Source organism: Hipposideros armiger, unplaced genomic scaffold (genome assembly GCF_001890085.2).
Source record: "Hipposideros armiger isolate ML-2016 unplaced genomic scaffold, ASM189008v1 scaffold_506, whole genome shotgun sequence".
NCBI classification, from domain to species: Eukaryota; Metazoa; Chordata; class Mammalia; order Chiroptera; family Hipposideridae; genus Hipposideros; species Hipposideros armiger.
Genome location: NW_017731856.1, coordinates 101,690 through 163,070, shown reverse-complemented (window position 1 = coordinate 163,070; position 61,381 = coordinate 101,690). Strand labels below are relative to the sequence as shown.

Genomic DNA, 61,381 nt, shown 5'->3' with positions numbered 1-61,381 from the left:
TTTTTTGGTGTTGAGTTGCATGAGTGTTTTATAAATTTTGGATATTAACCCCTTATCAGATATATCGTTGACAAATATCTATTCCCATTCAGTAGGCTTCCTTTTTGTTTTATTGATAGTTTCCTTTGTTGTGAAAAAAGTTTTAAGTTTGATGTAATCTCATATGTTCATTTTCTCTTTTACTTTCCTTGCCCGCAGGGATGTATCAGAGTTACTTTCATTTTTAACTAGCACAAACTGCGCCCTGTGCCAGGCAAAATCCTTGTTTGTTTTACACCGTTTCTGGTACCCCTATATTGTGCCTATTGTAGTCCATACTGTAGGCACTCATTAAATACATGTTAACTAGCCCCAACACACATATTAGCCTTTGGGTATATTTATATTTCTAAATGTACCAATTTACTAATTTGCAAACTGCTGAAAAATCAACATAATTATCATCAACCATTTGTATTGCTCTCATATCACAAGTGAAACAATAGAACATATAATTGGGATATTGCTCCCTGGCTGCAGTGGATTATAACAACTGTCATAATAATGCTGGTAAGATTATACAGTGAGTTAGCCCTCAAATGTGGGTTAATAAATGAACCAGTGGACGTCTGTAAGTGAAACCCTAAGACCATTTTTTAAATTGCCACTAAAATTGTACTGGGTAGAGTTGTAATAAACAGATCAATGAATCTTGGCAATGGACCAGGCATTCTGCTACTGATAGACCAATAATCCCTCACAACTTGTTTACATAGCTGTCTCACTTAATACCAACATCACAAAACCTGATCCAAAATAACAACAATAAATATGCTGCTCAGGAAGAAAAGCCAAAGCAAATGAGGAAACTGAAAAATGTCAATATAAAATCAGTTATCTCAGTGATAAGGAACTTCACGGGTGCTAGTTTATTCTTTCAAGTTGGCTATTGTTCCCACTTTGATGTCACATCAGAAGACACTTGGCACGTCACCAAATTTCATTCCAATAGTGGGACACTAATGGGCTTGACCAGCAGAGCCTCCACTATTATCAAGTGCTAAAAACACATCAATCTAAACTGCAAACTATCTATACATCTATTTAGTCCAAGGGACTTTAGGACATATTGTTGCTCTTTTTATCCTCAGAATCTCAGGGAAACTGCACACAGGATTTTGGACAGGCCTGTGTGATCAAAGGAGTTGGTACTGCAGCAGAGTCTAAGATGGAAGGCTCCCCATTCAGAATATATACTGCAAGATGCCCCTAGTCAAAGGCTTCCCACAGAAGCGGTTAAAGAGGGTCAACTATCTCAGGTGGTTTCCCCCATCTCAGGGGTTTGGTTTCAGCCAGCCCACTCATGCTAGAAAACACTTAATTTCTAGGTATGGTGTAACTGGCATGTGGAGAACAGAGGATGTTAAACATAAATTGAACTCATTATCCGTCAACTGGTTACCTGAAGGGCACAGCTCTCTAAGGACTCACAGACGTGACCATCTCGTAGGTAACATTTGTCCTCAGAAAACATGTACTCAGTCATGGTTTACAAGTGACTTTAAGGTCCAAAACTGGAAGACTTGAATCATAAAACCCCTTGCAGGGGAAAAAAAAAACAACCCGAGTTCCGGTTCTGGGGCTTCTATGTACCAATCAATGGACATTGGCCAATAACTGCACCTCTTGGAGATGGATTTCCGTAGACAGTGTTTATAATAACTCCTCTTCCCACATAGAGCCTCTCCCTCACCTCCACAAGGAGAGCAAACGTGGCAGGACACACCCGTTGAATAAATGTAGAAAGAAAGAGTCACTTTGGTAAAGAAAAGCTGGGAGTGGGTGAATGCAGAAATTCTGGATTATAAAAACTCTCCCTCTCCCTAGGTCCTTTCACATTGCTCACAGTTTGGAGTGTTAAGACTCAGAGGCAGTTTTGAGAACTGGAAACTGCCTTTGACTCTGGAGAACATGCTTTTATAATCTTTTAATTTTGAAACTATTTTTTCTTTTTTAAACAGCACTTACACTCTGGGTTATAAAAGTGAAATTATAGAATTGTATAATATTGAACATAAGTCACTTTCATCTGCACTCCACTCTGGCCCCTCTTAATATTTTGGTGCCAATTCCTGAATCTGGTGAAAGACCAGACAGGAATCTAGGACCTAACAGATTGGAGCTGGCTAGAAGCTTTCAGGAAGTGGGTGCAGCAATCCCAAGGTCATTTCAATGCAATTTCAGGGTAAGGGAGCAAGGATTCTGGATGAAAATCCTATTCAGTAATATACCTAGCATGGTGGCAGGCAAGTCCCCTGAGGAAAGAAAATACTCATCATGTTAAATGCGTATCATATTCATTAACCCTGAGGCAAGTGCCAGTGACTGGAAAATATGTCTTCCCCCTAAGTCCCAGTTCAAGGCCCCCTACCTTTTCCATTAAGTTTTTGCACACACTTACTGGTCATATCACTCTTTTTAGCCCACTGAGAAACCAACAGGTTGCCTTGTATCTATCTGATGAGTGAATGACAAAAGCCCTTCACTGGGATCAGTGAAAGTAGCCAAAACATCAGACCTGGAGTTAAAAATCTTCAGCAGTGCATTGAGTGCATTAAATAGTAGAATCTTACATCAAGAGAGACATACTTAAAATAGAGGTTACTTGATGCTTAGAAAAATTTGTTTCTGCTTATTTTACTATCACAGGAAAATAAAACCATTCATTAAATGTCTGCCGAGAGATTGTTGAATGTAGGGAATGTATCTTTTCAGCCTTGTGTCCCTTGGCACTGAACACAGTGCCTAGCGTGTAATTGGCACTCAATAAATATGAGATGAATTATTGAGTGACCAAAGAAAGACTCCACTGAAATGAATATCTGGGATCAACTGAGAAATTTTTCAAATATTATGTGGAATAAAGAATATTTCACTCTTTCATACCTAAAATATTTTTTGTAATAGTATAAATTAATTTGGAAGTATGGTCAGTGTCTGAGCAGAAAACAATTAAAAATAATTGTTATTTTATTTTAATTCTTTCTTGGCAAAATACGTTCTGTAGAATAAACAGTAAATTATCATTTTATGATTGTGGTTGAATTTGTAGAGGAATAAAGATGAATGATAAAAATGAGCCTTTTTTTTTTGCTATGTAGGCTATTTAAAAATTAAGTCCGTTTTTCCTTAGAATGCTATCGAAATATTTTTACATCTCCATTGTCTGCCCTTCTTTTTTCATGGAAGAATAAGTAAACTGAGAAATTTTAGCATCATTTGGTGTCATCGTTGCCCTCTGAACCCTTTTGGGGGAAACGTCCACAAAATTAAATTAGGTGTTCTCTGGCTTTTAATTCTTAAGCTACAGCAAAACACAATTTAGACTAGTATATATTTTTTTCAGAAAATGTAATTTTATTATTTTCTTCGTACTTTTACAATATATATGAACTGTAGCACCATGGCATCAGTGAAACATTTTTGTATGAGAACAATTTAAACATTTCCTTATATTAATAAATCATTTTCAGAGTTTAAGTCTCTGTATAGTATCTGTTCTCAATTTTCAAATTATAAGGCATTGGATGCCCACTAAATGCTATTTCTGTGATGAACACAGGAATGCTTGAGCCAAGATTCATTCCTACCAGAGAGTATGTGTTTCAGGAGAAAAAAGCAAGACACACAAATGTTGTCATTAAAACCTTCCAGTATAAGTCAGCTATGGATGTTAGTAAATGGAGGCTCTCTGCTATCCTGGAAAGAAAGGTCGCCCAGACTCAATTTGGGTTCAAATTTAGATTCTTCTACTAAGCAACTATGTAATACTGACAAAGTTTATATAACCTCTGTAAAGCTCTCAAAAAAAAAAAGCTTTAAGAACACTGGCTTCCTGAGGGCAAAATTATTAAATTAACTAACAAAGGAAAAGAGTCTAACAAAACCTCATTGAGTGCCTATTCCAAGTGCCATGCTATTGATATTTCACATACTATTATAATATCCATTTTCAGAGGAAGAGATTGAGGCTTAGAGGGGTTGACTATTGCTTTGAGGTCACACAGTTATTAAGTGGCCCGGGTGGGGCTCTAGATCTGACTCCAGAGTACATCTTTAACCACCACCTTTTCCTGCCAACAGCTTCCCAAGTAAGAGAAGTTTCTCAAGTAAGAGAAATAAGCACACAAATAATGATCCACCACAAAATACAGTAAACGCCATAAAGGAGGTCAATAAGGGGAAGTGGGAGAATGAGATATTATTTCCAACTAGTGGATCTTTATGATAAGGTTCCTGATAAGACCTGAGTTCAACGAGGGAAAACCGAGAGATGTATAAGATATTAGAGTCTGAAAAAGTACTTTATGTACTTGGCAATCTGGGACGAAAGCCTGCACATTGCCATTCTCAATGCACCTTCATGCCAATTTTCCATCCCTAATGGTATAAAAAAAACCCTGTACAATTCAATTACTCAACTTCAAAATCCTGAAGAAAGATTCACAATTGATTCTTAAGGTATTCACAATTTATTTTTCCCTGACATGCCTGGGGATTGAATCCATGCTCACGAGTAGCAGAATCTTACAATAGCAGGCACTCTTAAAAGTAGGAATATTTCCTCACTCCTGACTCAGGATTACTCTTGACTCCTACTCGCAGGGCCATCCCAGGACAATTTTAATTTTTGGTCCTCTCATCCGTTCCCTTAGCCTTTCTTTCTGCTACAAGTTGGATTAATACTGCTAAGAATGGGAATGCCCAATACTGGCCCCATGACTTAACTTACCAATAAGTTGTGGCCTTCTAAATTAAGCTAGAAATGGGAAATGATTTGCTATCAAGGACCATGCATACCTTCTCAAAGTACATCATATGGGCAGCTATCTACGCTTCAATAATATGAACAAACCTGATAATCAGACATACATTCTATCTCCAAGCAATACAGTTAATCTATACCACATTTGTTAAAGTTTTTTTTTCTTCAAATAGACCATAGCCAATTCTGACATCTAGTCCTCTCTTCTGAAAGGATAAACTCAGCACTGTCTAATCTCAAAAATGGAACTATTTGACATGCACTTTTTACTCCATTATCCATTACCGAGAGCAGGAACCCCTGCTTATTGTTCTAATGTTTCTAGTGTTTGTTTCTAGGGATAATGACTGACATGTAGTGGGTACTCGATGTATATTGAATGAATAAATCTGCTTAGCAAGTATTCTTATATCTCTATGCCTTTGGGCTTTTACTCTATATGTAATAACAAACATGAGAAGGCTCTCTGATACCCATTCAGTTGACTTTATTTCAACAAGGTGTGCTTAGCTATAAATCATTAAAAAACAAGTTATGTACAATCATCTCTCAATTATCTGTGTTTAGGTACAGTAGATTGAGAAACCAGTTATGTGCTGTTATGTAAACTATTGTGGACTTGTATACAGAGGAAGTGACATTATAAATACATAAAATACTCAGGGAATCCTCAAATAACTTTGTTTTCCATTCCTTTTCTACATGAGAATTTTATTCACAATTATATGGTCTATGTGAAGAAAGATGTGTTAACAGTTTTGCATATTAAGATAATCTTAAGGTGGAAGCTGTGTTTTTCACTGACACAATTGAGGATTACCATCCATGGCAGAGACAACCCAGTGTTCACTTCCATGGTGTCAAGTTGTCACTGGATGGTGGCTGCCATATCAGGAACCACACACATTTCCTAGCCCCTGGTATCTAGGTGAAAATGTGATTCCACCAGAGAATTTTAAGAAGTGTGTGTGTGTTGTATTCTCTACCCTCTCTTTCCCCATCTGTGGAATGAATACATGTGAATACAAAGCCTTACAAGACAGTGGAGCCACAAAATGGAAGGACCCTTGTCTCAGAATTGTCATGTAGAGGAAAAGCCAGCTGTCAACGCGTTCTGTTACATGAGCAAGACATATTTTTCATTACATGCAGCCGTTGAAGTTTGTAAATGTGTCTGTCGCAGCAGCGAGCATGAATCGTGTGATCTTTTTCTTCCACTCACTCTTTGGTGGAGGTGCAGGGGAGCGATTCTGACACTTTATCTAAGGCATACCATTCTGAGGTCCAAAAATGAAAATGAAATATGAATTAGGGGAGTGTCAGATTATCTGTGTTCAGGTTCCAGGAGACAAGTTACAGGACAAGACTAAACAGTGACAAAGTATGCTGGCAGCTAAGGTTGAGGGAGGGAGCCATGAGTCTCAAGGGAAGAAGATTGCTGGGGTGTGGGGCAAAAAGGAGCAGAAGAGGTTGTCTAAGACAGAAGTTGAAAAATTGCACCATGGTTAACCTAATATATTTAGATTCCAGATTTTAGGGGAGGGTTTCAAACTGAAGGGAACAGCGTAAAAGGCAAGCCTTCAGAATTGCATCTGGGAGAGAGTGAGCATTCTGAGTGTGGACGAAGGGTGCACTCAAGGCTTTCCGGATGAGTTCAACTGCAGAAGAGCAGGAGAATGGTCTGGTGGCACATCCTATCCAACAGTCATATGGGATATGGAATCTCAGAGACACAGAGGGTATGGAGAAACTCCGGGTAACTCAGGATGCTGATCAAAAAAGGCCAGGCAGACATGACTGATCTTTCTATGATGGGATTAGGGATCTGTCATCTGATAATGCTTTGGAAAGACCAGGCACTGACTTCAGCCCTCAGGAACAGTCAGTAGAAAAAGATTTACACATATGCCCTGGGTTGAGAGCCACAGGCATGAAGACAGAACTCCATTGGCTTCTAGAAAGGGAAGGGTAGCCTTCTTCTGGGTTCTTATTGCAAATATGTGGGATGGCCCTAGGACACTGAACAAGAACTGACACAGCCTCCTGCCATTTGGATGAAGAGCTATCTTAGCTCCAGAAGACCAAGCATTCTGTAACTACAGCTGTACACCGGAGCAAAGTAGAACTAAATTGAAAACTGCTTGGTTTAGTTTACCTCACATATGTGCACAGCAAAGCAATATGGCTGGAACGGCAAAGAACTTGTTAATGCCCTAAAGACTGACATGAACATGACTGTATAAAACATTCCCTATTCCTCTGCTCATGTACACATGCATGTATATTTTCAGCAGACTTGGCCATAGATTTGGGAAGATGAAGGAGAATAGTTATCACAGAAGTGTAAACAACTAAGTCTGAGCTTCTCTGCCTGGGCTCCAGACTCCCACTACCTTGCCCAACTTCTTTTCCTTTTACTTCCTCAACGCCAGCCCTCCAACCTGTTATGCATAGTAGTCAGCGCCTCCGTCTCTATTCTCTGCCCGCACCACGTAATGGTGCATATTCAAAGCCTCATCCTCCATGTGCCAGCCTGCAGGACTTTGGGCTGTCTGTCCTGCACCTCGTTCTCCCAGCTCCAACCAGCTTCTGCAAAGGCAAAGCAGCGATGTAGGCAGGGCTTTCCCACCATGGTTGTCAGATTTAGCAAACAAAAATACAGGACGCCCAATTAAATCTGAATTTTAGTTAAACCATAAGTTTTTTTCCAGTATAAGTACATCCCAGGTATTGTATGGGAAGTACTTATACTAAAATTTTATTTGCTATTTATCTGAAATTCAGTTTAACTGGGTATCCTGTATTTTCTCTGACAACATTATTTCCCCATTGACATGAATTGAGCCAGCTTCCTTCAAAGGTGAAGGACCAAATAAATATTTGTGAATGAATGACTGAATAACTCCCCTTTTACCTTTGAGGCAGTTTAAAATCGTTAGGTACTTTGTTGTGTCAATGCTAGACACTGGGGCAGTAGGGTCGGGGACAGGGTGATACAAAACTGACTCTGGGTGGTGAACATTCAATGTGGTATATAGATGATGTATTACAGAATCACACACTTGAAATCTATGTAACTTTACTAACCATTGTCACCCCAATAAACTTTAACTAAAAAAAAGCTACCTCTCTCCCAATTTGTTTTCTAAAATTCATAGTTTAGAATTAAGCCATTGTCATATTATGAATAATATTCTCTGATGGAAAAATTGTTGGCATGAAGAGGAACTGGTTGAAGAGAAGACTTGGAATGAATTTAAAATTTGACTTTTCATTTTTGGTAACATTTTAAAATATCTCTTTTTGTTAAGATAAATACGTTGACTAAGTCTTTGTCTTAATCTAGAATACAGTTTATAGCTTTGTCAGAATTATTAAATTCTAAATTTTGATCCAGATTTTCTTATTCCTCTTTGTGTCTTTTAACTGCCTTCCAGATAACAGGTATCAATTAATGTTGAAAGAAGGGAAGAAGGAAGGAAGGAAAGAAGGGAGGGAGGAGTTGTAGAATGAACAGGGAAAAACAAAAAGAAAAATTAAACATTTCATATTAAATGCTTTAAAAAATGATTTCTGAATAAAGAAAACCCAAAAAGCCATCAAAAGTGAAATCTCTCAGGGCTGGCCGAGTAGCTCAGTTGGTTAAGAGCTCACTCAAGAGTGCGAGCTCTGAGCAACAGCAGTTCAAGTCCCGGCCCGAGCTGAGCAGCCGCTGAGCTGCCAACAGGTGGCAGGATGGCTCAGCTTAAAAAAAAAAAGTGAAATCTCTCATTCCAATAAACATAAAAAGTTCAGCAATTTTCTTTCAGGAAAATTCACTCTAACTCAGCAAACATTTTTTTGAGCCCCGCTATATGCAAAGTCACTGTAATAAGCAGTTTTACATAGATGGAAAGAAAGTAATTTTCTTCAAGAAATGTGCTACCTAGTGTTTGTGGGTGAGGGAAGGGGTATAAAGGAGAGAAATGGAGTAGTTAATAAGCTTAATTTAAGGTAAAGCAAAATGTATCATAAGAAAGGGACAAAAAACACAATGGAGGAGATCGTGTCTAGTTGCAGATATCAGGAGTGGGTGTATCATTGGAATGAGCTTTGAGTGGAGTCCAAAAGGAAGGTATTATAAGGGAAGGGCACAGCCTGAGCAAAGACACAGAGGTGGGAAAGTCTAAGGTCTATCTGGGGACAAGTAAGTGCAGAGATCTAAGATGGATATCACAACAATAATCCTACAACTTTTTACACCCCAAAGGCTAATATTAGCAATTGGACAATAAAGTCAGATTAAAAGACAAATAAGTTCCGGCATCCCAGAGTCCTTTTTTGAATAAAGCAGGCTAGGATTACATACGTGTGTGTGTGTGTGTGTGTGTGTGTGTGTGTGTGTGTGGTGTGTATAATTGGCTTGTTGGAAAAGTCATGACGCATTTTTCAACGAGAAACATAGAAAAAATATGTCATGGCTTTAACGACAACCCAATATATATGAAAGATTATATACATAATCTTTCAAAAGTGTTTTTCCTGATTGTCAAAAACTGCCAGCACTTTAATATCTTTATGCCAGTTTTATCCGTGAGCTCCATTATAGCAGTAAAAATTTGATTCATGTATGAACTCTGCAGTTGGGTTCTGGGAACATCTTCCATGTGCTTTTTGTTAAATAATATGTCAGAATATCAAGAGAACTGAGTTATAATGCTCAGCACTGGAATGCTGAATCTTTAGCTACATATGCCTCCCAGCTACAATTTCATGTTTTTTTGAAAGACTAATCCAGGCATTACATTATTGTCAGTGCCTCCCAAAATATTCCTTGCCAATTATTCTGCTTGTTTTCAAAGGTTCTCTTAGTACAGGTATTTCCTGTTTTATTTCAAAATTAATGATAAATGATAGGCTTTTGAAGGTTTAGAGAGTGAATTGTGGTCCAAGAAACATTTTTTTATTATTGGATAGGCATTGCCTAAACTGTTCCAACAGTTTTCCTTCTCTCAAGTTGAAAAGGTAATTATTTTTTTCCATAGTCATACATTCTTGAGGACTTAAAGAATATATTTTGCGAAGTTCATTTGCAAAATATATTTTCAAAATGAAAACATCACGATACTCTTTCACAATGAGTAAAAGTTTCACTTTTACATTTATTCAGTTCTGAAGCATTGTCTGTATAATAGCAAACATCCTCGTACTTAATCATTTTAATATGGGTTATTGCTTTTTTCTTTTTAATTGCTCAAAAACTTGAAAGAAGAGAAACGTTTTTGAATGAACAAGTACCCCTTTTAGGAAGGATCAGTCAATTTTTTTCCAACATCAGCGTTGCTAGTGATGGGATGGTCTGCAGAACGTCAGTTTCCTTTTATTTTTTCCTTGAAGGAAATGATAGTATTTTAAGATGTCATAAAATCAATTAAACAGTCCAGTTTCCTGTGTTAAAGGCTACCAGTGCAAAAACCGAAGAACCAAGAATATGCTTGGGATTTATCATTATGAAAAACATGCATGCAATTCAAGTACAAAAATTACAGTTTTATTTTTTGCCTGGGTTAATCATAAGGAAGATTTTTTTCCTTTGGAGCCTAAGGATATCCTTCTTTCTCCTTAAAATAGTGCTTGGAACTCTGTCTTCCAGAGTTCTCTGCCTGGCTGGGGTCTCTTCTGACTCAGTACAATATGCTCGAGATCAGGATGCTCTCTCTGGCCATGACTGAATGTGACTGGCACCACTTGCAATCCCTACAAACCTGGGCAGAGTACCAAAGAATCACACCTGGCACTCCGGTCCTGTCCAAGGAGGATGGAAACAGGGCATGCTGAACTTCAACTGCCAACACGACCAATGCTGCCTGGCCCTTCGCACGCCTTTGTTCTGGTCCGGAAAGATCATAGACTCCAGGTTACACTTGAACCTGACGATGGTCACGCTGGACACTGTCACTGCTTCTGAGGTTTGGAAGCTAACCTTAGGTTTGCAGCACTTTTTTAGACCACTGGTTCTATATGAGACCTGAAAAGTAGTTGCACACACACACACACACACACACACAGATTTATACACATATAATTATATTCTAAAAATAAATGTAAAAAATTAAGATAGTATTACTGTCAGGATTTCATTGTGATATTGTGTGCCTTTTGGAAACAGTTATATATTTTCATACATTGGTGATATTGATCTCCTTACATTTATTGAAGTTATTGAATTGCTTGTCACAACCACCTGGTGGGTTGGCAGTTAGGTTTACATGCTGAGAAGTAGGAGGAAAGTAGTAATGATTAAAAAGACATTTGAGTGCTACTTTGCCTCTGGCTGGTTTACTTTGGACATCATAAACCCTTTTTTCAGGATCTAATATTTGGGAGTATGCTTGAAAAAACAGAGCTTCAGGAAAAGCTAAGAATGACCTCTCTTTTGGCTGACTCATTCTGACTTTAAAGTAATATGTCTTTATAGAACATGGTGAGAGTTCAAAGCCTGCTTTTGTTTTTCCCGTATTTCCTATTATAGAAGAAAAACAATACTGCAACCCATGCATTTGTTTCATTCCTACTTTTCTTTCGATGAGAAAAGTACTGTTATCCTTTTGTCATAAAAGAAAGCATAATAGAGAGCTTCTTTCCTGTCTTACAATCATCTTGGTGTTCCTCCAACCCCACAAGCTGCAGAAATGGAATTAAATTTCTCTTATTAGGCCGTCACTAGCCTGGTTTTAAGGAACATAGGAACACAAGGATATTCTGTGGTGGCAGGGCTGTGTCACAGAAAGAACACAGGCTTGGATTAGAAACCTGGGCAAGATATTTAACTTTTTGGAGTTTTAATTTCTTTCTATTGTATAAAATGATGATAAGGCCTGCCTTATAGTATGTTCATTATGATTAAATAAAATTCTGACTGTAATACTACTCACAGGTGCTTAGCACATAGTAGGTTTTCTACAGGTACATTGTATAATTAGCAAACTGGTCCTATCTATTCTCAAACCATTTTTGATGTGCAGTTTCAAAGAACAAATTTTGTTTGGCCCAATTTTCTCCTCCAGATCCTACTGGTCAATTACCTCAGGATGGTCAGGGCTTCCTGACTATCTTTCCAGATCCCCAATCTTTGAACTTGATAAATTTTCAAAATTCTGCTTCCCATTTTGTATCATGCAACTCATAACCTTGCTCTCACAAGGTCCCATGGTTCAACTTTTTCCTGTTTTCTTCCAGTGCTTCTTCTCTGCTGCTGCAGCAAGAAGATGAAACAGCTCTCTGAATCAAGGTACTTGCTCAGTCTCCTCTGAATCAGTTCTCCAAACTGGTTAATGTCGGGAGCACTGGGAAGCTGTTTACACAATAAGTGTGTTGTGTAAATGTATCTACTGAAACATACTGTGCTCATTCCGAGTCACAGGAATGCGTGGTGATCTGTCACACATTTAAACAGACCAAATCACCTCCAACTCAAAAATATAAAGGAATACTCATTTTTCCTTTGTTTCACTTTTTATATCTTCTAAGGACCCCGTTTTCTTCCAGTTTATTCTTAGTCACCATGCATAATCTCAGTCCTCTTGTTCTGATGACTAAACTGCTTGGCTTTTCCCTAGAGTCTTCAGTTTGCCAAATCATACTGTTCTCAAAAACGTTCTCTAGGCCTTATGCTCCTCTGTGCCACCTCTCCTCTAAGCTAGAAGGAGCTATCCATCCTCATCTCCCCTGAATGCCTTCCAGCCTTGTTTCCTTGCCAGAAGGTCCCTCTGGGTTCTTATCTGTGAACTCTCCTCCTCAGTGCCATCATATTCTCCCCTTGCCTTGCATTCTTGCTGGCCTTGGTCGCTAGAGCAATATCTTCTCCTGGTTCTCCTCCAATTGCATTTCAAATCTAGTGGGAGCTGGTTGCCTGCCTGGGCTCCAGCACTGGCCTGACCCTTCCCCTTCCTGGTAGGACTTGCCCCCAGGGTGTGGTGACAGAGGGCTCTTGTCATCTCCACTGTTGCCAGCTGGGACCTGCCAGGGTGGCCATAGAATTGGGTGGAATTATATTCCAGGCCCTGAGGAGGCTGTGGAAGCACTCGCCTTTGGGCCCAGGCTGAAGCCAGCTGGTCCATAAGTGTGGTTCTGTGTGACCAGTGTACATCTCCCTGATAGCCCAGGACACGGGGCTTGGGGGAAAGGCTCTCAGCTGCAACCTGCCAGAGCTGTCAGTGTTCACAGGAGATTCATAGGGTGCCAGGGAGGAAAGGCTGGCATGAGAGTTATTGTCGCTTTTCTCATGACTAGATTGTCACCTCCATAAGTATGCCTCCACACTTCCAACCCTGTCTTCTCACCAAACTAAAGTGGGCATCTTTAGTGCTTATGGGACACCCCCCCACTTCACCCCCAATGTCTTGCTTTAAAACAAAACTCATAATTTCTTCTCCAAAATTTATCTTCTACTCCACACTTCCTTATGTTAGTGATCCTATCTTTCTGTTTTTCACCTAGGCTTGGAAAAATGGACTCATATTGGCTTTCTTTTCTCTCTATACACCAATCTATGGCAAATTCCTTTTAATGCCTCCTTTGAAATGTCCTCTTCCTTTGCATTGACTTTATGGGCTGTAAACCACAGGAAATCAATACTATAATATAATATTATTATACAAAGATATCCAAAAATGTTACTTACTCAAGAGGATAATCTACCCAAGATCTTCAATGCTTCAGCATTTTCATTGCTTAAAAAACTAAAATCAAACCTCTTAATTTCACTTTCAAAACTCATCATAGGGGTGGCCAGTTAGCTCAGGTGGTTAGAACACGGGCTCATGGCACCAAGGTTGCCGGTTCGATTCCCACATGGGCCATGGAGCTGTGCCCGCCACAACTAGATTGAGAACAACTACTTGACTTGGAGCTGATGGGTCCTGGAAAAACACACTGTTCCCCAATAAAATTTTTTTTAAAAAACCCAACTCATCATAATTCAGTCCATTCTTGTTTACATTTATTATCCTCACTGTTCCTTGGAAGGTATTGTTGATTTCATCATCAATTTTTTCATTGTTCATTTATTCAACAATGTTGACTGAACTCTTTGGATGGTACATTCTGTGAACACCATTTACTAGACACACTATCAACATTTCTGCTTCCTGACTGTCCAGATCTACCCCTTAACTGACCTGCCTTCCCCACCTGGTTTTCACCTCAGGCTTAGGTTAAGCCTCATCTTCTTTTCCAAAGCCTTTGTGGGCAACTCCAGATCTCTGGCTTTCCCCATCCTCTTAACCTTTATTTTCCTCAGTATCTGTGCTACTCCTTAGAATGTACCTTCTATTCTCCTTTGTCCATATGTTTCAGTGGATCTTATATCAATATCTGCTTTACTTACATCTCTCTAATAAGATGAGCATTTCCTTCAGATCAATAGTTCTTAAATTTTGGTCCCTGATCAGCAGCATCAGTATCACCTGGGAACTTGTTAGAAATGCAAATATCCAGACCCCATCCCAGACCTACTGAGTCAAAATTCTGGGTATGCTTAGCATCTGGTTTTAACATGCCTTCCAGGGGAATCTGATGCTCCCTGGAGTTTGAGAATCACAACCTTAGGTCATGGATTTGAGGACGAGGAAAGCTTGGTCTGCCTGTTTACTCCCTAAGCACACTTGCAAAATATTTGAGACCCTTCTCTTTTTTTTGTGGTGTATTTGGAAGCCTTTGTAAAACTCTAAGCTTTCATTACATAACATATATATATATATATATATATTATATATATATATAGTGATTTATATTTACCCTTCTCTTTTCAAAAATTATTTGAACTAACTTAAAAAGAATGATAAAATGGAAAATCGAAACAGAAGAAAGGAAGAGGAGGCAAATATGTTAACCACAAGAGTTGCTACTGTTCTCATAGTATTTCTGAGCTTGCTGGCAACAAGGAAAAAAAAGGAAAGTGAAAGGTCTCTCTTGCTCTGTTTCTATCAGAGGAGGTCAAAATTCTATTTCTATACCAACTAAAAAAAAAAATTCCCCTGTGGAACCTTCTAGAAGGGCCACTCAGTTAAAAGATAAAATCCAAAGATTTTATAACATATGTAGCAATGGCTTTCACATGACTGCTTTATGTTTATCACCATTATACAAATTGCGCCAATGCTTAGCATGCAAAAAAGAGGAGCTATAACTAAATCTGTGACAAGAGCTCTGCCATTTCTCACAATGTGGTAGCTGGAAGGGAGAAGTTAATTTTCCCCAGCAAGTCAAAAACCAAGAAAATAATGTAAAATGTTGTCTTGGAGTGTGAGCCATTCCAAGTGGGCCCTGTTGGAGGCAGGAAGGGTATGAGATGAGTAGGCCATTATCCACAGGAAGAAGTAAACATCTAAAGGATGGCAGCTCTGTGAGAGGTCCCAGGTGCTATCTAACTGGCCCCAAGGTCATTGAACCTACAGAAGGTGAGTTTGGACTGGAGCACAGGGTTTCACATCAAGCAGAGGACTGAGGCCAAAAGCAGTGAGACTGGAGCCGGAAGACAGGGCATCTAAGAAACTACACAAATCTCTCCCAAGTGCTGTCTACAATGGAGAACTGTTTTATTGTAGGAATAGGGTACTTTTATTTGGTGCTTGATAACAGCAAGGACATAATAAGGCTCTTCTGAAATTTGGAATTTAAACCAACACTACTATATAAATTCAGGGCTGATTTTAGATAGGACTGGGATGCAGGTGAATTTATCTTTAGTAAGTCCCCATTGACTTTGGGCATGGCTTTCTGTATCCCCAATCTGGAACTTGTTCTCTCCGATTTGACAGTCTTATGACACATGGATGCCAGTTGGGGGAAGAGGGGAGCTTAGATCCTAAGCACTGAACAACTGTTGACTATAGAGTGCTATTACTGATTTATTATAAGTAATCTTTTTTAAAAAATTAAATTTATTGGTGTGATATTGGTTAATAAAACTATATAGGTTTCAAGTGTATCATTCTACAATACATCACCTGTATATTGCATTGCGTGCTCATCGCCCAAACTCAAATCTCCTTCTGTCACCATATGAGCATATTGACTCCCTTTACCCTGTCCCACCTCCCACCCTATCCACTTTCCCTCTGGTAACCACTATACTGTTGTCTGTGTCTATGAGTTTCTGCTTGTTTGTTTGTCTTGTTTGTTTGTTGTTTTCAGTTTTAGATCTCACATATGAGTGAAACCATATGGTTGTCAACTTTCTGTCTTACTTACTTTGTTTAGCATGATATTATCAAGATCCATCTATGTTGTTACAAATGGCAGTATTTCATCTCTTCGTATGACTGAGTAATGTTTCATTGTATATATGTACTACATCTTTATCCAATCATCTATTGGAGTACATCTCTTGGCCACCATGAACAATGCTGCATTGAACAAAGGGGTACATATATTACAAATAAATGTTTTCAAAATTTTGGGGTAGATACCCAGGAGAGGGATTGCTGGTAATATGGTAATTCCATTCTATTCTAAGTAATTGTGCACAAGTAATTTTTCTGAAGACAACACTCCAATGTGTCTCCAAATATTTGCTAGAATAAATAGGCGATAAAGAAGAAAGATCACAAAATTCAGAGCAGGATTCCAGACTGTCATCACCAGCTGCATGACCTCATCTGATGAGATAATGCATAAAAGTGCTTTGAGAACTGAAAGGACTGTATGCTTTGGTTGTTATTTCTTATACTTGGTCAGGGAAATTAATCTTTAAAAATTTTTTCAAATATGATTCACACTCAATTAAGAGCTAAGAGCTATTTCAAGGGACTTGCATGTACATTTCCTGGTGTGTGCCACATTTTCAAAGTCTTGTTTAACCCTGAACTCCAACTTACATGGTATTGTTTACTGAGTGCCTGTTACCTGCCAGGTGCTATGCTAGGTTAACAGCCATTGCATCGATGAGGATATTGTAGCACCAAGATGTTTATTCAATATTTTATTCAAATTCACAGAAATATTAGGCCTTTTTAGACAGGGCTTCTATTAGAAGAGAAGAAGAGAGAGGAATAATAATTATGAAAATCGCAATAGCAGCTGACTGAAATCCTGGCACTTTGTCTGATATTTGACATGCACATCTTTAATGATCACAACAACCCTTTGAGATGACTATCAGTCACCCAGTTTTAAATTTGAGGAAACTGAGGTTCAGAGTCTTGAAGGGATGTGCCCAAGGAAATCCAGCTGGAATTGAAATCCATCTTTACTCAAGACCTTGATTTTCATACTATGTTCTACTGCCTCCCAGAGTAGAGCAGGGATAAAACCATCATGTTCCTCAATTCCAAATCAATGAATTCATCAGTATCAAATTTCTGAGAAAAGTCCCCTTAAAATTTAAGTAAATTTAAGTCTTTACTAAAATTTAATTACTGAAAAGACAGCAATCTATGCAGTTGTCTCCCTGAAGTTTCTATAGTGGCCTAGGTTTATAGTGTATTTACATGGAACCCGAAAGGTCTGATGATTTGTAGTTTTTAAAAAAATTGCTGACTGATTTATTCCCTCTGAACTAGTAATTTCTCTAATATAAAAAATAATGTCAACTGATCATTCCTTTTTCTGATGCTTCTCTTCCTTTCTATAGGATACTATATTTACTTTCATATAAAATGATCCAGGGCCGGCGGAGTGGCGTGTTGGGTAAGAGCTGGCTTGGGACACCAGAGGGCCCCGGTTTGGATCTCACATACGAGGGCCCGTGACGCTGCCCTCTGCAGTTAAGATGCTGAACAACAGCTCAACCTGGAGCTGGGCTGCCATGAGTCGCTGGCGACGGCGTAGGCTGCAGCCATTGCTGCAGTGGGTTGCCATGGGCTGGCATATGTAGCCAGCAGCCAGTGTGAGTGACCAAGCAGCCGCCGTGAGCGGCCGTCCAGAGACCAGAGGCTGATCTGCCTCACCCGGGAAGAGTACAGTGATGGTGCCAACTTGGGCCAGTGAAGCAACGTCCTCCACAACTAGACTGAAGAACAAAAGGACAGCAACTTGTCTGTTCCCCTTCCCCCAATTCCCCAGTGCTGTTCCCATCCCCCAATTCTCCAATAAAAAATCTTTAGCAATAAAATAAAATAAAATAAAATAAAATGATCCAGGTGAGGAATGTAACCCATGTGAGGAAAAGGAATCCTTTTGCTTTCTGGAGTGTAGTTAGCCTGATTTTGTCAAACGAATGTATAGAGGATTAAGTATGTTGCCCCATGACTCCAAATTATTTTTGTTGATTTTTACCTCCCAGCAAGTGTGGCTGTAATATAATTTGTGGAACCCAGTACAAAATGAAGACTAGGGCATCTTGTTAAAAAACTACAAAGAATTTCAAGACAGTAACAGAAGAACATAAATGGGGAGTCCTATGAGCCTGCTCAGGTCACAAGCTCATGACCCATTTCTGCCTTCCAGTACCATTGCATCCCCAGGAACACATCAGTAACAGACTTGGCTTGGTGGAACCAAGGGATAATATCCTTGGTGAGCACAGAGTTGGCTCCCTTAGAGATGCCCAGCTAAGGAGCCCATGGAAGGATGTCTGAAGCTTTAGCTGTCAAATTCACTCAAGACATTTTGTCTCTGGAACAAGAGCTTGCATAGGTGTATAATTGCTGCAAGTTATTTCCTTGTAAAAAGCCATTCAAGTTTTTTAAGTCAATAGTCATATGAAATATTTTCAAATGTAAATGTAATAAGGTCAAATAACAATATTGGTTTTTGTTTTGCTTTGCCAAAGAAAGAATATATTTGATTATGATCTTGGTAATTAACATTGCTTAGTGGACTAAGCTGAAATTGAACCCAGAAGAAGACTGGAAGGCCTGGGAAGGGCATGGAAGAAAGCAATTGTTTGGGGTGTTTGTCTCTGCTTCTGTGCACGCTCTATTCACTCACAAACTAGAGAAGTAAAGAGAGAAATGAGGGAAGAGTGAAAACCCAAGAATAGTACATGTCTTCTATGTAGAACTGTAGATATTTTTTTTAAAAGATGAAAAATTTGCGGTCTTCTCAAGGAGATTTTTCTGAAAATAAAGTTTAAATAGTTAGAGGAAAATGAAAAAGATTCCCTTGTCAGTTAAGATTTTAATTATTGACAAGAAAAGAACAAAAATATTGGAAATCCTTGAGCTATTTCTTCTCCCCACTCAGCTTCCATATAGATTTTTCACTCAGGGCCCTTAAAACACACAAAGGAAAATTAAAAAGTAAAAACATAACAAATAAGTCATAGCTTGAAAATGCAAAAAGATAGACACTTGATGGAACCCTGTAAAATAAATAATCAATCTATGTGGTTTAAAGCTTTTAAATGAAGTGATCAGTTTCCCTTAGGTGGGTTCTAGAGTGGAAGAAGTGGAGAGAAAGAATTGTATAAAACTGTCACCGAGAGAATGATGCCTTCCTTTGCAATGAGTTTTGTACGAGGACCAATGGTCATTTTTGCTTGTTAAACATCATCTTGGAAAGCAGAAGTTGCCTTTAAAAGTGTGGAATATAGTCAATAAGATAAGCAGTGGATCAAGCACTACGAGTTTTCAAATTTATTGAAAGAGAATAAAAAAAGGGGTGCATTTTAGAAATAGGGAACAGAAAACTGAGGGAAGGATTAGCTACACACAAAAGCATTCTTCTCAAGAAAGAGCAAAGTGATCACCTACAGAAAACACAATTTAGGGGAAAGGATTAGAAGAAAAATATAAAATATCTTAAGGGGTAAATTTTATGTCTCTACAGGTGCTCATTTTAGAAACACTGGCTTGAAGTACTTTATGAAAATAGAGGTTGGGTCTTTAAGTACAAACTGAATTAGATGATTCAGAAGGTCAGTTCCCAGGAATCGCCATAAAATTGAATTAGAAGTTGAATCTGGACTTACATTATAAAAATTATATGCCTTAGTTAGTGACTTTACAGTCTGTGGTTGGATATAATGCTTATCATATATAAATATACATTCATATATACAAATGTGAATGTTACACACACACAGATACACACACACACAGAGGGTGCCCAATAAACATATACACATTTTAAAAAAGAAAAAAACTATTAAAATTCCACTGATGGTAACCACTTTGAGCACTTCGTGTAATTGCTGAAGTCAAATGTGACTTGTAGTCATCTTTTGTTATCAGTATATTTTAAGTATTACAACTTTAATACATTTTTTTTGTTCCCTTAAAATGTGTATACATTTTTTTGGCACCCTCTGTATATATATTCATTCATTCATTCATTAGGCATGTACTAGGTACTAGGTACTGGGTACTGGGCTCAGTTTGAGAAGGTAAAGGTGAATTGGGGTATAGGGGAGGAAAAAATTTTCCTTTACCTATCATAAGTTCTCAGCTAGGGTTCTGTAACAAAAGATAGATTAACAAGAGAAAAGCATATAAATTTATTCAATGTAAGTTTTATGTGACACGGGAGCTCTCCTAAGAAAATGAAGACCCAAAGAAGTGGCAAAACCTAAGTGCCTATATATTAGGTTGAACAAAGAGAGGCAATTGTGGAAAAGTAACTAAAATATATGGGAGACTAAAGGGAGATAAGAGTTATTCTAATAAAGTCTGTGTGCAGAATTCTCTCTGCCTCAACTCCCATCTCTGGTGATTGGAATATTTCTTTCCTCCTGGAATAGGGAGGGCATCTTTCATATGGAAGCTGTTTTTCGCTTTTTGTTTTTTTTTCCAACTTCCATTATCAATTATTTTTCCTAGGATCTGGCTACAATGAGCCGTAGTAAGACAGTGCTCAGTACTATTTAAGGCTCATTTTAGGTACTTTAAACCACCTCAGTATCAGTAAATGTGAGAATTCACATTCCTATAACTGGAAAACTAAAATTTGACAACAAATTTACTCAATATTGAGGTAACTGCACAAAATTTTATATGAAACATGTGGACTTCAATATTACAGAATCTGGCCTTTATAAACTACCTTACACATAAAGAAAGTTACTCTGTGCTTATCTGTCCTAACCTATGAAGTGCTGTACCAACAGACCCCCTCCCATAGCTTTTTACTGTGCAAACAGATGATTCCTCCCCTTAAGGCAAGATGAAAAAAAAACAAAGCTTCCACCCAGAAAAAAAAACCACTAACCTAGAATTATCAAATTCTAAAGTTTCAGCAGATGTAACACCAGAAATATGTTATGGGCAGCTCTTACTTAAGTCTTTTACCTAGCACAATAGGAAGTCATAGTGTAGACCAGGGGTCAGCAAGCTCTTGAAATGGAAGAGCAGCGAGGGGTCAGCAAACTGCGGCTCACTAACTGTGGCTCTGAAGTAAAATTGAAAATGAAAATAAAACTATCATAGTTTCATTTACAAAATTTTTAAAGGATACTATTTACATAATGGTAATTATGTAAAAATATATTTATGGCTCTCGAATAATTTTTAAATTGTTGTAGACTTTTAATTTTAAATTGTCAGCAGACTTTTGAGATGGAACATACCCAAAGAGCCGCATGTGGCTCGCGAGCCGCAGTTTGCCGCCTCGTGGTGTAGACCAAAAGAACACACACGTTTCTCACTAAACTTTGTTTTAATGTGTCTCAAAATTCTGTGACAGATTTTTGGTCAAGTTGTTTCCATTAAAAAGTAACGATTTAAAAATTAATTACTTAAAAATGCCACACACAAAAAGCCTAAATGGTCCACAAAACATTCTTTCCCTCTGAAGGTCTTATAATGCATTGTAATTATTAACCCGTCTTTTACTATTAAACTTAAATGGCCAACTGAGACCATTCTGAGACCATTCTTCCACCACTGATTAAGACTGGGGTAGCAGGTATTGGGGATAATATTAATTTAGCCTTCTGAGCTTTCTGGGAAGACTTGGTGACCTTGCCAGCTCCAGCTGCCTTCTTGTCCACTACTTTTATGACACTCATAGCAACTGTCTGTCTCATGTCACAAACTGCAAAACAGCCCAGAGGAGGATAGTCAGAGAAGCTCTCAACACACATGGACTTGCCAGGAACCATATCAACGATGGCAGCATTACCATATTTCAAAAACTTTGGGCCATCTTCCAGCTATTTTCCAGAATGACAATTAACCTTCTCCTTCAGAACAGAAAATCTGCAAACAATGTGAGCTGTGTGACAATCCAGTCCAAGTGCATATCCGGCTCTGATTTGGCCTGGATGGCTCAGATAATCACCTGAGCCATGAAACCCGCTGCTTCCATTGCTGGGTCATTTTGGTTGTCACCAGCCACATTACCACATTGAACATCTTTGACAGACACAATGTTGACATTGAAGCCCACATTGTCCCCAGGAAGAGCTCCACTCAAAGCTTCATGGTGCATTTCAACAGGCTTTACTTCAGTTGTAACGTTGACTGGAGCAAAGGTGACACCATGCTGGGTTTGAGAACACCAGTCTCCACCTGGCCCACAGTGACAGCACCAATACCACCAGTTTTGTAGACATCCTGGAGAGGCAGACACAAGGGCTTGTCAGTTGGATGAGTTCAAGGCAGGATACAATCCAGAGCTCCAAGTAGCATGGTTCCACTGGCATTGTCACCTTTACGGAGAATTTCCATCCTTTGAACTAGGGCATGTTAGCACTTGGCTCCCACATGTTGTCACCATTCCAACCAGAAACTGACACAAATGCTACTGTGTCAGGTTTATAGCTAATTTTCTTAGCATAGGTGCTGACTTCCTTAACAATTTCCTCATATCTCTTCAGGCTATAGGGCGGTTCAGTAGAATCCATTTTGTTAACACCAACAATTAGTTGTTTCACACCCAATGTGTAAGCCAGAAGGGCATGCTCATGGGTCTGCCCATTCTTGGAGATACCTGCTTCAAATTCACCAACACCAGCAGCAACAATCAGAACAACACAGTTAGCCTGAGATGATTATGTTTTTGATAAAGTCTGTGTCCTGGGGCATCAGTGATGGTCACATAATACTTGTTGGTCTCAAATTTCCACAGGGAGATATCAATGTGATACCATGCCCACGTTCAGCTTTCAGTTTACCCATGACCAGGCATACTCGAAGGAGCCCTTTCCCATCTCAACAGCCTTCTTCTCAAATTTTTCGATGGTTCTTTGGTCGATCCCACCACATTTGTAGACAAGATGGCCAGTAGTGGTAGACTTACCCAAATCTACATGTCCAGTGGTAATGATGTTGATATGAGTCTTTCCTTTTTTACCAGTTTCCTTGCCGCTAGTCATATATTCTCATCCATCTCCTTCATACTTGTCCCAGAGAGATTATATTTGGTCACAAAGATCATGAATGCTGGAAATTATTTGTCTGTCCAGCAAACATTTATTGGGGTTGACATCTACATTGCTGTTTATTCATGACATTCATTTCCTACTTTCCCCTTTCCATAAGCCTCTTATTTCCACTTTGAAATCCATGTAATTCTACAGAGGAAGCATGTGACCTGGGCTTCTCCATCTTCTTTGACACAAAAGTTGGATCCTATGTGACGTTTGACCTAAGCCATCAAATTAGAGTGAATCTTAAGTTCTACTTAGAATGTTAGGATAGGGATGTTCTTTCTCCCTCTGGATGTTGTGGTATGCATGTACAAGACCTAGAATTGTAATAGCCATATTTGTTCCATGAGGTAAGGTAGTCCTAGTTTCAAGTAAACACAATGAGGAGGGCAGAGCCAAGAGAATCACAAAGAAATAAAGCCAGAGACCTAACGATAAGAAACGGGTTCAAGCTATGCCTAGAGTTTCTCTTGAGAAATTTTGTCACAAGAACCAATAAGTTACCTTTATTTTTTTTTCTAAAACCAGATTGAATTGCATTTTCTATTACTTGCAAATGAAAATATCTACTCCAAAGCTTGCCATGTGTTGGTATTTGTACTAGAATATTGAGGTCATTTTACTATTTAAAACTCTTAAACAATTCTCCTTGTTTATAGTGATGTTGATAACTAGTATAACCACATACGGGACAAAATCTTAGCTCTTTTTTAAGGTGTTTTAAGGTAAGCAATGTCCTCCAAAATACGACCTTACCTACTTGTTCATCTGCATCCCTCTGTGGCTTTTGACCTCTGATGTTATTTGTAATTCTCCAAACATGTTCTACAGGTTTGAAAATATGGCCACAAGTAATTTGAAACTATTCTGATTGTGGTGTGAAATATATGTCTCCTCTCCTTGAATCTGAGTGAGCTTACAACTATATTGGCCAAGAGATTATAGCAGAAATGATGCTTACATGGTTTCCAAAATTAGATCATAAGAGTTGTGTGGCTTACTACAGGTTTCCCTGGAATACTCACTCTCTAGATGCATCCTCATTGGATTTTCCCTCTGGGAACCCAACCACCATACTGTGGGAATCTCAATCCACATTAGGTAGGTTCACATTAGATAGGGGTAGGTCCTCCTATCCACAGTCTCGGTTGAGTCCAGCCTTTGAGTCATCCGGACTCGGGTACCAGGATGTGAGTGAAGAAACTTTCAGATGATTCCTGGCCTCTGGCCTTTGAGTCACTTAGAGCCATTTCTAGATTTCTACAGTCTTTCTAGATGACGCCCAAGATGTTATGAAGCAGAGATAAGCTGTCCCTGCTCTGCCTTCTCAGAATTCTTATTTTACAGGTCAGTGAATATAATAAAATGGTTATTTTACACTACTAAGTTTGGGAGACTTTGTTACACACCAATAGATAATTAGAACAGAATTTGGACTTCTATTAGTGAGAATTTGTTCTGAGTAGAACAAAAAGGTGGAGGGAGGGAGAATCAGCTCTCTCTGTCTGCCTGTTGAGCTAGAATGTTAATCTTCTGCACTCATAGCCCCTGGTTCTTGGGTCTTCAGGTTGTGACTGGAGTCATCATAGGTGCTCTGGCTCTCAGGTCTTTGAACTGCACTGCTTACTTTCCTGGACCTCCAGCCTGCAGACAGAAGATTATGGGACTTCTCAACCTCTTTGGTTGTGTGATCCAGTTCCTCATGATAAGGAGAGAGAGTGAGTGAGAAAGAGAGAGAGAGAGAGAGAGAGAGAGAGAGAGAGAGAGAGAGAAGAATCCTATTGGTCTGTTTCTTTGGAGAACCCTGACCAATACAATAGGTTATATTATTGTCACATCTAGGTTTAGATCCCTCTATTTACCCCTTCTGACTTTGAGCACACACTCCCAGTCAGACTAGGAGTTTCTTCCCCTATATTCCCATGAACGCTTGACTCAAACATCCTTTAATGTCACTTTTAATACTAGTTGACACATATCATGATCAGACTCTGTTTGCATCTCCATTATTAAATTGATAACCGAAGGAAAGGGGCTTTCCTTATTCATCTTTTTATCCCCAGTGTCTAAAACAGTCATTAAGAAATTCAGTGAATGCTTGTAATCGGACCCAAAAGTAACACTTGTTATGAGGATCATGTGAGATTGTGTATGTGAATGGGTGTCATCAATTGAAAAGTGCTTCTCAAATATTGGTTATAGTTATTATGGGATAAACTGGTTTTGGTGGAATGGCCAAACTAGCAACATAACTTCCATTTATATCAATGATTCTATGACAAAGTAAGTATAGCAATAATCACTGTTGTGCATTGAATGCTTCATAGCACAATGACTGGCACATGGTGCTTTTGGTCATGGTTGCCTGATGTGCACAATGGCTCTTTCTTATAGAAGATCTCTGGGCCTCAATTTTTTTATTTTTTGGTTCTGATCCTCCTATTCTGCCCAGATCTTATAAGCTCTCTTCCCCGTGTAGGGACTGAAGCCTGCTTTTGTTTTTCCAGATGCTACTGAGGGACTGTTGTACCCAGGACCAACCACCTGTAACATGAGACTGACACTTGCTGCCTCCAATGACCACTCTGTCAGAGTGGGCCAGACACTATTGGGTGTTGGTATAAATAAAAATTAAGGCAAGGCTTTTTTTGCAGAAATTGACAAGCTGATTCTCAAACTCATATAGGATTGTAAGGGACCCAGAATAGCCAAAACAATTTTGAAAACAAATAAAATCAGAATACTCACACTTCTTGATTTCAAAATTTACTACAAGCTACAGTAATGAAGATAGTGTGGTACTGGCATAAGGATAAAGATATAGATCAATAAAATAGAAATGAGTCCAAAAAAATGTTTACATTTACGGAGAATTGATTTTTCATGAGGGTGCCAAGACAATTCAATTTTGGAAAGAACAGACTCTTCAGCATAGGGTACTGGGGCAGCTGGATATTCATATACAAAAGAATGAAGTTGAACCCCTACCTCACACATATACAAAAATTAGTTCAAAGTGGATCAAAGACATAAATATACGAGCTCAAACTATAAAACTCCTAAAAGAACACATAGGCATGAACCTTTGTGACTTTTGATTTAGGCAATGGTTTCTTAGATATGACACCAAAAACACAAGTGACAAGAGAAAAAAATTTTTTAATTAGTTTTCATTTCAATAAAAACCTCTTGTCCTTCAAAGGATACCATCAAAAAGATAAAAAGACTAGTCACAGAATGGGAGAAAATATTTCTAAAGCATAAATCTGATAAAGGACTTATATCCAGGATATATAAAGAACTCTCACAACTCAAAAATTAAAGCACAAACAACCCAACCAAAAAATGGGCAAAGGATGTTAATAGACATTAATTCAAAGAAAATATACAAATGGCCAATAAGCATGAAATGATACTCAACCTCATTCCCATGAGAGAAGCGCAAATCAAAACACAATAAGGTATCATTTCACACACAAGAATAAGTAATAAAAAAAGACAGACAGTAACAATTGATGAGGATGTGGAGAAATTGGATCCACATGCATTATTGTATGTTTTTGAAATGGTGCAGCCACTTTGGAACACATTTGGGCAGTTCCTCAAAATGTTAAATTAAAGATTTACTATAAGACACAGCCATTCTAGGCCGGCCGAATGGCTCAGTTGGTTAAGAGCTCGCTCAAACAAGAGTTTGAGCTCTGAGCAACAGCGGTTCGAGGCCAGCCCGAGCTGAGTAGCCGCTAAGCTGCCAACAGGTAGCAGGATGGCTCAGCAAAAAAAAAAAAAAAAAAAAAAAAAAAGACACAGCCATTCTACTCCTACATATATACCCAAGAAAACTGAAAACTAAGTCCATACAAAAACTTGTACAGTAATGTTCATGGCAGCTTTATTCATTATTGCTCAAAAATGGAAACAACCCAAAGGTCCATCAACTGATGAATGAATAAACCAAATATAAGTCCATAAAATGAGATACTATTTAGCAATAAAAAGGAATGAAGTACGAATACATGCTACAACACGAACGAGCCTTGAGAACATTTTGCTAAGCAAAAGAAGCCAGTCACAAAAGGCCACGTACTGTATAATAGCATTTAGGTGAACCACCCAGAAGAGGCAAATAAATAGGGAAACAGATTAGGCTAGTGGTTGCCAAGAGCTGGGGGAGGGGTAAATGGGGTGTGACTTCTAATGGATATGAGGTGTTAAAAATATTCCAGAATTAGATATTGGTGATGTTTGTTTACGTAGTTCTGTGATATACTGAATACCATTGAACTGTACACTTTAAAAGTCTGGATTTTGTTATATGTGAATTATATCTCAATTAAGCTGTAGTAAAATAAAATATTAAGCTGAGATTTCCTTTCAATCCTTGGGACATTCAAATTTGTACTTTCATATGAACTAGCTCTGAAGTGGTGTTGGTTCATTCGATTTTGCCTCACTCCCCCACTTCCCTGACCTGATTCTGAGGTTCCTATATACTTTATTGACCATCCTGAATCAGAAAAGGATAAGGAAATATTATTTTGTCAGTCAGCAACAGTATTTTCAGACTCCTGAATGAAATACACACTTTGTTAAGCTGCAGCAGTATATTTGGACCTATATCTAAATATTTTGATATATTGATTACACTGGGATTTTTTTTTAAAACAATTAAGGTTGCTAGGTCAAGTATCTTACTCTGGAATAATTAAGATATTTACATTTTTGCCTAAAATCATAAACTGTTTTAAATATTTTGTATTGATCATTAAAAGCCTCTGTCCATTGCTACTTCACTACCATTCCCACTAAGAAGTTTCTTTTTCAAGAAGCAAACATAATATGAAATGGTAAAAATAAACTTGTCTCTATTTGAAAATCCTTCAAGTCAATTTTAAAAATGAAATCTTAAATTTTCACTATTTCTCGAAACACTGTGCCCACCAGGAGACTTGGGGGCAAAGTATAATTATGTGGAATTCATTTTTGACAGGTTCCTGGAACCTCTATCCCACTATTCAGCAACCTTTATTTCAACAAAACAGAATATAATATCACAGTTTTTCTGCTGAACAAATACAATCTGAGTCTGAAATGAATGACACTGCACATCAGCGGGCATATCTGAAAGGCTGTAACCTAAACAGTGAACCTGTTTATAACGTACCCTAGTCTCCTAATTTCTCTTCTAGTCTTCTGAGGCCTGTTGTGAAATCCCTTTCTACATTAAAAACACTAACCACACTCTCCACTTACCTGACAGACTGCTAAACAGCAGAGAATACAAATTCTGCTAGGCTATCATGTCTTCACTGTACATACGGCAGCCACACACACAATGATGGTCAGTAATGACTGAAATATGGCACTAAATACAATCCCCTCCATGTGAATTAAATTAATTGATTTATTAGGTGCAAAATAGCCAGGTGGATTTAAGCTAATTAAGAACTTGATTTCTAATTGCCAACAAGGGGGGATTTAAAAAACTAAGTTGAATAAGGGATATACTTGTAGCACATACAAACAGCAGGCTGCCTCCAGCAAGGAAACAACAATAGAAATGTAGTGGTAGTAATAACTAGGGTGTCTCAGTAGAAATAAAACAGCATACTCAAACGAGGTCTGACAATTAAGTTTGTGAACTCATCCTAGAAAAAGTGCTGCATACCTCATTGCTGAATATCTCTAAGGTCACCTTTGAAGTATGCCCCTTGGGAAGCTGTGCACTGATGCCAGTGCCTAGTCCACCCTCCAAAGCAATTTTGGAACTCTTTTTCTGGAATGGCCATCAGAGCTGTCATCGTATTACCCTTGATGTCCTGAATGTCATCCAAATGTCTTCCTTTCAGTATTTCCTTTATCTTCAGGTAAAGAAAGAAGTCATTGGGGGCCAGGTCAGGTGAGTAGGGAGGGGGTTCCAATACAGTTATTTGTTTACTGGCTAAAAACTCCCTCACAGTCAATGCCGTGTGAGCTGGTGCATTGTCGTGATGCAAGAGCCATGAATTGTTGACGAAAATTTCAGGTCGTCTAGCTTTTTCATGCAGCATTTTCAGCGCTTTCAAACAGTAAACTTGATTAACTGTTTGTCCAGTTAGTACAAATTCATAATGCATAATCCCTCTGATATCAAACAAGGTTAGCAACATCGTTGCAACACGTTCAGGAACTTGAATATCAGACCTGTATTCTCTCTGCGATCCATGAATGTTTCTGGCAGTGTCACCTCCTCTTGGGAGACATCAATAGGAAAATCAAGCAACACACACACACACACACACACACACACACACACACACACACAAAGAAACCATGTAAAGTTAAGAAGGATGCTGAAAAAAGATAGTCAAACATATGAACAGTGAAATAATAATAAACTAGGATTGCTTGCCGTACTAGAGGAGTGACATGGAGTAATATAATGTTCCATTATATGCTTCAGTATTCATCCACTTATCCATCCTATACTTCCATCTATCCACCCATCTATCTAAATATTCATTCAAGATTTGTTGAATATTTATGTACACTTTTATATCCTCCTTTTTTCCTCGATACTGTATCTTAGGGATGTCAACATGTTAATAAAAGCACACCATAATTTTTTTCAAATATTTATTTAGCATTCATTATATGCCATGCTTTGTGCTCAGTACTTCACATGCATAATCACCTTTAATCCTAGCAAAATGTTGGGGTTTTTTTTAAACTACCAATGAAGAAACTGAAGCTTAGACATGTTGAATAATTTGCCCAAGAATATGAATCTGGTAAGTTGTAGAGTTCGGATTCAAACACAAGCAGTTTGTCTCCAGTGTTCTACTGCTTGATTACTTCCCTACACTGCCTTTCCATAAGTCTTTTTAATGGCTGTGTCATAATCCAGTGTTTTGATGTGCTATAATTCATGTCATTATTCCCCTATTTTTGGACACCTAGGTTGCTTCCTTTTTGCTATTAATAAATATTGCTGTAGTGAGCATACTTGTATATCAATTTACTCATATTTATGACTGTTCCTTGCCCATTTGTATATCCCCCTTGGAGAAATTTAGATGCCTTGCCTATTTTTAAATTGGATTTTTTGTCTTTTTATCATTGAGTTCTTTATCCATTTTAATTGCAAGTTCCTTATCAGATATGCTTTATAAATATTTTCTCTCATTGTATGGATTGTTTTTTCACCTTCTTGATAGTGTCTTTTGAAGTACTTCTAGAGTTTTGGCACTTACTTTTAGGTCTTTGTTCCATTTTGAGTTAATTTTTATACATGGTGTGAAGTAGGGGTCTGACTTCATTTTTTAATAGATAACCAGTTGTTCCAGTACTATTTGTTGAAAAGACTCTGCTTTCCCTATTGAATGGTGTGGGCATTCTGTCTAAAATCAGTTGACCATAGATATATGAATTTATTTCTGGACTCTTCATTTTGTTTCATTTTGATCTGTATGTTTATTCTTTGCCAGTACTGCACTGTCTTGATTAGTTTTGCATTGTAACTTAAGTTCTAAAATTGCAAAGTGTGAAAGCTTCAACTGGTTTTTTTCCAAAAATATCTGACTATTCTAGGCCTCTTGTATTTTCATATGAATTTCAGGATTAACTTGTTAATTTATACAAAGAAGTCAGACGTTATTCTGGTAAGTGTTATGTTGACTCTATAGATCAATTTGGAGAATATTGCCATCAAGTATATTCATCCATGAACATGGACAGTTTTTCTATTTATTAGTTCATCTTTAATTTGTTCCAACAATGTCTTATCATTTTTAGAATATAAGTTTTGCAATTCTTTGGTTCAGTTTGTTCCTAAGTATTTTATTCTTGTTGATGTTACTAAAAATAGAATTGCTTTCTTAATTTCAGTTTTGGAGTGTTCATTGTAAGTGTACAGAAATACAACCAATTTCTGCATGCTGTTCTTGCATCATTTAATCTTGCTGAACCTTTTTGGTAGTTCTAACAGTTTTTTTTTTAAATCCTTAGAATTGTCTATATAAGATCATGCCATCATGCTATATAAGATGTTTTATTTCTTCTTTTCAATCTGCGTGCATTTTGTTTCATTTTCTTGCACAATTGCCCTGCCTAGAACCTCCAGTAAAATGTTAAACCTCCAGTAAAATGTGGCAAATGTGATCATCCTTGTTTTGTTCCAAATTAAGGGGAAAATATCCAGTCTTTCTCCATTAAGTATAAGTTAATTGTAGATTTTTCATAGATGCTTTTTTCGTGTTAAGTTTCCTCCTCTTCCTAGTTTGTGGAGTGTTTTTTTTTTAAACATGAAAGTGTGTTGGAATATGTTGAATGCTTTTTCTGTTTAATGAGATGTTCATGTGGGTTTATTATTTATTCTATTGATATGATGTATTACATTAATTGATTTTCAAATGTTAAACCAACCTTACTGTTCTGAAATAAGTTCCACTTGGGTGTATAATTCTTTTTATATGCTGCTGAATTTGATTTGCTAGTATTTTGTTGAGGGTTTTTGTGTTTATATTCATAAGAGATATTGGTCTTGATTTTTAAAAAAATGTAATGCCTTTGTTTGATTTGGTATTAGAGCCTCATAGAGTAAGTTGGGAAGTATTCCATCCTCTTTTAATTCTTGGAAGAGTTTGGAAAGACTTGGTTTTACTTCTTTAAATATTCATTTGTGAAGCCATTCAAATATTTATTTAGATAAGATATCTGGAAGTGGAATTACTGTGTCAAAGATATAAATATATGCAAAACTCTTCATACATGTTACTTAATAGCTTTCTGGGTAGGGAGTACCAATTTCTATTTCCACTAGCAGTACACAGCTAACACATAGTTTTGCTCTCAGTAGGCTCTCACTAAATTTATGTTGAATTGAATTTTATCAATAACTGATTCTTCTGAACCCTAAAAACAACATTCACTAGTATATCAATGAAATTATTTTTCTTAATACTAGTACTTTTTCAAAAGGATTGTATCTTTTGTTTATAGTAATTCAAATTTTATTGGTTTGCTATATTGATTTCAGGCCAATCTCAACCTAAATGAACTTATATTGTCTAGATGCTGCATATTTTAGAGTTCAATGGGTAAAAAAGGCCTATATCTGCCTAATAGTTTGAATGCAGAGAGATTTTCACCTATAATATAGCTTTTTTAATGTGTAGGAAGCATCTATATGATATGCAATATATGAATCTGATCACAAGCTAACTCAGTTTGTTTTGCTTTTGTTAACAAAATGTGATAAATAATAAATGGCTTTAATAATTGTGAATATTAATAAAAAATACTTGGAAGAGTCTTTCATCATGCTTGTCATATATTAGGGATTTCCTGTTTTTATCACAGCCCTGCATGGGTATTCTGGACTCATTTCCCATATGAATGAATTTATGCACCTACTACTATTTGTCTTTTTCCCCTTTATTGAGATATAATTAACATAGAACATTGTGAAAGTATAGGGTGTACACTGTGATGACTTCATGCCTATTTAAATTTGATCTTGATTTTAATGCAAAGAATTTTCTGACAACCGAGACGCTTTAAATATAAAACGTGGGCCTTAATGGTGGAATGTACCAAATCTGAGTGTGTGTCTTGTCCACTAACTGTAGAGCTCATTCTCCTTTGGATGTACTCTCTTGACTGAGAAAACCTCCTCCTCTTCATGAAAGGTCCTGGAGCTTGTCAGTCACTGTCCAATTAAGCACAAGGCCCATTTTAAACCTGCCAGATCCAGGTGAGTGGGTTCCTACTCTAGTCCTTGTTTCTTATAATACTAGGCAAAATGACTCGCAATAATATAACACATATTCCATACAGGTTGATCCTAGTGAAGGTTTAGACAACCAGTTAAGTACATTCCTTAATCACTCTGGTTGCAAAAGCTTATGTTACTTAAAATGGCATACCAGGCACTAGTCATTCTAAGTCTTGCTTCATTAAATTTTAGTATCTTATTTTCTTTCTTCTCTTTTACTGCCTTTCACTTTGGTGGTTGTTTATAGCCCTGCTGGACTCACTTGTTGCTTTATTTAAGAGTTCACTGGGTTTGTATCTGATCATTATCCTCGGTGTCACCACCTTCCCACCTCTTGCTGGTTGATTTAATAGTCACAGTGACATTATCTCCAACTCCTTTGTGAGTGAATTCACTTGCAACTTAGAGCAAGATACAGCATGAATTATACGCAAAACATTGCCAGAATAAGTGGCAGAAAAGGTTAAATTCTGGATTAAATTTTTTTCTCATGACTGGTTCCTTACATTGGCCATCCCATTTCATTTCCTTGTGTGTGCATGTGTGTATTTTCAAGTCTCCTACGCTTTATAGAATTTACTAAACACACACAATTTTTTATCCTAAACTTTACTGCTCTTTAATTTTAGATACTGAAGATAAAATTATATCATATTTATTTTTCAACATGACTATTTCTCTCACATTCACTGAAGCGTTTATTGCGGACATGGGCCTACACCTTTAGATCACATGTAGTTTCCAAGCACTCAGTAGGGTGTGTGTACTTCCCGTTTCTTAGCTAAATTATTTTGGTTGGAAGTAAAAGAAGCTAACTGCTTAAGTAGTAAAGGGAATTTATTGGAAGGATGTGGGAGTATCTTAAAGAACCCAAAGACAGCTGGCCTGCTGAGGGACTAAACACAGAACCTAGAATGCCACCAGGCACTCATGCAAGCATCACTGCTCTACATTTTTTAGCTGTGCTTCTCCCTGTGCATCTCCAGGCCAGTTGTCTTTGGCTCTTGGGGTACATAATAGAAAAGTCTCTCCCCAAAGCTCCTGAATTTATTCTTAGTTCCAGATGCGAAAATAACTAGATTGGCTTAGTTTGGATCAAGTGTGTATCTCTGTTCCAGTCATCTGTGACCAGTAGCCCATAACAGCCTGCGGTTAGGAACAGATGGAGTAGTTCTCATTAAAAAGGTGTCAAGGGCTGGCTGAGTGGCGCGTTGGTTAAGAGCTGGCTTGGGACACCAGCTCTGAGCAGCAGGACCCCGGTTCAGATCACACATGAGGGCCAGTGACACTGCCCTCTACAGCTAAGATGGTGAACAACATTTCGACCTGGAGCTGGGCTGCCTTGAGTCGCCGGCAACAGCGTAGGCTGCAGTGGAGCTGCAGTGGGCTGCCATAAGCTACCATGTGTGGCTGGCAGCCAGCGTGAGTGGGCGGCAGCTGGTGTGAGCTGCCAAGAGCTGCCTTGAGCGGCCGTCCAGAGGCCGGCGACTGATCTGCCTCACCCAGGAAGAGCACAATAATCACAGTACCAATATGGGCTAGTAAAGCAACGTCCTCCACAACTAGAGTGAAGAACAAAAGGACAGCAACTTGTCTATTCCCATTCCCTGATTCCCCAATGCTGTTCCCTCCCCCAATTCCCCATAAAATCTTAAAAAAAAAAAAAGGCGTCAAGACGCTAGACACACACCCTTGGAGTTCGTTTAGTGAACTGTTTAGTGTTCATAAATTACAGAAAGTAACCATTTAACAGAAAATAAGCCATATCTGGTCTCCTTCAGAAATGTGTAGAAGTTCGAGACTTCATCAGTATGATGGTGTTTGTTCTCTTAGTGACACTCATCTACCATGTTCACACTTATCTCCATGGCCTCTTGGGCTCATTTTTTTATCCATGTATGTTCCCTTGACATGTATAAGGGAAATCATAAATCATTTGCAAAATTTTCTGATTTGTTCATTCCTGGATACAGATAAGTAGAAGAAATGGAACTGCCCTAGTGAGATTCAATTTCATGCTCTTCATAGTTGATGTGGGTATTATTTCCCCAATAAGCATTCTTAATGTTCTCAATAATACCAGCTGTTGTGATTTTCTTACTAACGTGGTTTTTCGTGACTTGCACTCTCTGGCTTGTTAACAGCACATCTGTATGACAATGAAAAGTTTTCCATAACCATGAAATCGAGTTTGAATTTTGAGATAGTATTTCTGAAGATGTATCTAGTAAATATCTGGTGATAGCAAGGTCTATGTCCCCATTACATGTCCCCATGTAATATGTTGTTAGAACAATGTTTTATAGTCACTGATTCATTAACCTTTAACTTATTGCTATCATAAAATGAACAGCACCATATGGGCTAAAAAGAAGTGGAAAGCTCTTCCACAGGCTGCTTACAAATTTTTAAAAAAGAGACTTTAAGGTAAGAGTTTAGGAGAAAAAGGATGTGGTATAAAATATGTCATGAAGGTCAAGATAGGAGCTTTCATAGTTATCAAGGAAAGGGTCATGGTATTTGGTAAAGTGAACCTATCAGAGTGCACTTAAGAAAAGCTAATGCTTAATTATTTCAACAGATGTATTTTTGCTACTGACTTTTTCTCTGTTTTGGCCATTGCTCATATTTAACGGTCTTATTAACTCTTTTGAAATACTAATTATTTACTTGTCAGTTATATCATTAATATGTGTTCATGGGAGTAGAGGGAAGAAATAGGCTCACCCCTGCTATATGCAGAGCCTGGGAAAAGAGTACAAGAGGACAGCCATGTCATATGTCTAAATATTTCACTTAAAATTATAAATTACACATAAGCTTTAAATTAACGTTTTTATTGATTTCAAATGTATTTTACAGGTAAAATTAAAATTTATTTAAATCTTATTAGAATTCTTACAAACTATAAAACTGTCCTCAATTTTATATTTCGTTGCCTTCAGTGTCCATCTCACTGACAACGTAGTCAGCATCACACTTCACACTTGTACTATCTAGGTTTATGACTATACAAATAAAGGCTAATAGAAATTATTTAACTTTACAGAACATTATCTAACTGCCACGTGGAACTGTTGTAAATAAAGTTAAGAATTTATTTAACTGCCATGTGCAACTGTTCGTGGTTATCTCCAGAACTCTTCGGTGCTATGAAATTTAATTCAAAGCGAAGCCAGAGCTCAGATGCTTGCCTGATGGGAAAGCACACTTCCTATGTGACAACCTACTGAATTCATGTTCTCTCAGAAGGGTTGGACAATTCAATTAATTCAATTAATTCAAGCCTTTTCTCTTAAGCTAGTTCACCTCTCAAATCCTGCTATGTTTTCTGAAGCAGACTCCTTCTCTGAAGTTGGCAGTGGCCCAATCCTCAAATCTTCGTGGTGTTTGGATACAGTCACCTTTTGTTTCATAAAGACAGGGATAGAGGTGTGAAGAAACATATCCATAAGCCTGAGTGGTGTTAGTCCTCCCAAGCAGATGGGGGTGGGGTGATGTTTGTGGTTTCAGGTAGGAAGAGTCAGTACTGAGAGCCAGATCCCCAGTGACAAAAGCACCCCTGGGTTGTTCTTGAATAAGTGTGTGTGTGTGTGTGTGTGTGTGTGTGTGTGTGTGTGTGTGTGTGTTTGAAATATATGGGACCCAGGACAGAGACTCCTCTTGCTTGAGTCTAAGGTCAGTCTGGCAAGAGAGGAAACCAGAACAGTTAGAAGATAAGGGTAGCTAGCTCGGACATTTCCCACTAGAACATAAGCTCAACAAGGGCTCCAATTTCTCTGTGTATTTCTATCTGTATCCCAAGCCTAGAATAGTGTCAGACACCTAGTATATATCCAAGGAACGTTTGTTGAATGAATGACTAGTGTGCTGGTAGTGAATGATGCTTGATTATTACAAACGCTAACTGAAAGCTCAGGGGTAGTCATTCAGCTGGCAATATCTTTTGACGCCGTGAGTCTCACTTCACTTTTTAAAGTAATAGTGGTTATAGGACTCTCCTTCTAGGAATTCTTTTGAGCATATTAAGACTACAAAAATGAATAGTTTGCGCACTTCATTTTAACTCATTTCTTAAGTGTGAAATTTTCTTGCCAGACGTAGACTTTCCCAGTTATCAGAGAACATAGAAACCTCAGTCCATGTGTTACTTTGACTTAAGCTGATATGTGTATTTAGTGATGCTGGTGGCGTGCTGCCAGAGCCTCAGAAGGGCCTGTCTGGAAGGTGCCACAGTAAGCGAGTCGTGCTCTGCATATGTAAGTGAGGAGGTGCTCAGTTGTTTCCCTGCAGGGACAACTGTATTGTTTTTAATTGTCTATTTTAATAGGCCTGAATAAAATACTCTTCTGTGTTATTTGATTTGCATCCCCTAGTGGGATTTCTCCCTGACTTCTTTTACCACTGTGACAGTTTCCTGTTTAGACATTCATTTCTTTCGACAGGGCCTCTTGATCTTCAATGGCAGTGACTGCTTCTCCGTCTACTCATGTTCAATCCTTGTGTTTCTTGACCTATGGGATCATTTGCAAAAAAAAAAAAAAAGAATTGAGTTTTGGGAGTCTGGGAGAAATGAAAGAAATTCCATGAAATAGAAAACAACAACAACATCAAGCACAGGTTGGATTCAAGCAGCTAAATGAATCTGGATTGATTTTTTTTTTTCAAATGTTCCTAGCAGTGATCGTAGGCCTCCAGGATTAACCCTAGTTTAACAACACCCAATCTCCACCAGGTAGATGCTTTAAAAAATATAGGACCGTATTAGAATGACCTGCAGTGTTCTCCTATGAGAAGTATTTGGCTGGCGTAGGATGATGTAATAAAACATGATCAGGTCCAGGAGGCAGGCGATGTGAATTTTAGTAACGAGCTCTGCTGATGCATGGCTATATGGCCTTTGTCAAATTATGTAGTTTCTTGCCTAAAAACATAAGCAAGTTGGACTAAGTCCCTCCCTGCTTCTATTTCCATGAGTGCTGACAAAGCATTCTTAGCTTGATACGTATGCTATACTTTATTTTCATAGCAGATCTTGACTTCTGCTTTGCATCACCTTATATATTTGAAACGATTTATACTCCCTGTTTATTTGAAGTTTGAGGTGACTCACTGAAGAATGAGCCTGTGTAACTGAATGTACACAGTCTGTGGCTTACTTTATCACTGGCTAAGAAATGGGTAAAGATGAACAGGTAAGCTTTGCAAAACCTTTTGGTGGATTAACTATTTTCTGTATATTTATTAGCCATATCGCACTTTTCTATTCACCCTCTTGGAATGACAAAACCAGGAAGCCCTAAAAGAAATTTTAAAGCCAATGAAGTTGTCTTGGGGACTGGTCCCTTTCTCTTTACCCTCTCTTTCATAAACCTTCTCCTCCAATGCCCAAGGCCTTCAAGCTGCATTCCCTCACAGGTAGCTGCCCCTACTCCACCACCCATGCCTAAAATCCTCAAATTGTGCTGTGCTCTGATCCCCCAAATACATTTAATAACAGAAAATGAGAATGTTCAAAATCCATTCTGCCACTCTATGTGGTTTGGGCAGGTTCAGGCACATGACCAGGCCTAGCCAGTCAGGGCACCCAAACCCCTAGATAACATGATTGGTTTAGGGATGGGCACGCATGCCAAGCAGGGAAAGTCAGACTTCTCCCTGGCATTTTTGCTTGAAATCTCAGGAAAAAGGCATGCTCTTTTCTCACTGGCATACCAGTTATAAGAGCAGTAAGCCTAGAGCTGCCGTTAGCCATCCCTGTTGCCGTGTGGGAAATTGGCATGAGAATAAAACCAACACAGGGAAGCAGAGCTAAGAGGTGGAGGGTGATGACTAATTCCTGATGATATTGTTTGACCTTTAGAGCAGCTATGATTGAAACTTGATTGATTTCTTAAAATTCCCAGTTATGTGAGCCTCTAAACGGTCATGCAATCTAATTTGAGTTGAGTTTCTTTCACTTACATAAGAACATTCCTAATACAATTTCTTAAATTCACTTTATTCTTATGATTGACTCATTTTTAATTACCTTCTTTACATCTCAAAGGAAAGTCTACTGGACATTCAGCTCTCTTCCTCCAAAATTCTCCACCTACTTCTCTGCCTGTAATGGGCATATTCATTCATTGGTTATCCAGGATAGTACCTTAATCTATTTCTTGCTCTTTCTCTCTGCAACCAGTTGTTATCAAACTCTGTCAACTCTGCTACCATGGAAATATTTTATGGATCTATCCCCTCTAATTCATCCTTTTTTTCTTGGATGCATTTTCTATATTTCAGTCAGTCCTAAAGAAGGAGGGGGCATTCACATCCATGCTTTACTCTGCTTCAGGCCAAAGAAAGGGGGCTATAGCTAATCCTGTAACAAACCTCTTTCCCAGCTCTTCCCCAATGAAGAAGGAATGGCTGGTAGCTCCTTGGAGGCATATTTTACTTATGGGTCAAGTGGGTGTGCCTAAACTTAACCCTCCCTCTTTCTTGTCCTGAGTGTGTGAATCATGGACCCTCTTTTGCGTTTCTCTTGCTTCATTTGTAAGCTCTTGGGCAGCGTCTGCTTCTTTCCCTCTTCTCATGTCTCTACCTGTATCTAACTGGGTAAGTCAGCTGAGTCTGCTCTGTGGATAACACCATCATGGAATCAGTGGATAGGAACCACATAGACTTTAATGTTTAAAAACAGGGTTTCCTGTGCCAGCCGAGTGGCGTGTTGGTTAAAAGCTGGCTTGGGACACCAGAGGGCCCCGGTTTGGATCCCACATATGAGGGCCAGTGACACTGCCCTCTACAGCTAAGATGCTGAACAACAGTTCAACCTGGAGCTGGGCTGCCGAGAGTCGCCAGCGACGGCGTAGTCTGCAACCCCTGCTGCAGTGGGTTGCCATGGGCTACTGTGTGTAGCCAGCAGCCAACATGAGCGGCCCTCCAGAAGCCAGTGACTGATCTGCCTCCCCCGGGAAGAGCGCAATGATGGTGCCAACATGGGCCAGTGAAGCAACGTCCTCCACAACTAGACTGAAGAACAAAAGGACAGCAACTTGTCTGTTCCCCTTCCCCAATTCCCCAAAGCTGTTCCCTCCCCCAATTCCCCAATAAAATATTTTAAAAAAACAAACAAACAAACAAACAAAAAACCCAGGGTTTCCTGTAAATCGATTGGCAGAAAAATCCCAACATGAGGATAAGGAAATATTGAATATTTGTTAGAAGGTATTAAAAATTAATATTAGGGTTTTTGTTTGTTTGTTTTGGTGTGTGTGTGTGTGTGTGTGTGTGTGTGTGTGTGTGTATTTCCTTCAGTTATAACTGCAAAAATAAGAGGACTGAGTTGTAGGATTCAGGCACACAAATCTATAACAACGCCAATCCTCAAAACCTTTGGTGCTTTCCATTACTCATAGAATAAATTCTAAACTTATTTGTATGTCATTAAGCATCATCACACCTACTTCTCTGATCACATTTCCCACTCTTCTCCCTATGTACAATCTACCCCATTGGAGTAGTTTCCATTCCTCATCATGCCAAATACTTCTATATTTCTGTATTTTTCCTACTTGTCTTCCCACTACCTGGACTTCTCTTCTCACCATCCCATCTTTCCCCATGCTTCAAGGACCAGCTTTAAATGTTACCTTCTTCATTAAGCCTCCCCCAAGTCTTAACATTAAGAATATACAGTCAACTAATATTTGACAAGGAATCCAAGGATACTCCATGGGGAAAAGATGGTCTCTTCAACAAACGGTGTGGAAAATTTGGATATTCACATGCAAAAGAATAAAACTGACCCATAAAAAGTAATTCAAAATGGATTAATCACTTAAACATAAGATCTGAAATAGTAAAACTCCTAAACGCAAACGGGGTTAAGCTCCTTGACATTGGTCTTGGCAATGACTTTGGATCCCAACTGCCCTCTTCAAAATTTGAGACATACATATTGTTGGGTATTATATTTAGAGACTTCTCTCAAGCCAATAAGAATATAAGGTATTTTAAGGCAAGAAATGTGTCTAATTTATACCTTTACTACTTTTCTTCTACTTAATAAGTGCTTGCAGAATGAATAATAATAAAAAAAAAATTCCCAGGCCCAGATGAGGTAAGCCTGGGATTAAAGGAAATAGACCCCTGAATGAAAACAAGCCACTCTTAGGGTTTACCTGGTGTTGGCCTGGCCTCTTTCCTTCAAGGAAAAAAACTAATTTTGATCCTATCTATGCTCCTGTGTTCCTCCCAATAGTCCTCCATATATACTCATTCAAGTTAAGTATATAAGAAATACTTGAAAAGTCACCCAGGATGGTGGAGTGGATGGGAAAAATTCCACCTTTATTTCTGGACTTTCTTACAGCTGCTTCTGATTCATTTCACTGCTTCAGAGCCTTTGTCTTTCTGCCCTCCTGAACTCCTGCTTTAGCTTCCACAGCATGACTTCTATGTTCAACTTGGTCCTCTGATTTATGCGTTGGTTCCAGCCACCACTCTGCCATCTGATATTTTATGCCCTATAGCTTCACAATACATGGCCAAGTGTAAAAGGAGCCCTTTCCCCAGACCCCACAGTGGTCCCTAGGGGTCCATTCAGGTCCTGCTCAGCCCTTGCCTGACTCCCACCCCAAAGAGAAAAAGGATCCATCAGAACCTGAAACTCCCATTGTGAGGCCTTGGTTAACATTCCCACTTGGTTAGTCACCTGGATTGAATTTTATGAATAGGGTGGAGGCAGTGGATTTATCTTGCTCTGCTGGTGTAAGATGGGTTAACTTTATTAAACATCATTGGTGTGTTGTAAATATGTACGAAATCACCAGTTTGCCAAGTCATATTGAATCATTCATTTGGAGGACAGCTGAAGGGGTTAATTAAAAACAGCTGCATCTAATCGTGCTGGTGTATACTTCCTTCTTAGAGGACATAGGGACAGACGGGCTATCCAGGAGCCAATATGTGTATGGGTAGAGTCTGGATGCTCTGAGAATCAAATCTACTAACGAAAGTGGGTTGTAGTTAAGTATATAAGTCATCTTAATGTGGCATTAACTAAGCCACATTACCTTTTCCACTTAAAATATTTCTGCTTTGTTCTTTCTATAACTTATCTTGCCTATATCATAATATTAATTTGGAAAAATATGAAGTAACTGAAATTAAATTATGTTTTTTCTTATGCTTTTCAGTAGAAAATAAACAACTACTCCATTAAACCAGTTTATTCCATTTATAAGCTGCCATGAAATCGCAGCACTTTGTTGGGGCGGAGGGGGTTTGTCCCAATCTAACTGAAGCAAATAATGTTTCTGTCAGATTTTGGACTAGAGAATTGTAGAGAATTATTCACTTTGGCTGGTGAGAAGAATGACACCTTCACACAAAGATAAACACTCTATGGTCAAAAGAGAGTTGAGACACCTAGAGTTGCCTTGATTCTTCACAACTTTCCTGACAGTAAATGATTCTTTAAAGTGGTCTAAAGAAACCTCTATTTCTTGCAATCAACAGAGTCTTCTATATCCTTGCTGCTCAGTGTGGTCCATAGACCCACAGCATTGGCATCAAGCACTGGAAGTTCGTTAGAAAATGCAGTTGCCCAGGTTCTACCCTAGACCCACTGAATCAAAGTCTGCATGCACATTAAAGTTCGAGAAGCTTCATTCTAGTAAAGCTAGTGCAGCAGACTTCTGCTATTCCTCAACATCCTTTCTCTCCCTCTTCCATAATAACAGAATCTTAGCTGGTCACATTGGTGAGTTCTCAGCTTCACACTTACTCACCTGCCTTCCAGCTGGGTGAGACCATAATTTGGATAATGGGGTGATGGGTGGGGTGATGGGAGCCACTTCCACATTGTGCCTTTGAAATGGCTAGATCTTCCTTCTGTAGTGACATGGAAAGAACTGTGGGAACCACTTTGGACCCGTACATGGGAGTCACAAGTTGAGCATGTCAGAGTCACCTACCAGCACAGAGCTGCCCACCTACTTCTGGACTGCTACTTTGGAAAGAAACACCTTTCTTGTTTCAGTCATTGTAAATGGGAGTATGTTTAGCTCAGCAGCTCAGCATGCACATTAACTAATAGACTAGTGTTAACAGATGTACTAGTGTAGCTAGATGAGCAAGTGGACAGTCTCTTTAGACTTAAATGTTTAACTCATTAGTAGTGCTAGAAACAGCACTTGAATCTGTCTGCTTGCATTGCCTACATTGAAATGGGCATAAAATAATTAAAAAGCTAACCCCTAGTGGGGGTAGAAATGTAGCTCAGTAATTAGCCACAGAAAAATTGTTTTTTTTTATTAATGGACAAAGATTATCTGATATTAGCACTTACCCATAGATCATTCCTTTCCTGCAAAAAGTTGGGATCATCAACAAACGCCACCCAAGCTGAAATTAGTTGCGTTTTCAGACCATTGTAGGAGCTTAGTCTTGCAGAACACACATTACATAAAAAGCCCACCTCCTCAATTTATATAAATCCCCAACTTTGCAAATCAAAAGAGAAATAAAACCACTTTCAATTGATGGAGTTCATTTTTAAAAATACAAACTTTTAGTACTGTTAGTTAATCATAGACTTCTCAGTAATTCATGGCTCTACTGTGTTACAAGGAAATAACCAAATCCATCTGGGATTTGGAGCATTTGGAGACATAGAATTACTGAATTATTTGGAATCAAGATGACAAAATAAAAACTCATACCAACCCACGCATGGAGACACTTTCTTAGTCATTCTTGGCTAAAAGTTTTATAATGCCTTAGTGTAGAAGTGGGAGAGGTAAAATATCAGATGCAAACTCTAATTATTATACATCTTGATTGTACTTTCTGGTGTTTGTATGTTTATGTATATTTATGTGGAAAATAGGCAGACCCATTAAAAAATACTCCTTACTGAATGGGCCTAAGCAAATCTTAGCCCTGTTTGCTTAGGACATATAACTCACTTGTTTCTACCGGAAGCGCCCACCAAAGATGGAGCCAGAGAATGCTAAAAAGGAAATGATAACTAGTTTACCCCCTTTCTTGGATCCTTTCTGAGCCTAAATTCTCCATTGAACACCTCATGAAACACCTCACCCCCCAAAAAAAAAAACATCTAGCCTTCATTTCTGTAACCTATTCTCCACTGTATCACCTTCCAATTTAAAATTTCTCATTATTTTCCATTGTCAAGGTTTCTTTAATAGTGCGCTGAAGCTGTAGGGGGGAAAAATAACTCATCCTTCTCATTCTAAATAAGGTGATTTTATTGCCTTTTTTCAGGCCCCAGGTATGAAGATGAGATCTGTTTATAGCTAAAGCAGATTGAAAGTTATTTTTAATTCTTATTACTCAATACCCTTGTCTAAAATTAGACTGTCATTTATTATTGCTTTTATCTCTAATTTGAGGGCAATTTTTTTCCTGTCTTTGGAGCTGATGGCTAAGATACTACAACAGTAACAACTCTGTATCATACTTCAGTCTGTAAAATGCTTTTCACATACCTTCCCACAACTACCTTGTGAGACTAGTATTGTTATCAGCTCTTTTTTACAGATTTGTAAGTTGAGCCCTCGGTTGAGTAATTTGCCCATGAGACAAAGCAAGAAACTCAAACTGAGGTGGTTTTATCTCAGTCCCAAGCTCTTTCCATTACTCTGCTGAACATGATCATGCTTATTATCATCATGACCACCATTGTCATGACAGTCATTGATTACTGAGACTTTCCTATGTTCCTAACTAAGAGGGTTAATTATACCATCTCATTTAATCCTTTGAACAACCCTTATGGTCCTTTAGTAATGAGGAAAGCTTTCAGCTTCCAGCAGCACAGAACTCAACTAACAGTGATTTAAACAAACAGGGGATTTTCTCATATGGAAGTCCAGAAACAGTAGAGTTCTAGCATTGTTTTGGTAAGTAATTGGTGTCAAGGCTCTAGATCAAGTCTCTTGGTCTTCCATTCATGATCCTATAATGACCAGAAGAATCTAGAACATTGTGCTGTCACATGATCACATTCAAAAGCAGGAACCAAAACAAAACTATTCTCCTCCTGGGCCTTTCTCTTATCCAGGAACCTCTCCAGCTGACCTTTTTCATCTCATTGGTGAACCATGTTTGTCCCTAGACCTACTTTCCTTGAGGTCAAGGAATCTCTGCCCAGACACTAAACAAACCTGGGTTCCATTCAGGACCTTCCTGTATAAAGGTGCCCAGCAGAGGCTGGAATCCAGTCTAAACTTTGTACAGTACACATACGAAGATGTGTGACCCTTTTGTGTCAGTCCAGAGGAGGGGTACCACTTTTCAGTTCATCTGCCTATTGGGCTGCCTTTTCCTAAATCATAGGAAGGCCCAGTACCAGCTAGGAGTGGCTCTGGCACGTTCATAAAGAAGATAGTAGAGGGGTTTGACATTTACTAGGCATATGCAATGAAGTCAGCCACTGGAAGTCATTAATAGCCCCATTTTAAAGATGAGGAAACCAAGGCATGCAGAAATTAAATCATTTGCAAAGGTTACACAGCTGCTAACTCACAAAGTAGAGCTTGAAATTTATTTTTGTCTGATTCTGAGGCCCAGGTTCCCATCACTGGTCTAATTGCTTTTCTTGGAGAAAGCCTAATATTAGCCCTGCAAATTGACACAGGCTCACAATCTTACAAGCTACATGAAATTGATTCCTAAAGGAACTAGACTCCAATTAATAAAAAGAATGAAAAAACTGATCAAACTCCTGAAATGATGACTTTTAGGGGCTTCCAAGATGTCATTAGTTATAAATAGAGCAAAGGATACTGAACATTAAGGACATTGGTAAGAATTCTTAAAGGCTTTGGCTTTTCCTGAACTGCAAGCAGGGAGAATCACCCTGTCAGAAGAATTAGAGATTCTAACTCTAGTTGCCAAATCTACCAACAATTTCCTCTGTGACAATCCACATTCACTTACCTTCATTTTTTTCCTCAGGCTAATAATTTATGTCTGTTGGAGCTCAGTGTTTTATGAACCAAGGGTGAAATTATTAAATTTTATTGTTTGTGATTCCTTCCTTAAGTTATATTCCTATAATTGCAAACTTACAGCATTCCCCAACCTCTATTTTGAATTTATTACTAGCCTTCTTACTGCCTTTTTAGATCTCAGAAGTAAACTTCAAATATTTACAAATCTCAATTTCATGTTTTCCCTTTCATAAATCTGTGGGCAAATTCGGTGCTGGAGACAGAGAGTAATAAATCTGGATATTTATGTATTGTGCCAGCAGGCGCTGCACAAACTTTCCTGCCGTAGCTTGGTCAATGAGCTTCAGTCTTGACCTGTAACACTGGTTCTAGTCTAATCCTGAGGCTCGTATTAACAGGATCATTATAAAACATCTGGAGGCTTGTATATACAAAAACTCTTCCCAGATTCCTTCAGTCATAATTTGTAATCAGACAAGTTTAGGAGGCACATATGTTCCCCATGCTCGCAGAAGAAGGGGGAATCCATGGTGTTTATACCATTTATTATACTTTTATCATTTAAGATAGGGATCTCGTAATGACCTACTCTCATTTTAAGGTGTTGACCAAACCTGCAAGTGATACCATTTTTTAAGGTCTCTTATTCTAAGCCTATTTAATGTGCTCAAAAAAAATAAAGTATAAAAGTTCTAGAAGAAAACACAGTAGAATTAACAAACAATTTTATAGTGAAGAAGGCTTTACTAAACATGACATAGAATCTAAAAGCCAGAAGAGGCTGCTAAAATTGACTAAAAATTTAATGTTTGTATGACAAAAACACCCAAAACAAAGTCAAAGACAAAAGACAAGTTGAGAAAAAATATATGCATCCCATATAGAAAAGGGCCTTTTTTTTCAATATGCCAAAATCTTAATGATTATGAAAAAATATAAATGAATATGAAAGATGAATAACTCAATTAGAAAAGCAGACAATGAACATGAATACAAACTTTACAGAAAAACAAATACAAAGAGAAGAGAAAAAAATGAAAAAAGGGTTAACATAATTTATAATTCAAGAAATATGAATAAAAACAAATAACTTTTTTTTCAACATTGGATTGGAAACAATTAAAAATTGTGATAATACCCAGTGTTGGCAAGGGTATGATCAATAGGCCCTTTCATACAATATTGGTGGGAGGATATATTAGTGAAGCCATTGAAAGGGCAATTTTGTAGAATCTATCAAAATAATATACATGAGTACTCTTCAAGTTGGCAATTCTGCTTCTAAATATCCATTTTTCTTGCCCTGTACACAAATATATATGTTTATGAATGCTCATTTCAGCACTGTTTGTACTTTCAAAGAGCTGTAAATATTTTTCTTTTTCATCAATAAAGCATTGGTTAAATAAATGATGGAGCACCCCTACAGTGGAAAGTAGGAAATTTATGTAGTCCTTAAAAAAATTGTTAGCCCTATATGTCCAAGACTAGATGGAATTCTCTTTAATTATTAACCACATATCTGTCATTTGGGTCCTTATAGTAACAAGATTATGAAGCAAAGTAAAAGCCATTATAACATAAAAAATATTCTCTAAATAATTGGCTACTCAAATACCCTTCCTTGCTAACTCTGCCCCTCAGATAATGAAAACAGCTCAAATCATATCCATACCAAATGTTGATCTGATAGTCCTAGACTTATCAACAATTAAAAAAGACAAAAATAATAATGACAAGATAGGCACTTCAAATGAAAGTAATTTAAATGTCAAAGGATTTTTAACTGAGATCCCTAGGAAAACCGATAAAGACCAGAAATAGTTTTGTACAAATAACTGTTCTTAAGATAAAGCTTTGAAATTTAAATATGAGTGGAAAGATAGAACTATCATAAAATTTGCAGGGATGAAGGACACAACTTTTCCCTCCCAGCAAAGTTTGATTTCTTTTCTCCAAGAAATACCACAATGTTGCAATTACAATCCAAAATTCACTGAAAGTGAGAAATACATTTTCATGATTTTTAGTTTTCTTTAAGATAAAGTCCAATAAAGTAATTTTCTCACTATTTACTATTATTATATTTTGGCCTCAGTTTTAAGAGTCCTTTTTTCAACTCCAGTTATGTTGATAGGACCTCCTACATATTAAGTGACTAGAGTAGATTGCCAAAGTATTTCCTCCTGCTTGGATAAAATTATTATAATTATATACATTTTACATATGCTTATACATACAAAGAACATTCTGGTAAGATACACAAGAAACTAGCGATAGTACCTCTGGGGCAAGAAACATGGGGAATTACAAGATAAAGAGACATTTACATTTTATTATTAATTTAGTATAATTTTTGAATCTTAGTGTGAAATTAATATTAGTGTGAGCATATATTAATTTCATAATATTTAAGATCTAGGGTCACCTTGCAGCTGCCGATTCAAATGCTCCTGCGCACTGATCCTTTGAAGTTATAAGGAAGTGTCTTGGAATGCTAAGACCCAAGGGAATGATCTCGGTAAAACTGCCTTATCAGGTGGTCTCGGAAAGCTGATGCCATCCTGGGGATCATAAGCATGTGTGAAAGCACAACTCGTGCTTAATCACAATGAGTTTCCGTGAAGCAGCTGCCAGTCTAATTGAATCAATTAACTGGGTATAGATATTCAAATTGACTTCTTTGTGACAGTTGTAAATAAAAGCTTTACGCCCGCCAGTATCAGGGTTCGCTCTCTCGGTCTGAAGAGAAGAGAGGAGACCCCTGGCCCGCAGAAACTCTACTTTTGACTCTTGTGATTTCTTAACCCTTCGCCACCCCTCCTCGAGCCTCCCAGCCCTTGTCACGCGGGACGTGATATCTGGCACCCCAATGTGGAGCCTCGAAGACGTGATATCTGGTGCCCCGAAGACGTGATAATCTAGCTAACAAAATTAATTAAAAACACAGAATTAAAATGAAAGAGCCAATTCTTCCAAAAGTTTTCCATCATTGTTGAAGATTGTCTTATTATTGAATAAGAATTCATACAGGGTGAATAAGAAAGCAAATAGTTCACCAAAATAATTCTGTAGATATGATACAAACTTTCCTAACTGAAGATGGGGCCAATCATCCACACAAAAGTCTCCCATCACCACAGTTAAATTTGTAAGGGAATCTATACCCCTATAATTTTTTCTTTAGTCTTTCATTTCCTGCATCTCATAAATTACTCATCTAAAACTTCCCAGTTTGGCAACGTCTCCCTCCCAGAGTAAATCAGGTATGTTGTCGAGTTTCTGCAGCTCTTTCTGGGTTTGTAAACTGTGTCTACAGAGCTCTTGAGGTCAGAAATAGATGCTTGTTCTTTGGAGGACCTTTTGCTTTTCTTGGAAATCATGTCTTCATAGGACCTTTTTCTTTCTCTTTCCCTTTCTTCTCCCACTCCTGCACCCTCCACTGCAGGTGTGCCTGGTTTGTCATCCCAGCCTCGCCCGCTCACAGCTTTCTGAGCCAGTCCAAAGCAGCTGGCTGCCTTTATGACCTGCTCCAGGTTGTGTGCTGAGAGAGCTGCAGTTGTTCCTTACCTAGTTAGCTTTGCTATTTGCTAGGAATAAATTATATGTAATGAATGCTTACCATGCACTAGGCATGATGCTGAGGACATTTGTCAAGATGGGTTCTCAAAAAACATTCCCATTGTACAGGTGAGGGAACTACAAAAATAACATGATTCTGACCCAGGAGGATAGGGAAAACTGCAGAAACTCCAAATGCATCCTCCTACATCTAATCCATCCATATGCAAATTTTGTCCAGAATCCAACCATTTCTCACTACCTCCCCTGCTACCACGCTGGTCCCTGCCACCACCATCTCTTGGATTATTACATGGGAAGGGCCTCCAACTGGTTCCCTTTCGCTTTTAAAATCTTTAAATATAAGCCAAAGCGTATCATCCCTTGGCTTCCCATCTTACTCTAAGGAGAAACAAGTGTTTAAAATGACCTATAAGGTAGAGATCTGACTCTCTCTACCTCTATGAGATCACCTACTACTATTTGTCCCCAAGTTCACTCTGCTCTGCCCACACTACTTTTATAACTCCTGATTTCTGAATTTTAGAGGACAGACTAATTCTAAGTCTGTGATATACTCAAATAACTTTAGTTTTCAAATAGACAGGTACCAATGTTGCACTGTGACTTTGTCGATTGTCTCTCTACCCCCACTAGAATGTAAGCTTTCCAAAGTCAGGAACTATCTGTTTTATTCATGATTGTTTCTGGTGTCTAGAACAGGGCCTGGCATGTAGTATGTGTTCACAAATATTTGTTGGATTTATGAGTGAATAAGTGGGAACCAAAAAACAAAAAAACACATTCTTTAAGTTTGGAACTGGGTTCAAATTCCAGCTTTATCAATTATTACATGTGTGTCCTTGCATAATGGATTCCCATCAGTTTCACCTTCTGCAAAACTGGAATAGAGATACTGATCTCATAGGTTTTAGGGAATGTTTAGTGATATCACAAATGTCAAATGCTTGAGATAAAAAGCAGGGTTTCAATTCATTTGATCTATTTCTAGTCCCTTCTCTCCTCTTACAATTTCCCCTCAAAGGAGGAGATGGGGAAAAAGGAATATTTAAGGGCAAGCTGATATTCACTGTAATTATTCAATAAATGTTTCTTGAGCATCTACTATGTTGAGGAACTGGAGGTACAAATATGAACAAGTTATTATGCATGTCCTCAAGGAAATCATTTTAGCATATTAAATCAAGAATACTAAGATCTGCAGAAATGAACAGTTCTCCTCATAGAGCATGAAAATGTTAATACTGCATTGACCACTATTCTTCTTTGCATCTGTGAAAAGTATTACCTTAATATTCTTTGTTTTTATATGTTGCAGTATACGTATAGCCAAACATTTAGATAAAGACAATAATCTGTATCCATTCAGGTTCAATTAGTATCATTAAATTTTCAAGGTCTCTTTTTTCTTCCTAGTAATACCATATTAAATTTGCAGTTTTAAAACAAATACTATAAAGACAGTATGAAACAGGTTTATTTTTAGGACTCTTGAATGATTTTTAGTGAACAAATGATGAAGGGCGTTTTAAGTGGGATGAACTAAAATCAAATTTTATTCATTTGAAAAAACTTTCATTTTAAATTTACCACTGTGTGTTCACTAGATAGGGAGGGAACCTTTGCGGATCTGCACAGTTCAGAAAAGTGAATATCCATGAAATATAGCGTGTACAACAGTTGAATGGTCCCTAAATTGTTATTACTATCATTTCAATTATTTATGCAGTAAACTGTATAATATAACAATAACATTAAAAGATAAATACAGACCTTAGCTCCCTGATGTGCTACTTCCTCCTCCGGATCATATATACAATTAAGCAGAAGTCAGAATTCTGTCTCATTGAGAAATATTTCACTTGCTTTTGAATTGTACCAGCTCCTTCTCTGCGTCTCCCTATTGTACGCTACATCTGATGAAACATTTATTTGAACAAACAAAATACATATGTACAAATAAATACAAATGTCAGGAGCTGACACACAAATGCAAACATGTCTTTACCCATACCCACCGTTTGACAGCATGACAAGCTAAAGAGCATTTTGAATGGAAACTACACATGCAGCCCTGAAATGAATGACCAGACAAACGCTCTGTAATCAATTTAATGTCTTAAGGAAACACACTTTTCTCTAAAAGTGTGATTCTTTGATGACTCATAGTGGCAGGACAGGTAACAAAGGAATGGATGCCTGGAATGATAGGAGAGCAACTGAAAACGGCTGCCCTACACCCCCATCACCTGACCCCGCCACTTGATTGTGGAAGAATTAAGGGCAAGTTTCTGAATCTCCCTGCACCTGGATGCCAGGAAACCAATCATCGCCCAACCACTTTGTTGGGCCATTAACAGAGTCGTGAACTCTATCTTTGTCCAAATGAAAGCACAAAGAAAATAATTTTTCATCTGAAGAATCATCTTAAGATCCCCAAATGGAAAGTAAGGGGAGCAGTAAACCTCTTAGACTCCAGTTTGGCAGCTCTAACACAGGGCATTAAGGTAAGAAGGTTATTTATGGCAGAAGAAGGGAGAAAGAAGAATTCTAAAGTGAGAAGTAAAAGGACAAAGAGAGGATCGGAGTCCAACTTGTATCATCCTCTGTGCCATTCAAACGTAAAAGGAAACATTTTTTATTTAAATTTTAATTTCTTTCAATTACAGTTGACATTCCATATTATTAGTTTCTGGTGTAGAACATAGTGGGTAGACATTTGTATAACTTACCTAGTGATCCCCTGGATGAGTCAGGAATCAGGTACCACAAATACTCAAAGGCAAAAACTTCCCTTTTAACTCAGTGTCTCAGATAATTCAGGCAGAGTGTGCATGTCTCCATCTCAAACTAAAGATGATTACCTCAGAATGCCCCTTCACTTCACCTACAAGACAACACCTGCAGAACATTTTCTCCAGGAATACCTGAAGACTCCTGGCTTCCAGTCACCCTGCTCTGGGCCCCCCTGTCCAGCCTTTTTTCAACTACCTGGGGCCATGATGCTCTGGGACTTTAGGTGGTGAGGATCTGGCTTTCTGCCTGCCTTCCTGGAATTGGGAATTCACTGTGCAGACTAATGCCCCCTTCCCTTCTATTTTATCTTTATTTTTCTTCCCTCATGTGGAGATTTCAGGTGGAGAGTAGTGTAAGGAAAAAGTTCTGTCTTTTCTTTTAGGGCACTATTATTTCTGGTTCCATCTGGAAGTGGGTAACAGGCAAGTCTTGATGGGATTACTCTGAGTTTCTAGTAATCCCCTCACAGGCATTGAAAAGGCCCTGATGGACTCTTCCTGCCTGTGCCCCACGTGGGAAGCCCGGTGTTTCCAGTCCTCATTCAGGCCAACTCTTAGTGCCGAACAGACATCTTCTAGACTCTAAGTGGGGGAGCCTCGGCTGCTTCTGAGACAAATGATGCCCGTAATCATTTCAAAGGTAACGTTTTCACCTGGGAAGTGACCTGAGGCAGCAACAAGCACTGCATAAATATTCATGAGCAAGTCAAGGAAGCTCTTTCCTGTGCATGGAGGAAAAGGGAGGTGAAAGCGGCACAGCGAGGTAAGAGGTAACCGAGTCACCTTAGCCCCAGAGGAAGGAAGGGTAGGGGTACAAATGGAGGGACAGCGACACCCACTCCCTCAGGCTCTGCCTCCTAGGAAGTTGGAGCCAGAAGAGGGTCCTTTGTCACTAAGGGTTGGTGTTGGGAAAGTTTGGTCAGGGGATCTACCAGCACCCTCACCAACCCTTGGCTATTAATGCTGCCCAACTTCAAACTCGATTAGCCTTAAATACAAATTTCTTGTAACCCAGGGCCAGATAGCTAGAGGTGGGAAACTAACTGCCATGACCTGAGGCTCCCCAGCGCAATGAGGACAACCCCTTCCACGGCGCCCCTTTACTTGGCAAGGTTAGAGGCATAAAACACAGGAGGGAAAATGGCTTTCTGTGCTAGAGCCACACACACATGTGGTATTTGATTAATCTGATTTCTCCAGAGGAGTGGGGGTGTGGTGGGAAAACTGTGGGGCTAAGAAGCTGGAACGCTTAGGATCTTGAGACCATTCCCTTCTGCAACCCCAGTGGTTCCCAAACGATTTTTTTTTTTGGTTTGTTTGTTTGGTTTGTTGTTGTTTTGTTTTTTGTTTTTTGTTTTTAAGTACAGAATCATTTTTTTTTTCAAAGAGACTCTTATAAGAAACTTTAATATGGAAAATAGATCAAAGCAGAGCTTCCCCAGATGAACCAGTAGGGGAACATGGAGCCCTGAAGCCCCACCCCTTTCACTTTTTAGGGGGTGGGTGGATGGGTAGCCCTAGGTGTATTTGGGAGATCCTGGGGTTCTTCAGAACGATTTGTAAACCAATACAAGTAGACTAGATGATCTCTAAGGTAGCTTTTGATGTTTCAGATCTCGATTTAAAATGTCTTCCTTATGAAGTGTGTGTATGGATAACTGGCCGTAGTTAGGAGTAGAGGGAGAATGGAGGAGAAAGGGAGGAAGAAAGCACCTTTGTAAATGTGGGTCTCAGGTCAGGAGTCCCAGACTGGAAGAATGTCTCAGCAGTGTTCAGCATGCTGTGTCACTGTTTGTTTTGGCCTTTTTCATCTGTGTGCAGCAGCAGGGTAAATGAATGTGCTTCATTTCCTCAGCAACAAGACAGTGTCCCCCAGGTCCCCTCCCAGGTTGACCAACCAGAGGAGCGAGTGGGGTGTCCCAGTGTTGCCAGGGACAGGCTGACAGTAGTACCAAATTAGGAAAAGGACTGAGTGAGGATTCCTGGCCAAACTGCATCCCCGATGCTCAGCCAGCAAAATCAGTGGAAGTGTGTGTAATCCTGTATAGACTAAGATGGTATGTGCTCTGCCAGCAATGCAGGAAAAAGGATAATCAAGCGGGACATGGTTCTTTAATAAGTGTAAAACTAAACATCATCAAAATGCTGCAATACAATACCAGGGGCTGGAAGTGGTTAGTGTTGTGATTACAGAAAGGGCATCAGTATAGGATGTCATTTCTTGGAAAGATCCAAGAAAACGTCTAGCATTCATTTGTATAAACAAAGCCGTAGCACACTGAAGTTATTTCTATTTCAAACATATATTCATACCACCTTTATTTAGAACGTGGGCGAAGGGATTGGAATGGTATATAAATCTGGGACAAGACTCCATATTGTATGTTACTCCTCCGAAAGAGCAAAATGCTAGGCACATTCTAAACAAATGCAGAGCTATTCAGCTCCAAAGCATTGTTAATCTTTTCATTAAAAGGCACAGTCATTATGTTCCAAATCCTTCTTCCAAAGATCAGATCCAGATTTTCCAGCGAATGAAACAATGGAGTCATTTCTACACAAACCAGAAGAGACACTAGACAAATATTGGAGACCAGATCGTTACATGGAGACCAATCGATTTGAGTGGGACACACACACACACACACACACACACGCACACACACACACGCGCACACACACATGCACACGCACATGCATGCACACACATGCAGGAATACAGAATGCACGCTCTACAAAGGAAAATATTAGAAGCAAAGTGATATACTACTCGCCTATGAATAAAAGGCAACATGAATAGCCAACCACTCCTGTTGCTGCTGTGACACAGTAGAGCTCTGTGTGTGTGTGTGTGTGTGTGTGTGTGTGTGACTGTGTGCACGCACGCATTTCCTCTCAATTCCTGGCATCAGTTTAAGAACCACAGTTGTGGCTTGTGACTGTGCCTCAGCATGCCAATCTAGGGTGTTGCTGTTTAGAGCAGTTAGTCTATTGGGAACAAAAGGTATTTGATCTTCTCTCCTCTCTTGAAGCTCAAGCTACCTAAATGTAACTTTGGCTTGGCTTTGTGATGAGAAACATGCTGAACAGTTGGAAACGTCGGCAGAACTTAAAATATATGGTTGCCAGCTCATTGTTGGCGACCACACTTTCCCTCGGGTAAAAATCGTACAGACAAGAATGAGCCTACATTTCCAGATGCATGTTCCCTTTGAATGAGTTCCCTGAGGGTGTAAGGTGGGGGAAAGAATATGAAGGGAAGTCTTGTGTTATAAAAACTCATGGCTTGCTCTTTTTCTGCATTTTCTTTGCTGAGTATATGAACCTATGAACAGCGGGAAGAGGAATGAGGGTTTTCTACTCACAGAGACACGTGAGGCAGTCAGAGGAAGTACAGCACGTTACCAGTGTCTACTTTTTGGCACCAGCAAATACATTTTGACAGAGTTCTAAGCACTGGGTATAAAAATCCCCTAGTTGTTTTGAATTGTTTTGGAGCCTTTTGCATATGTGCTGATGAAAACTATATTGTACCAAAAAACCCTGAGCATTTCATGTGCCTTTGGGGTACAGCCTGTGAGTGGAAAGAATGTGGAATTAAAGGGGGGCATTCACTTCACTGGTGACCTCTTAGAGAACCAAATGGAACATGAATAAAGTGTTTCATCGATCTAGCACCTATCTCAAGAGAACAAGGGGACCTTATAGACTACTCACCATCAATCATTATGCAATAAAACATAATTTCTGTGAGGTGCATTGGCTTTAGGTGACATAAGTAGGTAAAGGTGAGTAGTCCTAGGTTCAATGGCAAACTCATCACAAGAAAGAACTGTATTTTTCCTTTGTTAATGGTATAATAATGCTATAATGCTGATCTCTAACATTAAGGTCTTGCCTATGACTGTGGAGAATCAGATATGGAACCAAGTGGAGTAAATTGGTGGGCCAATTTGCCATTCGATAATCATAACCAGTAGTGGTACTAAGCCCCCACAAGCATCCATCAAATCAGCATTCAATTCAAGGAAAAACAGTGCTTCCTCTACAAATGCAGTTTCAAAATAAATAATTCCCCTAAACCCCTTCCTATCCAGCCAGCTTTCTTCTTTTTTCTATAGAGATATTCTAGCACCAAAACTGATCTTGCTCTTATTGGGCAGAAATGATGCTTCCTCATCAAACTACAGTGGAAAAGAGATTGATTTTTGTTATTGTAGAAGTGAGGGTTGTGACAGGAAACAGATGGTATACTCAGTTCAGGTAATGTGAGGAAAGTTTAATGACGGGACTGCTTACAAAAGTATCTACAGGTTGCAAGGAAACTGCAAGAAACAGTGCAGAATTGCAGGGGCTCTCCACGAGAGTCAGCAAGCAAGGAAGTGGTGCGAATGAATGCATGAACCTCACTCTCCTTCCTCTTTTTAATTTCCTACTGGTGCTTCTCATTGGCCAAACCCAATGGGAAACCAGTGGTCAACATAGACCAATGATACAGTCCTTGTAGGTTAGGGTCCCAAGACTTAGGTGAGGGAGAGAGGACAGAAAGTGAATCTGCAGGGTCTAATGAGTGCTCTCAATCATGGTTAGGCCTGAATTCAAATCCATGTCTATTGATAAGCTGTTTACCTTGGGCAGTTTCTTAATGTCTCTTATCCCTCTGAAGAGATAGTCACTAACATATCATTTCTGCTCCACAGCCTCAGTACCCATTCTAACTCCAATAAAAGGGGATTGTTAATGTTATTATTCCTTTATAAACAGGAAGTCTTTAAACAATATTTACAGGTACAATATTTACCAAAATGTTTTAACTCAACAATGTGTATTTATGTTACATTTTAATTCTTAACTATATCATATGGTTATAGAAGTTACTATGGCTATAAAAATCATAGCAGCTTTATTGAGACACAATTGACATGTAATAAATTGCACATAAAATACACAATTTAAGTTTTGACATATGTAGACACCCATGACACCATCACCACATGAAGATAATAAATGTATCTATCACCCCTCAGAGTTTCCTCATGAGTCATTGTAATCCCTCCCTCCACCCCTTCCCCATGCCCCCTTTACTATCCATTGATAAGCTTTCTATCACTATACATTCGATAGCACCAATTAGATTTTTATGTAAATAGTCATGTGTTCTATTTTAAAAATCTGGTTTCTTTCACTCAGCATAATTACTTTGTGATTTATCCATGTTGTAGCTTGTGTTGATATTTTATTCCTTCGTAATGATGAGTAGTATTCCATTGTATAAATATACCACAGTTTATCCATTTATTTATCCATCCAGATGTTGATGGACATTGGGATTTTTACATGTTTTTTACTATTACAGATAAAGTTACTCTGAACCATTAGAGGGACAGATGCTTTCACATCTCTTGGGTGAGTAGAGTGGCTGCATCGTATGTTAACTTTTTAGGAAACTGCCAAGCTGTTTTTTAAATGGTTGCACCATTTTACATTTCCAACAGCAGTATATTAGAATTCTAGCTCTACAATGGTGGTTCCTCAAAAAATTAAAAATAGAATTACCATATGATCTAGTAATTCTACTTCTGGTTATATATCTAAAGCAATGGAAAGCAGGAACTCAAAGATATAGTTGCACACCATGTTCATAGCAGTATTATTTGCAATAGCCAAAAGAAGGTGGAAACAACTTAAGTGTCCATTGACAATTGAATGGATTAACAAAATGTGGTGTATACATACATACAATGGGATATCATTCAGCTTTAAAAAAGAAGAAAATTCTGACACATGCTACAATATGGGTGACTATTAAACACATTACACTAAGTGAAATAAGCCAGTCACAAAAAAAAATACTATATAATTCCACTTACATGAGGTACCTAGAGCAGTCAAATTCATAGAAACAGAAAGTAGAACGGTGGGTCCCAGAGCCTGGGAGGTGGGAGGAATGAGGTGTTTAATGAGTATAGAGTTCCAGTTTTGCAAGATGAAAAGAGTTCAGGAGATGGATGGTGGTGATGCTTACACAACAATGTGAATGTACTAACACCACTGAACTGTATACCTAAAAATGGTTAAGATGATAAATTTTATGTTGTGTATATCTTATCCCAATAAAAACATAAATAACTGAAATATAAAGTTAAAAAATTAAAAATTGCAGAAAAACGGGTGGATATAAGTATAGGAGGAAAACTAAGTGCCGTCAAAGGACTTGATCACTGATATCCATTGATGGCATTTGGGTTGAAACTTGAGGTTTCAACTTACTCAGGTTGCTGAACAAAGTGTACATACCCGCAAGGGTTAAGGCTGTACCAAGAAAATTAAGCAAAAAACAAACAGAACAGTTAATCAGTGGAGTATTCTAAAAAGTAACACAAAATAATAATGTCCAAATGTCAATAAAGACGAACTAACAGAAAACAAAAACCAAACCAAACCTTGAACACCACAGCTTTGGCTACTTCTCTTCCCTGGGTATGTCTTACCAGGTCCTGTTCTTTCACTGATAGAGTCTACTATCAGCTTCCTCTTCTTACTCTACTGCACTTTAGTGACAAAGACCCTGCCTCCCACCATAACAACCAACCCCCTACCCACACTTTCTATTTCTGGCAGTTCCCCAAACATGACTAATAGTTTCATGGTTCTTTTGCAAATACTGTTCCCCAGCCTGTCCTCCTAATGATCCAACTTGTCCTTCTACACTCAGCTGAAACATCTCCTCTTCTGTGACGAGTATCTTTTTCTTATATTACTAATGTTGTAAGAAAGCTGTACTTCTGTAAAATGTTTACAGAAGAGTTTTTTAAAAGTATGAATTTTTGAGTCATTCTTGCTTTTGTGGAATTAAAAAAGAAAAGATAAAAAATGAGCTCAATTTTAACATTTCTCTAATACAGTGTATGCTTTTAGAAGATTTTTAAGATTCTTCTCAGAAGAAAAGCTGTCATCTGATTATTGCCCCTCAATAATGTAAACACATCTATGTACAGTGGAGAAGGTCACTTAAAAATCTAATAGGTTACAACATGAGAATTAATAGAAGAAACTCTGTTAATGGGTTAGAGCTATTTAAAGGAATAATGTTTGGATACTGAAAAATCCCACATGCATTCATGAACAAAATGAAACTCCCATGAAGATAAATGGAAAATCAGATGAGCAAAGTACCAATGTAGAAAATATACTAACTTCAGTTGGTTAAGAGCTTGCTCAAGAGTTTGAGCTCTGAGCAACAGCGGTTTGAGTCCCAGCCCGAGCTGAGCAGCCTCTGAGCTGCCAACAGGTGGCAGGATGGCTCAGCTAAAAAGTAAATAAATAAATAAATAGAAAATATACTAACTTAAATTCATTTTTTTAACACGTCATATTCAGTATCATTCTTCTGAATTGTTTCATTTTGTTCATCAATTTTGGTCATAATACTCACCTAGAAGAATAAAAAATTCTCAGTGATCATGTTTGGAAGATGGGATGAGGAGAATGTGGTCAAAAAAAGGTACATGAGGTATTTTGTTACTTTGTACCTAATGTGTTCTCATCCTCAAACAGTTAATGAATTTCTTCTTCCCATTGTGCCTTATCCCAGATTTAGCTGGTTTATCCCCAGAAAGTGGCTAAATTACAGAACTCTTTCTTGGGTGTGGTTTTCTTTCTCTGGATGAGCTTCAAAAGGAACAGGAGGTCTGAGCCTAGAGTTGAATCTTTCTATAACCATGACACCTTGGAACAAAGAGAATTACCACTTAAGCAGCTACAACATTCAGAAGAGTGAGAATTAGCAGTTAATGTTAAGGCGTGGGTAGCAAGAGGGTTGATGGCAATATTTCGGGAATCCTGGCTGAGTGTTTAGGATAGTTATTTAGAAGACATTACAAATAATAGGAGCTTTTAAAGCCTTCAGGCCTGGCCCCAATTAAAATTAGTAGGTAGCTCACTATAATCAGTTGAACAACCATTAAGTGCCTGGCATTGTACATCTCATCTCAGTTAATTCTCCACATTTCTGTAAGGTGGATACTATTATTCTGTTTTTGTAGGAAAGCAAAGTAAGGCTCAAGAAACATAGTGAGGTAGTCCAATTAGTGGCAGAGGGTAACTTTAACCAAGGTGTCTGGGTCGAGTGTTTTCCTGCTTCACAGTGCTGCTTCATCTTCCATAGGTCTCTCTGGGTCCTATGAATATGTATTTTTTATTTAAAGCTCTCAGGGTGGTTGTGATGGTTAGTGGGATTTGAAGACACTCATTTAACTAAGGGTGAGGGTTTTAATGTGTTACTCCTGTCAGGAATACAGGACAATATTTATATTTCAAAGGCAAACACTGGGAATTGGCAATGTTTAGCATAAAGGAATTTATAATGATTAGTGAGTTTCACTCACTGAAGAGATATTCCCGGGGGACAACCAAAGGATCTTACAAGCAGTTCTCAAATTATACTAGAGTCAGATTTCTCGACGTCTTCTCCTCCTTTCCCTGTTTGTTTCCGTTCTTTAGCTATGGCTCCTCAAACTATTTCTCAATCCATTATCAACTTGCTGCACTTCAGATAAACACTGCTTCAAAACAAAATATTTTAGTTCCTAAGAATTTCCTTCAGTTTTTAGTTTATGAAAAGCATTAAAATTGTGGAGGATTTAAAAAAAAAACTATGTTTCTGAATGGACACAGTTTAAGTTGTTATAATAGGTAGGAAGCTCTCCTGGCATTCACTTTATGCTTGGAGTTCAGAAAGTTCAGCAGTTTGTCTAGGAATGTCTTCTAACAAATGTGTCAATTGGAGCCCAGTCTGCCTTGACAGTTTGAATTATCCATCTTCTCTTCAATTCAAGAAAATAATCTTTTACTATTGTTTTATATTATTTCCTCCCTCCTGTTTTCTTATTTTACTCCTTCTGTAACATCTTTCAGATAGATATAGAATCTCTGGCTCTACTGTATATATATATTTCCAGTGTCATTGAGATATAACATTGTGTTAGTTTAAGGTGTACAACATAATGATTTGCTGTATGTATATATTGAAAAATTATTACCACATTAAGTTTAGTTAAAATACATCACCTCCCATAGCTACTATTTTCTTCTTGTAAGGAGAGCTTTTAAGATCTACTGTCTCAGCAACTTTGAAATATAAAATGCAGTGATTATTTTATTGCAAATCCAAAAAATAATTGCCAAGAC

The 61,381-nt window shown here is 38.3% G+C and overlaps 1 pseudogene; it reads right to left on the bottom strand.

The window, feature by feature from the left end:
• Nucleotides 1–11,966: 11,966 nt before the first annotated feature.
• Nucleotides 11,967–23,039, bottom strand: LOC109396181 (elongation factor 1-alpha 1 pseudogene; annotated as a pseudogene).
• Between the last annotated feature and the right edge of the window lie 38,342 nt (nucleotides 23,040–61,381).